Source organism: Vulpes vulpes, unplaced genomic scaffold (genome assembly GCF_048418805.1).
Source record: "Vulpes vulpes isolate BD-2025 unplaced genomic scaffold, VulVul3 Bu000000666, whole genome shotgun sequence".
Lineage (NCBI taxonomy): Eukaryota > Metazoa > Chordata > Mammalia > Carnivora > Canidae > Vulpes > Vulpes vulpes.
In genome coordinates, this window is record NW_027325671.1 from 390,216 (window position 1) to 462,304 (window position 72,089).

The 72,089-nt window shown below is 38.1% G+C and overlaps 4 pseudogenes; all 4 read left to right on the forward strand.

The window, feature by feature from the left end:
- The first annotated feature begins 11,468 nt into the window (after positions 1–11,468).
- On the forward strand, positions 11,469–12,424 carry LOC140596467 (ubiquitin-conjugating enzyme E2 variant 1 pseudogene; annotated as a pseudogene).
- A 12,073-nt stretch (positions 12,425–24,497) lies between these two features.
- LOC140596466 (ubiquitin-conjugating enzyme E2 variant 1 pseudogene) lies at positions 24,498–25,453 on the forward strand (annotated as a pseudogene).
- A 12,074-nt stretch (positions 25,454–37,527) lies between these two features.
- On the forward strand, positions 37,528–38,483 carry LOC140596460 (ubiquitin-conjugating enzyme E2 variant 1 pseudogene; annotated as a pseudogene).
- A 12,075-nt stretch (positions 38,484–50,558) lies between these two features.
- On the forward strand, positions 50,559–52,427 carry LOC140596470 (ubiquitin-conjugating enzyme E2 variant 1 pseudogene; annotated as a pseudogene).
- The last annotated feature ends 19,662 nt before the right edge of the window (positions 52,428–72,089 follow it).

Consider the following 72,089-nt stretch of genomic DNA (forward strand, 5'->3'; position numbering starts at 1 on the left):
CTTTCTTTCTTTCTTTCTTCTTCTTTTTCTTTTTCACTGTAAATAATAATACTTAACTCATATGTTCCTGGTGGGAATTATATAATAGAATATTAAAATGCTTGTATATTGCTATATCTAATAGATCTAAAAATGGTACTGCCAATGTTATTGTTATTCTTGTTGTTGTTTCTGTTGTTTGCTATCACTAAGAACTGGCCAGCTAGCCATCTTCCAAGGTCACCCATCTTGCTACCTTGGTTACTGATGTTCACTTACTGCCAGATTTCTTATGTGCAAAATCAATTATTTTTCTTTTTTTAAAAATCATCCTCTACTTAAGCTCTACTGCCAGTGAATCTCTATTAACTGATACAGTCAACTGACCATAGGATATATGTCATCCCTAAATACCTCCAGAGGTGACTCTTATGAGGGATTCTTATGCTCCGTATTTAGTTTTCTTAGCATATTGATAAACTTGAAGCAAAAGATTCTTGAGACTTAAGGTAGAGAGCTTTCTTTCAACTACTCTAGCATACAAACAATACATTTAAGAAACCGCATGTTGAATCTACTTGTTTTTTGTTTTGTTTTGTTTTGTTTTGTTTGTTGCCAAAGACTGACAAGCTAGAATATATAATGCCACACTATGTTTTCTCTGAAACACTTACTGGTTGTCAGACAGGGTTAATATTTCTCATTAAAATTGAGAAATAGAATTTTCCCTAAGATCAGTTCAGATACTGATGACATATAAGGTTGAAAATGAGGAAAGACAAATACTATCCACTTTGCATCCTTACTAAAACTTTGAGCCCTATGATTTTCCTCAGAACATAGGTTTTAAAAGAACATCTAGAATCAACAAATGGAACAAAAAACATGTAAGTATAATTATTACACTTTTCTTTCCAATTTCAAATCTTTTCTTCTCAAAAACCTCCTTCACTTATTGTCATTACTAGCCATGCTTAAAATCAATCAGACCTTCCTTGGAGGTCTGATCCTTGAATAAAAATAAAAATAAAATCCTTGAATAAAAATAAAGATCCTTGAATAAAAATAAAAATAAAAATAAAACTTTTCTAAAGTTTTAGGTTTCCTTATAATGTAATGCAAAATGTGTTTATTAATACTATACACACATATATGTTAGACACATACACATGCATATTCACACAAAATGTGCAATTCTTAAAATCTAAGTTTTTGTTTTTAATTTACCTTTTACTTTATCCCAAATTCCACTTATTTATCTGGTTCTACTTAGCCTCACTTATCTAATTCTTGTCATATGTCTAGTTAATTATACTTACTGTTATTGCAACAATCTTAAACCTGTCAAGTAAATACTTATAACTGCCCTCATAGATTTTAAGAATCAGTAAATTCTTCCAAATGTCAGTTATATATTTCTTCTGTATTTAAGCTATCCTGATAATCATTGACATTCCCATTCTTAATTTGGTTCAACTGCATTTAGTTATACTGCATTATTCACAAGTTATATATAATGTTCTATACTTTACATTCAAAGGTGCCAATATCTCTCCAGATCAATGGCATCTCCCAGAGTGAATGCTTAGATTTTAAATAAGAATTTAACCAATGCACTTATACACAGAAGGTATGATTCCTATGTCAGGCTAGCAAGATGGCTACCAGGAGCCCTCTGGGGTGGCATTCACTACTTTAGCAAATCTACTGCGGTCACAGCTCTGCCCTTCAGAACTACAGATACATAAACCTGATTTTGTCAGCACATACAGAGTGTGTCCTTCTCTCTGGACCAGATATTGACCAAGCTCATGGGACTGATGTATAAAAGCAGAAAGTCAATTGTTCTGTGGATAGAGTGCAATGGGTTCTTAAACCCTCCTTTTGGCTATTACTCTTTGGTGTTTGTTTTCCACTTTTAATCAAATGATGCCTTCTACCTTACTACAAGTGCAGTTCCTTTCACACCAGAGTCTGCTAGCTGTTATGAAATGGTGAATGGAATCAGAGCATTCCCCAATTTTAGTTTTCACCCTCTTTCAGAATGTTTTCAGAAGTTATGAGCAGAATTCTCTACAACTTTTACCATATGCTCAATTTTATTTTGACAGAAAGGAAAGGAGACCAGCCCCTTATATTTAAAAACAACAATAAGAGGAATAAAGCAAACTATTCTTTAAAGTTCTCCAAACCCTAAAAGTTTAATGACTGGCTAAATCTTCACTGGCTTTACTCCTCCACTGAATACATGGTCTCTGCCTTCATAGGTCATTGAACAAAATGTTTCTAAAATACTGCTTTGCTATCCCTAAACTTGATCCCAAATGGTGTTTTCAGATAGCTTATTATCAATTACTTTAATAAGAACCAGGACATCAGATGCTTAATAGTAGATATTTCCCCTACCAGCCATGGTATTCAAACTGCATCTCCCATGATACTTATAAAAACAAAGGTATTGGCTGGCAAATGCCTATATAGGACTACACCAATTCACAAAAGTCTTTCCAAGGACAGAGAACATCTGTGATAAAACCTCAGTCAGTAGGAGATACACCAGATCCCTGATGCTCTGGTGCCAAATCAGAGAGACAAAATTCACCAGTGAATACAATGCCACTTACCTCCCCAGCAAAGAATGCAAACAATTTATACTTCCATTAATTAAAAAAAAAAAAAAAGCTGTTTATCTCAATTTAGAGACCATCCTTGGAATCTCCTATAGATGGAAAGATCATTTATCTCAGCTTGCCCAGGAAACTCTTATTTTTTTTTTCTGTAATCCTGCCATAATTCTTAATTATACTCAGTTCTTTTAAAATTGTCCCTGTTTGGAAATATTTTCCCTGTAAAGTCAATTTCAGGTCATCTTTTCCAGATCTTGTACAATTCTTATCTTTACGCAAGCAGCTCCAGCCATAGTGGCTTTCTGGTAGTCTCTTCTAAGGCATGTTTACTCTCATCATATGGCCTTTGTAAATACTGCATTAAATGACTGTTGTTTCTTGCTCAAAAGTACACATTCTTTAGATCCCAGCTCAATGGTCATTTAGGAAGTCTTCCTTGACTTCACTGAATATCCACCTATTATTCACCTATCACCCAATCTTATCTACCTATTATTCACCTCCATTGTGCAATGAACAGTCATGTCTATTTACATTTTTACATATAGTTATGACCCTTATATATGCTTTTGTTATCTCTACTAAACTGAAAGCTCCATAAAAGCAAAAGCTGACAAGTTTTTGAAGACTGTAAGTCTCCAGAACCTACTACCATGTGGTGAATAGTATTATCCTTTAATAGTATCTATTGAATAAACAGGCAAACAAAAGTTTATGAAGAGACATAATGAATTTAGGAACACTTATTCAACCAATTACAAATTAGCTTTCTGCTTTTCATTTATTTTTATTCTACTACAAAAGCACCCAACTGCTTCTAAGAAAACTGAAAGATAAAACATATTAGGACTAATAATGGAGGTCCTTCCACTCTGATTTGTGGAAGGACTTTGTGCTGGTATTCTTTACACTTGTAAGTCCATCTCTGAGGAGAAGAAGAAAAAGCAAATATGGAATTTGAAGGGTGCATGGCACAGTACGCATTCTTCATGTCCTGCCAGCTTGTCCCACATATTCTAAAAGAGCCTGCTAGGAAAAGTTATACTATTCTGAGAACTGAATTTTATTAATAGATACCTATAGACTTATCCTACTTCTTTGCCAATTTCCACTTATGTATTTATACTTGGGATTAAAGTCACCTGGAAATGGTAATTTGAACTCTACAAAGAATTCTCTTCTATTTCCATTACTTTTATAAAAAGAGAATATAGGTTTGTACAAGGACTTAGCATAATGACTTTCTTATCAAAAAGGATAATTTTAATTGCATTTCTTATATATATTGCCCAATTTGAAGAAGGAACTCAAAGACAGTTCATGTGTTGAGCCTCATCCAAGTATTCAAGCCCTCGCACTTAATCTGGGATTTCCATACAGGACATTTTCTTAAGAAAATACCAGCAGTTACTCATGCAATATATTCTGCATTTATAAAACTAGTTTTTAAGAAGAAATTTTTTTTGGCCTATGAAATTGTTAAACCTGGAACATGACATTGTTGATCATATAATAATGATTCTTAAATGCTTGTATGGTTTATTATTTAAATGGGTAAAGCCATTTACATGATATAGAAAGATATGCATATATCTGGAAGGTATGTGACATTTATTTGGATAAAATTCTCAATTCAGAGAAATGATCTGATGTTTCTGTAGTCACTTTGCCAGCTCAAAAGAAAACAATACCCTATCTGTAGTTGTGGAAGTTTATGCTAATATTGTGTAATTGATATTAAACCTAAATGTTCTGCCCACCCTGTTGGTATAAAGATATTTTGAGCAGATTGTGAATAAGAAAAAAAAAATCATGCTTTGTTAGCAAAATTGCCTAGTATGTTAATTTGCTCAAAATTTGATGTTTGGTTTTTATGCACTTTGTCGCTATTAACATCCTTCTGTTTTCATGTAGATTTCAATAATTGAGTAATTTTAGAAGCATTATTTTAGAAATATATAGTTGTCACCGTAAACATCTTGTTTTTCTATGTGCATTGTACAAATTTTTCATTCCTTTTGCTTTTTGTGGTTGGATCTAACACTAACTGTATTGTTTTGTTACATCAAATAAACATCTTCTGTGGACCAGGAAAAAAAAAAATAAATAAATATAAATTATATTTCATGTGAATTTCTTAGAAATTTGTGCTAACTGTGCATTTATTTCAATGGATTTAGAAGTTATATTTGCATATTCTTTCCTAGTTACAAGCGCTAAGTTCAGTTCAATAAGATAATTCAAATGTTTGTACTAGGCAAACCCAAGACACATTCAAACTACGTATTACTCATATTAAATTTTAAACACAAATGTATTTCAAAGGAATTCAATCTATATATTTTGAACTTATTTACATTTAAATTTTTTAAAGCATACTTTTGATGTCTATAAAGTTTCAAGAGTTGTGTGTGTGTATGTTAATACCAGAAACTTTAGAATATTATTCATGCATCCTGAAATTTAAAACTAAAGTTTTAAAATGTATTTAACTGAGCGACGGCGGCGCGGGCTGGGTGCGCGGCGCAGCCTCCTGTGCTGGAATGTGCGGCTCCCGCGAGCTCGCGGCGCAGCAGCAGAGCGAGCGCCGCCGAGGCCCCGGGCCCCAGACCCCGGCGGCGGCGGCGGCGGCGGCCGGGACAGCGGGGCGAGAGCCGGCGGTCTGAGCGCTCTCTGCGAGCCCCACTCCCGGGCCTTCCAAGACAGGCAGGAACTAAAAGAATATGTAACCTCCAAACCAGCTCTGCAAGAAATTTTAAGGGGGACTCTTAAAATTCCCCTTTAAGAAGAAGTTCAGTGGAACAATCCACAAAAACAAGGACTGAATAGATATGATGACACTAAACTCATATCTATCAATAGTAACTCTGAACGTGAATGGGCTTAATGACCCCATCAAAAGGCGCAGGGTTTCAGACTGGATTAAAAAGCAGGACCCATCTATTTGCTGTCTACAAGAGACTCATTTTAGACAGAAGGACACCTACAACCTGAAAATAAAAGGTTGGAGAACCATTTACCATTCAAATGGTCCTCAAAAGAAAGCAGGGGTAGCCATCCTTATATCAGATAAATTAAAATTTACCCTGAAGACTATAGTGAGAGATGAAGAGGGACACTATCTCATACTCAAAGGATCTATCCAACAAGAAGACTTAACAATTCTCAATATATATGCCCCAAATGTGGGAGCTGCCAAATATTTAAACCAATTAATAACCAAACTCAAGAAATACTTTGATAATAATACACTTATACTTGGTGATTTCAATCTAGCTCTTTCTATACTAGATAGGTCTTCTAAGCACAACATATCCAAAGAAACGAGAGCTTTAAATGATACACTGGACCAGATGGATTTCACAGATATCTACAGAACTTTACATCCAAACTCAACTGAATACACATTCTTCTCAAGTGCACATGGAACTTTCTCCAGAATAGACCACATACTGGGTCACAAATCGGGTCTGAACCGATACCAAAAGATCGGGATAGTCCCCTGTATATTCTCAGACCATAATGCCTTGAAATTAGAACTTAATCACAACAAGAAGTTTGGAAGGACCACAAACACATGGAGGTTAAGGACCATCCTGCTAAAAGATGAAAAGGTCAACCAGGAAATTAAGGAAGAATTGAGAAGATTCATGGAAACTAATGAGAATGAAGATACAACCGTTCAAAATCTTTGGGACGCAGCAAAAGCAGTCCTGAGGGGGAAATACATCGCAATACAAGCATCCATTCAAAAACTGGAAAGAACTCAAATTCAAAAGCTCACCTTACACATAAAGGAACTAGAGAAAAAGCAACAAATGGACCCCACCCCCAGCAGAAGAAGACAGTTAATTAAAATTCGAGCAGAACTAAATGATATCGAGACCAAAAGAACTGTGGAACAGATCAACAGAACCAGGAGTTGGTTCTTTGAAAGAATTAATAAGATAGATAAACCATTAGCCAACCTTATTAAAAAGAAGAGAGAGAAGACTCAAATTAATAAAATCATGAATGAGAAAGGAGAGATCACTACCAACACCAAGGAAATACAAACGATTCTAAAAACATATTATGAACAGCTGTATGCCAATAAATTAGGAAATCTAGAAGAAATGGATGCATTCCTGGAAAGCCACAAACTACCAAAACTGGAGCAGGAAGAAATAGAAAACCTGAACAGGCCAATAACCAGGGAGGAAATTGAAGCAGTCATCAAAAACCTCCCGAGACACAAGACTCCAGGGCCAGATGGCTTCCCAGGGGAATTCTATCAAACGTTTAAAGAAGAAATCATACCTATTCTACTAAAGCTGTTTGGAAAGATAGAAAGAGATGGAGTACTGCCAAATTCGTTCTATGAGGCCAGCATCACCTTAATTCCGAAACCAGACAAAGACCCCACCAAAAAGGAGAATTACAGACCAATATCCCTGATGAACATGGATGCAAAAATTCTCAACAAGATACTAGCCAATAGGATCCAACAACACATTAAGAAAATTATTCACCATGACCAAGTAGGATTTATCCCTGGGACACAAGGCTGGTTCAACACTCGTAAAACCATCAATGTGATTCATCATATCAGCAAGAGAAAAACCAAGAACCATATGATCCTCTCATTGGATGCAGAGAAAGCATTTGACAAAATACAGCATCCATTCCTGATCAAAACACTTCAGAGTGTTGGGATAGAGGGAACTTTCCTCGACATCTTAAAAGCCATTTACGAAAAGCCCACAGCAAATATCATTCTCAATGGGGAAGCACTGGGAGCCTTTCCCCTAAGATCAGGAACAAGACAGGGATGTCCACTCTCACCACTGCTGTTCAACATAGTTCTGGAAGTCCTCGCCTCAGCAATCAGACAACAAAAAGACATTAAAGGCATTCAAATTGGCAAAGAAGAAGTCAAACTCTCCCTCTTCGCCGATGACATGATACTCTACATAGAAAACCCAAAAGCCTCCACCCCAAGATTGCTAGAACTCATACAGCAATTTGGTAGCGTGGCAGGATACAAAATCAATGCCCAGAAATCAATGGCATTTCTATACACTAACAATGAGACTGAAGAAAGAGAAATTAAGGAGTCAATCCCATTTACAATTGCACCCAAAAGCATAAGATACCTAGGAATAAACCTTACCAAGGAGGTGAAGGATCTATACCCTAAAAACTATAGAACACTTCTGAAAGAAATTGAGGAAGACACAAAGAGATGGAAAAATATTCCATGCTCATGGATTGGCAGAATTAATATTGTGAAAATGTCAATGTTACCCAGGGCAATTTACACGTTTAATGCAATCCCTATCAAAATACCATGGACTTTCTTCAGAGAGTTAGAACAAATTATTTTAAGATTTGTGTGGAATCAGAAAAGACCCCGAATAGCCAGGGGAATTTTAAAAAAGAAAACCATAGCTGGGGGCATCACAATGCCAGATTTCAGGTTGTACTACAAAGCTGTGGTCATCAAGACAGTGTGGTACTGGCACAAAAATAGACACATAGATCAATGGAACAGAATAGAGAACCCAGAAGTGGACCCTGAAATGTATGGTCATCTAATATTCGATAAAGGAGGAAAGACTATCCATTGGAAGAAAGACAGTCTCTTCAATAAATGGTGTTGGGAAAATTGGACATCCACATGCAGAAGAATGAAACTGGACCACTCTCTTTCACCATACACAAAGATAAACTCAAAATGGATGAGAGATCTAAATGTGAGACAAGAGTCCATCAAAATCCTAGAGGAGAACACAGGCAACACCCTTTTTGAACTCGGCCACAGTAACTTCTTGCAAGATACATCCACAAAGGCAAAAGAAACAAAAGCAAAAATGAACTATTGGGACTTCATCAAGATAAGAAGCTTTTGCACAGCAAAGGATACAGTCAAAAAAACTAAAAGACAACCTACAGAATGGGAGAGGATATTTGCAAACGACATATCAGATAAAGGGCTAGTTTCCAAAATCTATAAAGAACTTATTAAACTCAACACCAAAGAAACAAACAATCCAATCATGAAATGGGCAAAAGACATGAAGAGAAATCTCACAGAGGAAGACATGGACATGGCCAACATGCACATGAGAAAGTGCTCTGCTTCACTTGCCATCAGGGAAATACAAATCAAAACCACAATGAGATACCACCTCACACCAGTGAGAATGGGGAAAATTAACAAGGCAGGAAACAACAAATGTTGGAGAGGATGCGGAGAAAAGGGAACCCTCTTACACTGTTGGTGGGACTGTGAACTGGTGCAGCCACTCTGGAAAACTGTGTGGAGGTTCCTCAAAGAGTTAAAAATAGACCTGCCCTACGACCCAGCAATTGCACTGTTGGGGATTTACCCCAAAGATTCAGATGCAACGAAACGTCGGGACACCTGCACCCCGATGTTTCTATCAGCAATGGCCACAATAGCCAAACTGTGGAAGGAGCCTCGGTGTCCATCGAAAGATGAATGGATAAAGAAGATGTGGTTTATGTATACAATGGAATATTACTCAGCGATTAGAAACGACAAATACCCACCATTTGCTTCAACGTGGATGGAACTGGAGGGTATTATGCTGAGTGAAATAAGTCAATCGGAGAAGGACAAGCAGTGTATGTTCTCATTCATTTGGGGAATATAAATAATAGTGAAAGGGAATATAAAGGAAGGGAGAAGAAATGTTGGGAAATATCAGGAAGGGAGACAGAACATAAAGACTCCTAACTCGGGGAAACGAACTAGGGGTGGTGGAAGGGGGGAGGAGGGCGGGTGTTGGAGGGGAATGGGTGACGGGCACTGAGGTGGACACTTGACAGGATGAGCACTGGGTGTTTTTCTGTATGTTGGTAAATTGAACACCAATAAAAATTAATTAAAAAAAATAATAATAATAAAAAAAAAATAAAAAAAAATAAAAAAAAAATGTCTATATTACCCAAAACAATCTACATAGTTAATGCAATGCCTATCAAAACACCAACAGCATTTTTCACAGAGCTAGAACAAAAACATCATAAAATTTACATAGAATCACAAAAGACTCTTAATAGCCAGAGCAATTTTGAAAAAAGAAAAGCAAAGCTGGGATGCCTAGGTGGCTCAGTGGTTGAACATCTAACTTTGACCCAGGACCTGATCCCTGGGTCCTGGGATTGAGTTCTACATCAGGCTCACCGCCTGCTTCTCCCTCTGCCTATGTCTCTGCCTCTCTCTGTGTGTCTCTCATGAATAAATAAATAAAATCTTAAAAAGAAAAGAAAAAAAAGCTGAAGGCATCACAATCCCAGGCTTCAGGTTATATTGCAGAGCTATAATAATCAAAACAATATGATAGTCACACAAAAATAGACACATAGATTAATAGGATAGAAAGACCAAAAATAAAACCACAATTATATGGTCAATTAATCTTTGACAGAGTAGGAAAGAATATCAAATGGTAAAAAAGAATTATCTCTTCAAGGAATGGTGTTGGGAAAACTGGACAGCAGCATGCAAAACTATGAAACTGCATCACTCTCTTTTACCATACATAAAAGTAAACTCCAAATAGATTAAAGACCTAATTGTGAGTCCTGAAACCATCAAAATCCTAGAGGAGAGCACAGGCAATAATGTTTCTGACATTGGCTGTAACAACATTTTTCTAGATATGTATCCTGAGGCAAGAGAAACAAAATCAAAAATAAACTATTGATACTACATCAAAATAAAAAGCTTATGCACGGCAAAGGAAACAATCAACAAAACTAAAAGGTAACCTACTGAATGTGAGAAGATATTTTGCAAATAACATGTCCAATAAAGGGTTAGTATTCAGAATATATACTTTCACAACTCAACACCCCAAAAATGAATAATCCAATTAAAAATGGGCAAATCACTTGAATGGACATTTCTCCAAAGAAAACAACCAGATGGTCAACAGACATATAAAACGATGCTCAGCATCACTGATCATCAGGGAAATGCAAATCAAAACCAAAATGAGATTCCACCCCATACCTATCAGAATGGCAAAAATAAAAAACACAAGAAACAACAGGTGTTGGTTAGGATGTGGAGAAAAAGCAACACTCATGTACTGTTCATGGGAATGCAAACTGGTGCAGCCACTGTGGAAAACAGTAAGGAGTTTCCTCAAAACTTTAAAATAGAACTGCCCTATGATCCAGTAATCACTCTACTGGATTTTTACCCCTCAAAATACAAAAACACTAATTCAAAGGGATACAGGCACCCCAATGTGTGTGGGAGCATTATTTACAATAGCCAAACTATGAAAGCAGCCCAGTGCCCACTAATAATGAATAGATAAAAAAGTAGTGTGTGTGCATGCTTGCACGGGCACACACTGTGTGTAATGGAATATTATTCACCCATAAAAAAGAATGAAATCATGTTTTTTGCAATGATATGGATAGATCTAGAGAGAAAAATGGTAAGTGAATTAAGTCAGTTAAAGACAAATACCATATAGATAACACATGATTTCACTCATCAGGGGAATTTAAGAAACAAAACAAATGAGCAAAGGAAAAAAAAAAAGAGAGTGGCAGAAACTAAGGAACAGATTTTTAACTAAATAGACAAATTGATAGCTACCAGAGTGGAGGTGGCTGGGGCAATGGGGAAACAGCAGATGGGGATTAAGGAATACACTTGTGATGAAGAGTGATGCATAGAATTGTTGAATCACTGTATTGTACACTTGAAACTAATATAACACTTTATGTGAACTATCCTGGAATTGAAATAAAATAAGGAAATGTATATTCACATAATATGATGACTTTGGTTAATAAGGTATTACATGATTGAAAATTGCAAAGAGGGCCTTCGAGCGACAGCGACACAAGATGGCAGCCACCACGGGCTCGGGAGTAAAAGTCCCTCGCGATTTTCGACTGTTGGAAGAACTGGAAGAAGGCCAGAAAGGAGTAGGAGATGGCACAGTTAGCTGGGGTCTAGAAGATGATGAAGACATGACACTTACAAGATGGACAGGGATGATAATTGGGCCTCCAAGAACAATTTATGAAAACCGAATATACAGCCTTAAAATAGAATGTGGACCTAAATACCCAGAAGCACCCCCCTTTGTAAGATTTGTAACAAAAATTAATATGAATGGAGTTAATAGTTCTAATGGAGTGGTGGACCCAAGAGCCATATCCGTGCTAGCAAAATGGCAGAATTCATATAGCATCAAAGTTGTCCTGCAAGAGCTCCGGCGCCTAATGATGTCTAAAGAAAACATGAAACTCCCTCAGCCACCCGAAGGACAGTGTTACAGCAATTAATCAAAAAGAGAAACCACAGGCCCCCCCTCCCCCCCCATTCGATTTAAGCAGTCATTTTCCACAGTAGTACATTTTCTAGATACGTCTTGTAGACCTCAAAAGTACTGGAAAGGAAGCTCCCATTCAAAGGCAATTTATCTTAAGATACTGTAAACGATACTAATTTTTTGTCCATTTGAAATATATAAGTTGTGCTATAACAAATCATCCTGTCAAGTGTAACCACTGTCCACATAGTTGAACTTCTGGGATCAAGAAAGTATATTTAAATTGATTCCCATCATAACCGGTGGGGCACATCTAACTCAACTGTGAAAAGACACATCACACAATCACCTTGCTGCTGATTACATGGCCTGGGGTCTCTGCCTTCTCCCCTTCTCCTCCTGCTGCCTCCCTCCCTCCCTCCACCCACTCACCCCTCTGTCCCTGCAACAGCCCTCCAGCTTGGGGTGGCTTGCTAGAATAGGCGTGAAGGTTTCAGGTCGCAGCCTGTGGGACTATCGTAAAGAAATAAAAATTAAAAAAAAACTCATAATCACTGATCAAAACTTAACATAGTTTGTGTGAGAACATCACAACACATAAGACCTCTCTAGGAGCATCACCTGCAGAGCTGTTAATGAACAGGCACCTGAGAACATGCCTTGACATTGTTTCTATAGATAGAGGGGAAAAAGTACAACACAGGGAGGACAGAAGAAATAAGAAAGTAAGCTAGATTTAGAAAAGTTATATATAAATGCAACTTTCCAAGAAAGAATACATGAGAGGAAAAGGCTTGGGAAGACAGTTGAGTAGGAGGACTCTAAGCTCACCTCATCCCATGTTTACAACTAGCTGAGTAAATGAACCAGAGAGTGATGCTAAGACTGGCATAACAAACTTCTCAACTAGTGTAGAGAAGCCACATTGGAGAGGTTAGGAAGGGTAGAAATGGTGATCAGGAGCTGCCTGCAGGAGGGAGGGACCTGTGGGCACTGAAAAGGGAAAATGCCAGGGAGCCTACCAGGGGAAAATGAATCCCCGTAATGTCTGGCTTTGAAAACCAGAGGGGCCAAATCTTTGAGTTTGTATAACCAGGGGGCCTGGTTCTTTAAAAATTAGCTGACTCAGGACTGAGAAAGCTGGGAAGACAAGTAATAATGAGTTCCTACCCTTAAAGAGAGAACAAGCCACAGACAAACAACATATAAGCAACAGTTTGCACAAACCAGGGGCAAAGGGGAGGGAGATCTGTTTATACTCATTTCAGAGTGTATTGGAGGACTTCTCCAAGAACAAAGGAATTGGTAGGCGCCATTTTGCTCCTCCTCCAACCAACATAAACACAGAGCCACCTGCAGGAGGTGCTGCAGCACAGACAGTTGCTACCTAACCTACTAGCAGTGTACCGCACCCACGAATTCTCCTGAAGATGCACCCACTCCAAGCCTTCTGGCTTCAACCTTCGACTCTGGGCAAATTTTGTTAATACTGTGTGCACCCTGCCCAATCACCACCCCAGTGCTTGGTACCACACTTCAGCCACCACACTTCAGATCTCCAAGCCAGAAATAGTGGCTCAGAGCAAACTTTGCTAATCCCACACAGGCATCTTGCCCATTCACCTTGTATACAGACAGGGCATCCTCAGCCACCACTACCACCACAGTGTGCTGTGCCCTGAGTGACCACTGGCCTACGGGGGTGGGGGGATCTCACATAAGACTAGTGCTCACTACAATTTTGCTAACACTACCAACTCACTCCCTGCAATTCTTCAGTCATGCCCCCCCTGAACTGGCCTACCTGTGTCTCACTAACATCACAGAGAGCAAGCATAGCTCACAACAGGCAGAGAATCAGTAAAGACCTCTGGACTGAAAGGAAAAATGACTAAGATACAGCACAAGGATGCAAGAAAACAACATAGAAGACTCCGCTAAAGTGCCAGTTTCAGGTGAACAGAAGACACTGGACTGCAGGGCACTGCAGGACCTCTTCTTCATAAAGCCACTACTTTCAAGAGCAGAAGATATAACTGACTTTCCTCACACAGAGAAAGAGACACAGAGAGGTAGAAAAATGAGGATACAAAGAAATATGACCCACATGAAAGAACAGGACAAAATCACAGCAGGAGATCTAAGCAAAACAGAATTAATATGCCATATAGAAAATTTAAAGCAATGATGATAAAGATACTCACTAGACTTCAGAAAACCATAGACAGCATCCATGGGACCCTTGAGAAAGAGATAAAAAATAACATATCAAAGATGAAGAACTCCATAAATGAAACTAAAAATACATTAGATGAAATAAATAGTAGGATACAGGAAATGGAGAAATGTATCAGTGACCTGGATGATAAAGTAATGCAAAGCATCAAGCTGACCACGTGAGCAACAAACAAATACTGCATAATGAGAATAGATGTAGAGAACTTAGTGACTCCATCAAGTGTATTAACATCCATTTTATAGGGATTCCAGAAGAAGAGAGAGAAAGGGAGGCAGAAAATGTGTTTGAAGAAATAACTGCTGGAAACTTTCCAAAGCTGGGGAAGGAAACAGAGATACAGATTCAGGAGGTACAGAGATCCCCAACAAATTCAATGTAAGGATGTCCACACCAAGACACAGTAACTAAAGTGGAAATAAAAGTGATAAAGAATGTTAAAGGTTGCAAGAGAAAAGAAGACAGTTGCATATAAAGGAAACCCTATGAGGCCATCAGCTGATATTTCATCAGAAACCTGGTAGGCCAGAAGAAAGTGGCCTGATATAGCCAAAGCGCTGAAAGGGAAAAATCTGCAGCCAGGAATAGTCTTACTGGCAAAACTGTCATTCACAATAGAAGGAGAGATAAAGAGTTTTCCAGACAAATAAAAATTAAAAGAATGCATAACCATTAAACTAGTCCTCCACGAAATGTTATGGGGGACTCTGTGAGTGAAAAACAAAACTGTAAGTAAGACTAAGAAAAACAGAAGCTCGAAAGAAAAAGAAAGCAAAACTGTTATGTAAAAATACAAATAAAAGCACAAGATAAAAGGATGTAAAATATGATACCAACTATCTGAAATGTGGATCGGAGTAAAAATGAGTTCAAAATTAAGCAACAATCAGCTTAATAAAGACTGTTATATGCAGGATGTCATATATAAACCAAATGGCAACCACAAATCAAAAAAAAATTAAAAGAGTAAGAAATCTGAATATATCACTAAAGAAAGAGCAACCCATGAAAGAGAGAAAGAGAGGAAAGGATCAGAGAAAAACTACAAACAGAAACGACCACAGACAAATAACAAAATGGCAAATAAATACACGTCTATCAATAATTACTTGGAAAGTAAATGGATGAAACACCCTAATCAAAAGACAAAGAATGAAAAAACAGACATAGGGTGACAAAGTGGATAAAAAATAAGACTCATCCATATGATACCTAAAAGAGACTCATTTCAGATCTAACGACACCTGCAGATTAAAAGTGAGGGGATAGAGAAATATCTACCATGTGAAAAGATGTCCAAAGAAAGCTAGAGTAACAATATTTATATTGGACAAAATAGACTTTAAAATAGAGTGTGTGGGATCCCTGGGTGGCGCAGCGGTTTGGCGCCTGCCTTTGGCCCAGGGCGCGATCCTGGAGACCCGGGATCGAATCCCACGTCAGGCTCCCGGTGCATGGAGCCTGCTTCTCCCTCTGCCTGTGTCTCTGCCTCTCTCTCTCTCTCTCTCTCTCTGACTATCATGAATAAATAAATAAAATCTTTAAAAAAAAAATAAATAAAATAGAGTGTGTAAAAAGGGATCAAGAAGAACACTATATAATAATAAAGGGGACATTCCAATAAGAAGATATAATAATTATAAATATGAATGCACCCAATATGGAAACACCCACATACATAAAACAGTAATAACAAACATAAAGGAACTAACTGATAGTGATACAAAATAGTGGGAGACTTTAACAGTGTACGTACATCAATGGACAGATAATCCAAACAGAAAATCAATAAGGAAATAGTGAGTTTGAATGACACACTGGATCATTCCATACTGAAACAGCAGAGTATACATTCTTTTCAAGTACACACAGAACATTCTCCAGAACAGATCGGAGAGTAGGCCATAAATAAACCTTCAACAAGTTCAAAAAAATCAAAGTCATACCATGCATCTTTTCTGACCTTAAACTATGAAACCAGAAGTCAACTACAAGAAAAAAATTAGAAAAACCACAAATACTCTATGTTAAAGAACATGCTACCAAACAATGAATGGGTCAACCAAGAAACCAAACAAATAATTCAAAAGGACATGGAAACAAATGAAAATGAAACACAATGGTCCAAAACATTTGGGATGCAGCAAAAGCATTCCCAAGGTGACAGCTGATAGCTACCTCAAGAAGCAAGAACATTCTCAAGTAAACAATCTAACCTTACACCTAAATGAGCTAGAAAAAGAATAAGAGAAACCCCAAAACCAGTAGGAGGAAGGAAATAATAGACATTAGAGCAGAAACAAAGGATATAGAAACCAAGAAACAATAGAACAGATTGATGAAACCAGGAGCTGGTTCTCCAAAAAGATCAACAAAATTAATGAGTCTTGCCAGACTCATTGAGGGGGGAAGGCCTCAAATAAACAAAATCACAAATAGGAGAAATAACCACCAACACCACAAAAATGAAAACAACTGTAAGAGAATATTATGAAAAACTGTATGCCAACAAATTTGACAACCTAGAAGACATAGATGAATGCCTAGAAACAAAACCTACCAAAGCAGGAAGAAATAGAAATTTTGAATGGGTCAATTACCAGCAGGGAGATGGAATCTGTAATCAAAAATCTCCCAACGAACAAAAGTCCAGGACCAAACAGCTTCACAGGCGAATTCTATCAAACTTTTAAAGAGTTAATTATCTATTCTTCTAAAACTATCCCCAAAAAAACAGAAAAAGAAAACTTCCAAATTCATTCCATGAGGCCACTATCATCCTGATACTAAAACCAGATAAAGACACACAGAAAAAAAGAACTACAGGACAATATCTCTGATGAATATAGATGTAAAAGTCTTCAACAAAATACTAACAGAATCCAGAAACACATTTAAAAAATCATTCAACATGATCAGGTAGGATTTATTCCCAGGCTGAAAGGGTGGTTCAAATATTCACAAATCAATCAACATGATATGTCACATCAATATGAAAAAGGATAGAAACCATAGGATCATTTCATGAGACATGAAGTATTTGACAAAGTGAAACAACTAGTTATGATAAAAGCCCTTAACCAAGTCGGTTTAGATGGAACACACCTCAACATAATAAAGGCCATATATGAAAAACCTACAGCATAAATCATCTCAACTGGGAAAAACTGAGAGCTTTCCCCCTGAGGTCAGGAAAAAGACAAAGATGTCCACTCTCACCACAGTTATTTAACATAGTACTGGAAGTCCCAGGCACAGCAATGAGACAACAAAAAGAAAAGCAAGGCATCAAAATTGGTAAGGAAGAAGAAAAACTCCCTCTCTTTGCCAATGACACGAGACTATACATAGAAAACCTGAAAAACTCCACCAAAAACTACTAGAACTAATACACAAATTCAGTAAAGTTGGAGTCTACAAAATCAATGGGTGGAAATATGTTACATTTCCATGCACTAATGATGAAGCAGAAGAGAAATTAGTAAAAAATGCCATTTACGATTGCACCAGAATGGTAACTTACCCAGGAATAACCCTAACCAAAGAAGTGAAAGACCTGTACTTTGAAAACTATAAAATATTGATGAAAGAAATTGAAGAGACCACAAAGAAATGGAAAGACATCCCATGCTCATGGATTGAAAGAACAAATATTATTAAAATGTCTATATTACCCAAAACAGAAACTGAGGAAAAAAGAGACAGGCAATTAAAAGACCATGAGGATAGATTAAGGGAAATAAATGACAGCCTTAGGAAGAAAAACCTACGTTTAATTGGGGTTCCCGAGGGCGCCGAAAGGGACAGAGGGCCAGAATATGTATTTGAACAAATCCTAGCTGAAAACTTTCCGAATCTGGGAAGGGAAAGAGGCATTCAGATCCAGGAAATAGAGAGATCCCCCCCTAAAATCAACAAAACCCGATCAACACCTCGACATTTAATAGTGAAGCTTGCAAATTCCAAAGATAAGGAGAAGATCCTTAAAGCAGCAAGAGAAAAAAAGTCCCTGACTTTTATGGGGAGGAATATTAGGGTAACAGCAGACCTCTCCACAGAGACCTGGCAGGCCAGAAAGGGCTGGCAGGATATATTCAGGGTCCTAAATGAAAAGAACATGCAACCAAGAATACTCTATCCAGCAAGGCTGTCATTCAAAATGGAAGGAGAGATAAAGAGCTTCCAAGACAGGCAGGAACTAAAAGAATATGTAACCTCCAAACCAGCTCTGCAAGAAATTTTAAGGGGGACTCTTAAAATTCCCCTTTAAGAAGAAGTTCAGTGGAACAATCCACAAAAACAAGGACTGAATAGATATGATGACACTAAACTCATATCTATCAATAGTAACTCTGAACGTGAATGGGCTTAATGACCCCATCAAAAGGCGCAGGGTTTCAGACTGGATTAAAAAGCAGGACCCATCTATTTGCTGTCTACAAGAGACTCATTTTAGACAGAAGGACACCTACAACCTGAAAATAAAAGGTTGGAGAACCATTTACCATTCAAATGGTCCTCAAAAGAAAGCAGGGGTAGCCATCCTTATATCAGATAAATTAAAATTTACCCTGAAGACTATAGTGAGAGATGAAGAGGGACACTATCTCATACTCAAAGGATCTATCCAACAAGAAGACTTAACAATTCTCAATATATATGCCCCAAATGTGGGAGCTGCCAAATATTTAAACCAATTAATAACCAAACTCAAGAAATACTTTGATAATAATACACTTATACTTGGTGATTTCAATCTAGCTCTTTCTATACTAGATAGGTCTTCTAAGCACAACATATCCAAAGAAACGAGAGCTTTAAATGATACACTGGACCAGATGGATTTCACAGATATCTACAGAACTTTACATCCAAACTCAACTGAATACACATTCTTCTCAAGTGCACATGGAACTTTCTCCAGAATAGACCACATACTGGGTCACAAATCGGGTCTGAACCGATACCAAAAGATCGGGATAGTCCCCTGTATATTCTCAGACCATAATGCCTTGAAATTAGAACTTAATCACAACAAGAAGTTTGGAAGGACCACAAACACATGGAGGTTAAGGACCATCCTGCTAAAAGATGAAAAGGTCAACCAGGAAATTAAGGAAGAATTGAGAAGATTCATGGAAACTAATGAGAATGAAGATACAACCGTTCAAAATCTTTGGGACGCAGCAAAAGCAGTCCTGAGGGGGAAATACATCGCAATACAAGCATCCATTCAAAAACTGGAAAGAACTCAAATTCAAAAGCTCACCTTACACATAAAGGAACTAGAGAAAAAGCAACAAATGGACCCCACCCCCAGCAGAAGAAGACAGTTAATTAAAATTCGAGCAGAACTAAATGATATCGAGACCAAAAGAACTGTGGAACAGATCAACAGAACCAGGAGTTGGTTCTTTGAAAGAATTAATAAGATAGATAAACCATTAGCCAACCTTATTAAAAAGAAGAGAGAGAAGACTCAAATTAATAAAATCATGAATGAGAAAGGAGAGATCACTACCAACACCAAGGAAATACAAACGATTCTAAAAACATATTATGAACAGCTGTATGCCAATAAATTAGGAAATCTAGAAGAAATGGATGCATTCCTGGAAAGCCACAAACTACCAAAACTGGAGCAGGAAGAAATAGAAAACCTGAACAGGCCAATAACCAGGGAGGAAATTGAAGCAGTCATCAAAAACCTCCCGAGACACAAGACTCCAGGGCCAGATGGCTTCCCAGGGGAATTCTATCAAACGTTTAAAGAAGAAATCATACCTATTCTACTAAAGCTGTTTGGAAAGATAGAAAGAGATGGAGTACTGCCAAATTCGTTCTATGAGGCCAGCATCACCTTAATTCCGAAACCAGACAAAGACCCCACCAAAAAGGAGAATTACAGACCAATATCCCTGATGAACATGGATGCAAAAATTCTCAACAAGATACTAGCCAATAGGATCCAACAACACATTAAGAAAATTATTCACCATGACCAAGTAGGATTTATCCCTGGGACACAAGGCTGGTTCAACACTCGTAAAACCATCAATGTGATTCATCATATCAGCAAGAGAAAAACCAAGAACCATATGATCCTCTCATTGGATGCAGAGAAAGCATTTGACAAAATACAGCATCCATTCCTGATCAAAACACTTCAGAGTGTTGGGATAGAGGGAACTTTCCTCGACATCTTAAAAGCCATTTACGAAAAGCCCACAGCAAATATCATTCTCAATGGGGAAGCACTGGGAGCCTTTCCCCTAAGATCAGGAACAAGACAGGGATGTCCACTCTCACCACTGCTGTTCAACATAGTTCTGGAAGTCCTCGCCTCAGCAATCAGACAACAAAAAGACATTAAAGGCATTCAAATTGGCAAAGAAGAAGTCAAACTCTCCCTCTTCGCCGATGACATGATACTCTACATAGAAAACCCAAAAGCCTCCACCCCAAGATTGCTAGAACTCATACAGCAATTTGGTAGCGTGGCAGGATACAAAATCAATGCCCAGAAATCAATGGCATTTCTATACACTAACAATGAGACTGAAGAAAGAGAAATTAAGGAGTCAATCCCATTTACAATTGCACCCAAAAGCATAAGATACCTAGGAATAAACCTTACCAAGGAGGTGAAGGATCTATACCCTAAAAACTATAGAACACTTCTGAAAGAAATTGAGGAAGACACAAAGAGATGGAAAAATATTCCATGCTCATGGATTGGCAGAATTAATATTGTGAAAATGTCAATGTTACCCAGGGCAATTTACACGTTTAATGCAATCCCTATCAAAATACCATGGACTTTCTTCAGAGAGTTAGAACAAATTATTTTAAGATTTGTGTGGAATCAGAAAAGACCCCGAATAGCCAGGGGAATTTTAAAAAAGAAAACCATAGCTGGGGGCATCACAATGCCAGATTTCAGGTTGTACTACAAAGCTGTGGTCATCAAGACAGTGTGGTACTGGCACAAAAATAGACACATAGATCAATGGAACAGAATAGAGAACCCAGAAGTGGACCCTGAAATGTATGGTCATCTAATATTCGATAAAGGAGGAAAGACTATCCATTGGAAGAAAGACAGTCTCTTCAATAAATGGTGTTGGGAAAATTGGACATCCACATGCAGAAGAATGAAACTGGACCACTCTCTTTCACCATACACAAAGATAAACTCAAAATGGATGAGAGATCTAAATGTGAGACAAGAGTCCATCAAAATCCTAGAGGAGAACACAGGCAACACCCTTTTTGAACTCGGCCACAGTAACTTCTTGCAAGATACATCCACAAAGGCAAAAGAAACAAAAGCAAAAATGAACTATTGGGACTTCATCAAGATAAGAAGCTTTTGCACAGCAAAGGATACAGTCAAAAAAACTAAAAGACAACCTACAGAATGGGAGAGGATATTTGCAAACGACATATCAGATAAAGGGCTAGTTTCCAAAATCTATAAAGAACTTATTAAACTCAACACCAAAGAAACAAACAATCCAATCATGAAATGGGCAAAAGACATGAAGAGAAATCTCACAGAGGAAGACATGGACATGGCCAACATGCACATGAGAAAGTGCTCTGCTTCACTTGCCATCAGGGAAATACAAATCAAAACCACAATGAGATACCACCTCACACCAGTGAGAATGGGGAAAATTAACAAGGCAGGAAACAACAAATGTTGGAGAGGATGCGGAGAAAAGGGAACCCTCTTACACTGTTGGTGGGACTGTGAACTGGTGCAGCCACTCTGGAAAACTGTGTGGAGGTTCCTCAAAGAGTTAAAAATAGACCTGCCCTACGACCCAGCAATTGCACTGTTGGGGATTTACCCCAAAGATTCAGATGCAACGAAACGTCGGGACACCTGCACCCCGATGTTTCTATCAGCAATGGCCACAATAGCCAAACTGTGGAAGGAGCCTCGGTGTCCATCGAAAGATGAATGGATAAAGAAGATGTGGTTTATGTATACAATGGAATATTACTCAGCGATTAGAAACGACAAATACCCACCATTTGCTTCAACGTGGATGGAACTGGAGGGTATTATGCTGAGTGAAATAAGTCAATCGGAGAAGGACAAGCAGTGTATGTTCTCATTCATTTGGGGAATATAAATAATAGTGAAAGGGAATATAAAGGAAGGGAGAAGAAATGTTGGGAAATATCAGGAAGGGAGACAGAACATAAAGACTCCTAACTCGGGGAAACGAACTAGGGGTGGTGGAAGGGGGGAGGAGGGCGGGTGTTGGAGGGGAATGGGTGACGGGCACTGAGGTGGACACTTGACAGGATGAGCACTGGGTGTTTTTCTGTATGTTGGTAAATTGAACACCAATAAAAATTAATTAAAAAAAATAATAATAATAAAAAAAAAATAAAAAAAAAATAAAAAAAAATGTCTATATTACCCAAAACAATCTACATAGTTAATGCAATGCCTATCAAAACACCAACAGCATTTTTCACAGAGCTAGAACAAAAACATCATAAAATTTACATAGAATCACAAAAGACTCTTAATAGCCAGAGCAATTTTGAAAAAAGAAAAGCAAAGCTGGGATGCCTAGGTGGCTCAGTGGTTGAACATCTAACTTTGACCCAGGACCTGATCCCTGGGTCCTGGGATTGAGTTCTACATCAGGCTCACCGCCTGCTTCTCCCTCTGCCTATGTCTCTGCCTCTCTCTGTGTGTCTCTCATGAATAAATAAATAAAATCTTAAAAAGAAAAGAAAAAAAAGCTGAAGGCATCACAATCCCAGGCTTCAGGTTATATTGCAGAGCTATAATAATCAAAACAATATGATAGTCACACAAAAATAGACACATAGATTAATAGGATAGAAAGACCAAAAATAAAACCACAATTATATGGTCAATTAATCTTTGACAGAGTAGGAAAGAATATCAAATGGTAAAAAAGAATTATCTCTTCAAGGAATGGTGTTGGGAAAACTGGACAGCAGCATGCAAAACTATGAAACTGCATCACTCTCTTTTACCATACATAAAAGTAAACTCCAAATAGATTAAAGACCTAATTGTGAGTCCTGAAACCATCAAAATCCTAGAGGAGAGCACAGGCAATAATGTTTCTGACATTGGCTGTAACAACATTTTTCTAGATATGTATCCTGAGGCAAGAGAAACAAAATCAAAAATAAACTATTGATACTACATCAAAATAAAAAGCTTATGCACGGCAAAGGAAACAATCAACAAAACTAAAAGGTAACCTACTGAATGTGAGAAGATATTTTGCAAATAACATGTCCAATAAAGGGTTAGTATTCAGAATATATACTTTCACAACTCAACACCCCAAAAATGAATAATCCAATTAAAAATGGGCAAATCACTTGAATGGACATTTCTCCAAAGAAAACCACCAGATGGTCAACAGACATATAAAACGATGCTCAGCATCACTGATCATCAGGGAAATGCAAATCAAAACCAAAATGAGATTCCACCCCATACCTATCAGAATGGCAAAAATAAAAAACACAAGAAACAACAGGTGTTGGTTAGGATGTGGAGAAAAAGCAACACTCATGTACTGTTCATGGGAATGCAAACTGGTGCAGCCACTGTGGAAAACAGTAAGGAGTTTCCTCAAAACTTTAAAATAGAACTGCCCTATGATCCAGTAATCACTCTACTGGATTTTTACCCCTCAAAATACAAAAACACTAATTCAAAGGGATACAGGCACCCCAATGTGTGTGGGAGCATTATTTACAATAGCCAAACTATGAAAGCAGCCCAGTGCCCACTAATAATGAATAGATAAAAAAGTAGTGTGTGTGCATGCTTGCACGGGCACACACTGTGTGTAATGGAATATTATTCACCCATAAAAAAGAATGAAATCATGTTTTTTGCAATGATATGGATAGATCTAGAGAGAAAAATGGTAAGTGAATTAAGTCAGTTAAAGACAAATACCATATAGATAACACATGATTTCACTCATCAGGGGAATTTAAGAAACAAAACAAATGAGCAAAGGAAAAAAAAAAAGAGAGTGGCAGAAACTAAGGAACAGATTTTTAACTAAATAGACAAATTGATAGCTACCAGAGTGGAGGTGGCTGGGGCAATGGGGAAACAGCAGATGGGGATTAAGGAATACACTTGTGATGAAGAGTGATGCATAGAATTGTTGAATCACTGTATTGTACACTTGAAACTAATATAACACTTTATGTGAACTATCCTGGAATTGAAATAAAATAAGGAAATGTATATTCACATAATATGATGACTTTGGTTAATAAGGTATTACATGATTGAAAATTGCAAAGAGGGCCTTCGAGCGACAGCGACACAAGATGGCAGCCACCACGGGCTCGGGAGTAAAAGTCCCTCGCGATTTTCGACTGTTGGAAGAACTGGAAGAAGGCCAGAAAGGAGTAGGAGATGGCACAGTTAGCTGGGGTCTAGAAGATGATGAAGACATGACACTTACAAGATGGACAGGGATGATAATTGGGCCTCCAAGAACAATTTATGAAAACCGAATATACAGCCTTAAAATAGAATGTGGACCTAAATACCCAGAAGCACCCCCCTTTGTAAGATTTGTAACAAAAATTAATATGAATGGAGTTAATAGTTCTAATGGAGTGGTGGACCCAAGAGCCATATCCGTGCTAGCAAAATGGCAGAATTCATATAGCATCAAAGTTGTCCTGCAAGAGCTCCGGCGCCTAATGATGTCTAAAGAAAACATGAAACTCCCTCAGCCACCCGAAGGACAGTGTTACAGCAATTAATCAAAAAGAGAAACCACAGGCCCCCCCTCCCCCCCCATTCGATTTAAGCAGTCATTTTCCACAGTAGTACATTTTCTAGATACGTCTTGTAGACCTCAAAAGTACTGGAAAGGAAGCTCCCATTCAAAGGCAATTTATCTTAAGATACTGTAAACGATACTAATTTTTTGTCCATTTGAAATATATAAGTTGTGCTATAACAAATCATCCTGTCAAGTGTAACCACTGTCCACATAGTTGAACTTCTGGGATCAAGAAAGTATATTTAAATTGATTCCCATCATAACCGGTGGGGCACATCTAACTCAACTGTGAAAAGACACATCACACAATCACCTTGCTGCTGATTACATGGCCTGGGGTCTCTGCCTTCTCCCCTTCTCCTCCTGCTGCCTCCCTCCCTCCCTCCACCCACTCACCCCTCTGTCCCTGCAACAGCCCTCCAGCTTGGGGTGGCTTGCTAGAATAGGCGTGAAGGTTTCAGGTCGCAGCCTGTGGGACTATCGTAAAGAAATAAAAATTAAAAAAAAACTCATAATCACTGATCAAAACTTAACATAGTTTGTGTGAGAACATCACAACACATAAGACCTCTCTAGGAGCATCACCTGCAGAGCTGTTAATGAACAGGCACCTGAGAACATGCCTTGACATTGTTTCTATAGATAGAGGGGAAAAAGTACAACACAGGGAGGACAGAAGAAATAAGAAAGTAAGCTAGATTTAGAAAAGTTATATATAAATGCAACTTTCCAAGAAAGAATACATGAGAGGAAAAGGCTTGGGAAGACAGTTGAGTAGGAGGACTCTAAGCTCACCTCATCCCATGTTTACAACTAGCTGAGTAAATGAACCAGAGAGTGATGCTAAGACTGGCATAACAAACTTCTCAACTAGTGTAGAGAAGCCACATTGGAGAGGTTAGGAAGGGTAGAAATGGTGATCAGGAGCTGCCTGCAGGAGGGAGGGACCTGTGGGCACTGAAAAGGGAAAATGCCAGGGAGCCTACCAGGGGAAAATGAATCCCCGTAATGTCTGGCTTTGAAAACCAGAGGGGCCAAATCTTTGAGTTTGTATAACCAGGGGGCCTGGTTCTTTAAAAATTAGCTGACTCAGGACTGAGAAAGCTGGGAAGACAAGTAATAATGAGTTCCTACCCTTAAAGAGAGAACAAGCCACAGACAAACAACATATAAGCAACAGTTTGCACAAACCAGGGGCAAAGGGGAGGGAGATCTGTTTATACTCATTTCAGAGTGTATTGGAGGACTTCTCCAAGAACAAAGGAATTGGTAGGCGCCATTTTGCTCCTCCTCCAACCAACATAAACACAGAGCCACCTGCAGGAGGTGCTGCAGCACAGACAGTTGCTACCTAACCTACTAGCAGTGTACCGCACCCACGAATTCTCCTGAAGATGCACCCACTCCAAGCCTTCTGGCTTCAACCTTCGACTCTGGGCAAATTTTGTTAATACTGTGTGCACCCTGCCCAATCACCACCCCAGTGCTTGGTACCACACTTCAGCCACCACACTTCAGATCTCCAAGCCAGAAATAGTGGCTCAGAGCAAACTTTGCTAATCCCACACAGGCATCTTGCCCATTCACCTTGTATACAGACAGGGCATCCTCAGCCACCACTACCACCACAGTGTGCTGTGCCCTGAGTGACCACTGGCCTACGGGGGTGGGGGGATCTCACATAAGACTAGTGCTCACTACAATTTTGCTAACACTACCAACTCACTCCCTGCAATTCTTCAGTCATGCCCCCCCTGAACTGGCCTACCTGTGTCTCACTAACATCACAGAGAGCAAGCATAGCTCACAACAGGCAGAGAATCAGTAAAGACCTCTGGACTGAAAGGAAAAATGACTAAGATACAGCACAAGGATGCAAGAAAACAACATAGAAGACTCCGCTAAAGTGCCAGTTTCAGGTGAACAGAAGACACTGGACTGCAGGGCACTGCAGGACCTCTTCTTCATAAAGCCACTACTTTCAAGAGCAGAAGATATAACTGACTTTCCTCACACAGAGAAAGAGACACAGAGAGGTAGAAAAATGAGGATACAAAGAAATATGACCCACATGAAAGAACAGGACAAAATCACAGCAGGAGATCTAAGCAAAACAGAATTAATATGCCATATAGAAAATTTAAAGCAATGATGATAAAGATACTCACTAGACTTCAGAAAACCATAGACAGCATCCATGGGACCCTTGAGAAAGAGATAAAAAATAACATATCAAAGATGAAGAACTCCATAAATGAAACTAAAAATACATTAGATGAAATAAATAGTAGGATACAGGAAATGGAGAAATGTATCAGTGACCTGGATGATAAAGTAATGCAAAGCATCAAGCTGACCACGTGAGCAACAAACAAATACTGCATAATGAGAATAGATGTAGAGAACTTAGTGACTCCATCAAGTGTATTAACATCCATTTTATAGGGATTCCAGAAGAAGAGAGAGAAAGGGAGGCAGAAAATGTGTTTGAAGAAATAACTGCTGGAAACTTTCCAAAGCTGGGGAAGGAAACAGAGATACAGATTCAGGAGGTACAGAGATCCCCAACAAATTCAATGTAAGGATGTCCACACCAAGACACAGTAACTAAAGTGGAAATAAAAGTGATAAAGAATGTTAAAGGTTGCAAGAGAAAAGAAGACAGTTGCATATAAAGGAAACCCTATGAGGCCATCAGCTGATATTTCATCAGAAACCTGGTAGGCCAGAAGAAAGTGGCCTGATATAGCCAAAGCGCTGAAAGGGAAAAATCTGCAGCCAGGAATAGTCTTACTGGCAAAACTGTCATTCACAATAGAAGGAGAGATAAAGAGTTTTCCAGACAAATAAAAATTAAAAGAATGCATAACCATTAAACTAGTCCTCCACGAAATGTTATGGGGGACTCTGTGAGTGAAAAACAAAACTGTAAGTAAGACTAAGAAAAACAGAAGCTCGAAAGAAAAAGAAAGCAAAACTGTTATGTAAAAATACAAATAAAAGCACAAGATAAAAGGATGTAAAATATGATACCAACTATCTGAAATGTGGATCGGAGTAAAAATGAGTTCAAAATTAAGCAACAATCAGCTTAATAAAGACTGTTATATGCAGGATGTCATATATAAACCAAATGGCAACCACAAATCAAAAAAAAATTAAAAGAGTAAGAAATCTGAATATATCACTAAAGAAAGAGCAACCCATGAAAGAGAGAAAGAGAGGAAAGGATCAGAGAAAAACTACAAACAGAAACGACCACAGACAAATAACAAAATGGCAAATAAATACACGTCTATCAATAATTACTTGGAAAGTAAATGGATGAAACACCCTAATCAAAAGACAAAGAATGAAAAAACAGACATAGGGTGACAAAGTGGATAAAAAATAAGACTCATCCATATGATACCTAAAAGAGACTCATTTCAGATCTAACGACACCTGCAGATTAAAAGTGAGGGGATAGAGAAATATCTACCATGTGAAAAGATGTCCAAAGAAAGCTAGAGTAACAATATTTATATTGGACAAAATAGACTTTAAAATAGAGTGTGTGGGATCCCTGGGTGGCGCAGCGGTTTGGCGCCTGCCTTTGGCCCAGGGCGCGATCCTGGAGACCCGGGATCGAATCCCACGTCAGGCTCCCGGTGCATGGAGCCTGCTTCTCCCTCTGCCTGTGTCTCTGCCTCTCTCTCTCTCTCTCTCTCTCTGACTATCATGAATAAATAAATAAAATCTTTAAAAAAAAAATAAATAAAATAGAGTGTGTAAAAAGGGATCAAGAAGAACACTATATAATAATAAAGGGGACATTCCAATAAGAAGATATAATAATTATAAATATGAATGCACCCAATATGGAAACACCCACATACATAAAACAGTAATAACAAACATAAAGGAACTAACTGATAGTGATACAAAATAGTGGGAGACTTTAACAGTGTACGTACATCAATGGACAGATAATCCAAACAGAAAATCAATAAGGAAATAGTGAGTTTGAATGACACACTGGATCATTCCATACTGAAACAGCAGAGTATACATTCTTTTCAAGTACACACAGAACATTCTCCAGAACAGATCGGAGAGTAGGCCATAAATAAACCTTCAACAAGTTCAAAAAAATCAAAGTCATACCATGCATCTTTTCTGACCTTAAACTATGAAACCAGAAGTCAACTACAAGAAAAAAATTAGAAAAACCACAAATACTCTATGTTAAAGAACATGCTACCAAACAATGAATGGGTCAACCAAGAAACCAAACAAATAATTCAAAAGGACATGGAAACAAATGAAAATGAAACACAATGGTCCAAAACATTTGGGATGCAGCAAAAGCATTCCCAAGGTGACAGCTGATAGCTACCTCAAGAAGCAAGAACATTCTCAAGTAAACAATCTAACCTTACACCTAAATGAGCTAGAAAAAGAATAAGAGAAACCCCAAAACCAGTAGGAGGAAGGAAATAATAGACATTAGAGCAGAAACAAAGGATATAGAAACCAAGAAACAATAGAACAGATTGATGAAACCAGGAGCTGGTTCTCCAAAAAGATCAACAAAATTAATGAGTCTTGCCAGACTCATTGAGGGGGGAAGGCCTCAAATAAACAAAATCACAAATAGGAGAAATAACCACCAACACCACAAAAATGAAAACAACTGTAAGAGAATATTATGAAAAACTGTATGCCAACAAATTTGACAACCTAGAAGACATAGATGAATGCCTAGAAACAAAACCTACCAAAGCAGGAAGAAATAGAAATTTTGAATGGGTCAATTACCAGCAGGGAGATGGAATCTGTAATCAAAAATCTCCCAACGAACAAAAGTCCAGGACCAAACAGCTTCACAGGCGAATTCTATCAAACTTTTAAAGAGTTAATTATCTATTCTTCTAAAACTATCCCCAAAAAAACAGAAAAAGAAAACTTCCAAATTCATTCCATGAGGCCACTATCATCCTGATACTAAAACCAGATAAAGACACACAGAAAAAAAGAACTACAGGACAATATCTCTGATGAATATAGATGTAAAAGTCTTCAACAAAATACTAACAGAATCCAGAAACACATTTAAAAAATCATTCAACATGATCAGGTAGGATTTATTCCCAGGCTGAAAGGGTGGTTCAAATATTCACAAATCAATCAACATGATATGTCACATCAATATGAAAAAGGATAGAAACCATAGGATCATTTCATGAGACATGAAGTATTTGACAAAGTGAAACAACTAGTTATGATAAAAGCCCTTAACCAAGTCGGTTTAGATGGAACACACCTCAACATAATAAAGGCCATATATGAAAAACCTACAGCATAAATCATCTCAACTGGGAAAAACTGAGAGCTTTCCCCCTGAGGTCAGGAAAAAGACAAAGATGTCCACTCTCACCACAGTTATTTAACATAGTACTGGAAGTCCCAGGCACAGCAATGAGACAACAAAAAGAAAAGCAAGGCATCAAAATTGGTAAGGAAGAAGAAAAACTCCCTCTCTTTGCCAATGACACGAGACTATACATAGAAAACCTGAAAAACTCCACCAAAAACTACTAGAACTAATACACAAATTCAGTAAAGTTGGAGTCTACAAAATCAATGGGTGGAAATATGTTACATTTCCATGCACTAATGATGAAGCAGAAGAGAAATTAGTAAAAAATGCCATTTACGATTGCACCAGAATGGTAACTTACCCAGGAATAACCCTAACCAAAGAAGTGAAAGACCTGTACTTTGAAAACTATAAAATATTGATGAAAGAAATTGAAGAGACCACAAAGAAATGGAAAGACATCCCATGCTCATGGATTGAAAGAACAAATATTATTAAAATGTCTATATTACCCAAAACAGAAACTGAGGAAAAAAGAGACAGGCAATTAAAAGACCATGAGGATAGATTAAGGGAAATAAATGACAGCCTTAGGAAGAAAAACCTACGTTTAATTGGGGTTCCCGAGGGCGCCGAAAGGGACAGAGGGCCAGAATATGTATTTGAACAAATCCTAGCTGAAAACTTTCCGAATCTGGGAAGGGAAAGAGGCATTCAGATCCAGGAAATAGAGAGATCCCCCCCTAAAATCAACAAAACCCGATCAACACCTCGACATTTAATAGTGAAGCTTGCAAATTCCAAAGATAAGGAGAAGATCCTTAAAGCAGCAAGAGAAAAAAAGTCCCTGACTTTTATGGGGAGGAATATTAGGGTAACAGCAGACCTCTCCACAGAGACCTGGCAGGCCAGAAAGGGCTGGCAGGATATATTCAGGGTCCTAAATGAAAAGAACATGCAACCAAGAATACTCTATCCAGCAAGGCTGTCATTCAAAATGGAAGGAGAGATAAAGAGCTTCCAAGACAGGCAGGAACTAAAAGAATATGTAACCTCCAAACCAGCTCTGCAAGAAATTTTAAGGGGGACTCTTAAAATTCCCCTTTAAGAAGAAGTTCAGTGGAACAATCCACAAAAACAAGGACTGAATAGATATGATGACACTAAACTCATATCTATCAATAGTAACTCTGAACGTGAATGGGCTTAATGACCCCATCAAAAGGCGCAGGGTTTCAGACTGGATTAAAAAGCAGGACCCATCTATTTGCTGTCTACAAGAGACTCATTTTAGACAGAAGGACACCTACAACCTGAAAATAAAAGGTTGGAGAACCATTTACCATTCAAATGGTCCTCAAAAGAAAGCAGGGGTAGCCATCCTTATATCAGATAAATTAAAATTTACCCTGAAGACTATAGTGAGAGATGAAGAGGGACACTATCTCATACTCAAAGGATCTATCCAACAAGAAGACTTAACAATTCTCAATATATATGCCCCAAATGTGGGAGCTGCCAAATATTTAAACCAATTAATAACCAAACTCAAGAAATACTTTGATAATAATACACTTATACTTGGTGATTTCAATCTAGCTCTTTCTATACTAGATAGGTCTTCTAAGCACAACATATCCAAAGAAACGAGAGCTTTAAATGATACACTGGACCAGATGGATTTCACAGATATCTACAGAACTTTACATCCAAACTCAACTGAATACACATTCTTCTCAAGTGCACATGGAACTTTCTCCAGAATAGACCACATACTGGGTCACAAATCGGGTCTGAACCGATACCAAAAGATCGGGATAGTCCCCTGTATATTCTCAGACCATAATGCCTTGAAATTAGAACTTAATCACAACAAGAAGTTTGGAAGGACCACAAACACATGGAGGTTAAGGACCATCCTGCTAAAAGATGAAAAGGTCAACCAGGAAATTAAGGAAGAATTGAGAAGATTCATGGAAACTAATGAGAATGAAGATACAACCGTTCAAAATCTTTGGGACGCAGCAAAAGCAGTCCTGAGGGGGAAATACATCGCAATACAAGCATCCATTCAAAAACTGGAAAGAACTCAAATTCAAAAGCTCACCTTACACATAAAGGAACTAGAGAAAAAGCAACAAATGGACCCCACCCCCAGCAGAAGAAGACAGTTAATTAAAATTCGAGCAGAACTAAATGATATCGAGACCAAAAGAACTGTGGAACAGATCAACAGAACCAGGAGTTGGTTCTTTGAAAGAATTAATAAGATAGATAAACCATTAGCCAACCTTATTAAAAAGAAGAGAGAGAAGACTCAAATTAATAAAATCATGAATGAGAAAGGAGAGATCACTACCAACACCAAGGAAATACAAACGATTCTAAAAACATATTATGAACAGCTGTATGCCAATAAATTAGGAAATCTAGAAGAAATGGATGCATTCCTGGAAAGCCACAAACTACCAAAACTGGAGCAGGAAGAAATAGAAAACCTGAACAGGCCAATAACCAGGGAGGAAATTGAAGCAGTCATCAAAAACCTCCCGAGACACAAGACTCCAGGGCCAGATGGCTTCCCAGGGGAATTCTATCAAACGTTTAAAGAAGAAATCATACCTATTCTACTAAAGCTGTTTGGAAAGATAGAAAGAGATGGAGTACTGCCAAATTCGTTCTATGAGGCCAGCATCACCTTAATTCCGAAACCAGACAAAGACCCCACCAAAAAGGAGAATTACAGACCAATATCCCTGATGAACATGGATGCAAAAATTCTCAACAAGATACTAGCCAATAGGATCCAACAACACATTAAGAAAATTATTCACCATGACCAAGTAGGATTTATCCCTGGGACACAAGGCTGGTTCAACACTCGTAAAACCATCAATGTGATTCATCATATCAGCAAGAGAAAAACCAAGAACCATATGATCCTCTCATTGGATGCAGAGAAAGCATTTGACAAAATACAGCATCCATTCCTGATCAAAACACTTCAGAGTGTTGGGATAGAGGGAACTTTCCTCGACATCTTAAAAGCCATTTACGAAAAGCCCACAGCAAATATCATTCTCAATGGGGAAGCACTGGGAGCCTTTCCCCTAAGATCAGGAACAAGACAGGGATGTCCACTCTCACCACTGCTGTTCAACATAGTTCTGGAAGTCCTCGCCTCAGCAATCAGACAACAAAAAGACATTAAAGGCATTCAAATTGGCAAAGAAGAAGTCAAACTCTCCCTCTTCGCCGATGACATGATACTCTACATAGAAAACCCAAAAGCCTCCACCCCAAGATTGCTAGAACTCATACAGCAATTTGGTAGCGTGGCAGGATACAAAATCAATGCCCAGAAATCAATGGCATTTCTATACACTAACAATGAGACTGAAGAAAGAGAAATTAAGGAGTCAATCCCATTTACAATTGCACCCAAAAGCATAAGATACCTAGGAATAAACCTTACCAAGGAGGTGAAGGATCTATACCCTAAAAACTATAGAACACTTCTGAAAGAAATTGAGGAAGACACAAAGAGATGGAAAAATATTCCATGCTCATGGATTGGCAGAATTAATATTGTGAAAATGTCAATGTTACCCAGGGCAATTTACACGTTTAATGCAATCCCTATCAAAATACCATGGACTTTCTTCAGAGAGTTAGAACAAATTATTTTAAGATTTGTGTGGAATCAGAAAAGACCCCGAATAGCCAGGGGAATTTTAAAAAAGAAAACCATAGCTGGGGGCATCACAATGCCAGATTTCAGGTTGTACTACAAAGCTGTGGTCATCAAGACAGTGTGGTACTGGCACAAAAATAGACACATAGATCAATGGAACAGAATAGAGAACCCAGAAGTGGACCCTGAAATGTATGGTCATCTAATATTCGATAAAGGAGGAAAGACTATCCATTGGAAGAAAGACAGTCTCTTCAATAAATGGTGTTGGGAAAATTGGACATCCACATGCAGAAGAATGAAACTGGACCACTCTCTTTCACCATACACAAAGATAAACTCAAAATGGATGAGAGATCTAAATGTGAGACAAGAGTCCATCAAAATCCTAGAGGAGAACACAGGCAACACCCTTTTTGAACTCGGCCACAGTAACTTCTTGCAAGATACATCCACAAAGGCAAAAGAAACCAAAGCAAAAATGAACTATTGGGACTTCATCAAGATAAGAAGCTTTTGCACAGCAAAGGATACAGTCAAAAAAACTAAAAGACAACCTACAGAATGGGAGAGGATATTTGCAAACGACATATCAGATAAAGGGCTAGTTTCCAAAATCTATAAAGAACTTATTAAACTCAACACCAAAGAAACAAACAATCCAATCATGAAATGGGCAAAAGACATGAAGAGAAATCTCACAGAGGAAGACATGGACATGGCCAACATGCACATGAGAAAGTGCTCTGCTTCACTTGCCATCAGGGAAATACAAATCAAAACCACAATGAGATACCACCTCACACCAGTGAGAATGGGGAAAATTAACAAGGCAGGAAACAACAAATGTTGGAGAGGATGCGGAGAAAAGGGAACCCTCTTACACTGTTGGTGGGACTGTGAACTGGTGCAGCCACTCTGGAAAACTGTGTGGAGGTTCCTCAAAGAGTTAAAAATAGACCTGCCCTACGACCCAGCAATTGCACTGTTGGGGATTTACCCCAAAGATTCAGATGCAACGAAACGTCGGGACACCTGCACCCCGATGTTTCTATCAGCAATGGCCACAATAGCCAAACTGTGGAAGGAGCCTCGGTGTCCATCGAAAGATGAATGGATAAAGAAGATGTGGTTTATGTATACAATGGAATATTACTCAGCGATTAGAAACGACAAATACCCACCATTTGCTTCAACGTGGATGGAACTGGAGGGTATTATGCTGAGTGAAATAAGTCAATCGGAGAAGGACAAGCAGTGTATGTTCTCATTCATTTGGGGAATATAAATAATAGTGAAAGGGAATATAAAGGAAGGGAGAAGAAATGTTGGGAAATATCAGGAAGGGAGACAGAACATAAAGACTCCTAACTCGGGGAAACGAACTAGGGGTGGTGGAAGGGGGGAGGAGGGCGGGTGTTGGAGGGGAATGGGTGACGGGCACTGAGGTGGACACTTGACAGGATGAGCACTGGGTGTTTTTCTGTATGTTGGTAAATTGAACACCAATAAAAATTAATTAAAAAAAATAATAATAATAAAAAAAAAATAAAAAAAAAATAAAAAAAAAATGTCTATATTACCCAAAACAATCTACATAGTTAATGCAATGCCTATCAAAACACCAACAGCATTTTTCACAGAGCTAGAACAAAAACATCATAAAATTTACATAGAATCACAAAAGACTCTTAATAGCCAGAGCAATTTTGAAAAAAGAAAAGCAAAGCTGGGATGCCTAGGTGGCTCAGTGGTTGAACATCTAACTTTGACCCAGGACCTGATCCCTGGGTCCTGGGATTGAGTTCTACATCAGGCTCACCGCCTGCTTCTCCCTCTGCCTATGTCTCTGCCTCTCTCTGTGTGTCTCTCATGAATAAATAAATAAAATCTTAAAAAGAAAAGAAAAAAAAGCTGAAGGCATCACAATCCCAGGCTTCAGGTTATATTGCAGAGCTATAATAATCAAAACAATATGATAGTCACACAAAAATAGACACATAGATTAATAGGATAGAAAGACCAAAAATAAAACCACAATTATATGGTCAATTAATCTTTGACAGAGTAGGAAAGAATATCAAATGGTAAAAAAGAATTATCTCTTCAAGGAATGGTGTTGGGAAAACTGGACAGCAGCATGCAAAACTATGAAACTGCATCACTCTCTTTTACCATACATAAAAGTAAACTCCAAATAGATTAAAGACCTAATTGTGAGTCCTGAAACCATCAAAATCCTAGAGGAGAGCACAGGCAATAATGTTTCTGACATTGGCTGTAACAACATTTTTCTAGATATGTATCCTGAGGCAAGAGAAACAAAATCAAAAATAAACTATTGATACTACATCAAAATAAAAAGCTTATGCACGGCAAAGGAAACAATCAACAAAACTAAAAGGTAACCTACTGAATGTGAGAAGATATTTTGCAAATAACATGTCCAATAAAGGGTTAGTATTCAGAATATATACTTTCACAACTCAACACCCCAAAAATGAATAATCCAATTAAAAATGGGCAAATCACTTGAATGGACATTTCTCCAAAGAAAACCACCAGATGGTCAACAGACATATAAAACGATGCTCAGCATCACTGATCATCAGGGAAATGCAAATCAAAACCAAAATGAGATTCCACCCCATACCTATCAGAATGGCAAAAATAAAAAACACAAGAAACAACAGGTGTTGGTTAGGATGTGGAGAAAAAGCAACACTCATGTACTGTTCATGGGAATGCAAACTGGTGCAGCCACTGTGGAAAACAGTAAGGAGTTTCCTCAAAACTTTAAAATAGAACTGCCCTATGATCCAGTAATCACTCTACTGGATTTTTACCCCTCAAAATACAAAAACACTAATTCAAAGGGATACAGGCACCCCAATGTGTGTGGGAGCATTATTTACAATAGCCAAACTATGAAAGCAGCCCAGTGCCCACTAATAATGAATAGATAAAAAAGTAGTGTGTGTGCATGCTTGCACGGGCACACACTGTGTGTAATGGAATATTATTCACCCATAAAAAAGAATGAAATCATGTTTTTTGCAATGATATGGATAGATCTAGAGAGAAAAATGGTAAGTGAATTAAGTCAGTCAAAGACAAATACCATATAGATAACACATGATTTCACTCATCAGGGGAATTTAAGAAACAAAACAAATGAGCAAAGGAAAAAAAAAAAGAGAGTGGCAGAAACTAAGGAACAGATTTTTAACTAAATAGACAAATTGATAGCTACCAGAGTGGAGGTGGCTGGGGCAATGGGGAAACAGCAGATGGGGATTAAGGAATACACTTGTGATGAAGAGTGATGCATAGAATTGTTGAATCACTGTATTGTACACTTGAAACTAATATAACACTTTATGTGAACTATCCTGGAATTGAAATAAAATAAGGAAATGTATATTCACATAATATGATGACTTTGGTTAATAAGGTATTACATGATTGAAAATTGCAAAGAGGGCCTTCGAGCGACAGCGACACAAGATGGCAGCCACCACGGGCTCGGGAGTAAAAGTCCCTCGCGATTTTCGACTGTTGGAAGAACTGGAAGAAGGCCAGAAAGGAGTAGGAGATGGCACAGTTAGCTGGGGTCTAGAAGATGATGAAGACATGACACTTACAAGATGGACAGGGATGATAATTGGGCCTCCAAGAACAATTTATGAAAACCGAATATACAGCCTTAAAATAGAATGTGGACCTAAATACCCAGAAGCACCCCCCTTTGTAAGATTTGTAACAAAAATTAATATGAATGGAGTTAATAGTTCTAATGGAGTGGTGGACCCAAGAGCCATATCCGTGCTAGCAAAATGGCAGAATTCATATAGCATCAAAGTTGTCCTGCAAGAGCTCCGGCGCCTAATGATGTCTAAAGAAAACATGAAACTCCCTCAGCCACCCGAAGGACAGTGTTACAGCAATTAATCAAAAAGAGAAACCACAGGCCCCCCCTCCCCCCCCATTCGATTTAAGCAGTCATTTTCCACAGTAGTACATTTTCTAGATACGTCTTGTAGACCTCAAAAGTACTGGAAAGGAAGCTCCCATTCAAAGGCAATTTATCTTAAGATACTGTAAACGATACTAATTTTTTGTCCATTTGAAATATATAAGTTGTGCTATAACAAATCATCCTGTCAAGTGTAACCACTGTCCACATAGTTGAACTTCTGGGATCAAGAAAGTATATTTAAATTGATTCCCATCATAACCGGTGGGGCACATCTAACTCAACTGTGAAAAGACACATCACACAATCACCTTGCTGCTGATTACATGGCCTGGGGTCTCTGCCTTCTCCCCTTCTCCTCCTGCTGCCTCCCTCCCTCCCTCCACCCACTCACCCCTCTGTCCCTGCAACAGCCCTCCAGCTTGGGGTGGCTTGCTAGAATAGGCGTGAAGGTTTCAGGTCGCAGCCTGTGGGACTATCGTAAAGAAATAAAAATTAAAAAAAAACTCATAATCACTGATCAAAACTTAACATAGTTTGTGTGAGAACATCACAACACATAAGACCTCTCTAGGAGCATCACCTGCAGAGCTGTTAATGAACAGGCACCTGAGAACATGCCTTGACATTGTTTCTATAGATAGAGGGGAAAAAGTACAACACAGGGAGGACAGAAGAAATAAGAAAGTAAGCTAGATTTAGAAAAGTTATATATAAATGCAACTTTCCAAGAAAGAATACATGAGAGGAAAAGGCTTGGGAAGACAGTTGAGTAGGAGGACTCTAAGCTCACCTCATCCCATGTTTACAACTAGCTGAGTAAATGAACCAGAGAGTGATGCTAAGACTGGCATAACAAACTTCTCAACTAGTGTAGAGAAGCCACATTGGAGAGGTTAGGAAGGGTAGAAATGGTGATCAGGAGCTGCCTGCAGGAGGGAGGGACCTGTGGGCACTGAAAAGGGAAAATGCCAGGGAGCCTACCAGGGGAAAATGAATCCCCGTAATGTCTGGCTTTGAAAACCAGAGGGGCCAAATCTTTGAGTTTGTATAACCAGGGGGCCTGGTTCTTTAAAAATTAGCTGACTCAGGACTGAGAAAGCTGGGAAGACAAGTAATAATGAGTTCCTACCCTTAAAGAGAGAACAAGCCACAGACAAACAACATATAAGCAACAGTTTGCACAAACCAGGGGCAAAGGGGAGGGAGATCTGTTTATACTCATTTCAGAGTGTATTGGAGGACTTCTCCAAGAACAAAGGAATTGGTAGGCGCCATTTTGCTCCTCCTCCAACCAACATAAACACAGAGCCACCTGCAGGAGGTGCTGCAGCACAGACAGTTGCTACCTAACCTACTAGCAGTGTACCGCACCCACGAATTCTCCTGAAGATGCACCCACTCCAAGCCTTCTGGCTTCAACCTTCGACTCTGGGCAAATTTTGTTAATACTGTGTGCACCCTGCCCAATCACCACCCCAGTGCTTGGTACCACACTTCAGCCACCACACTTCAGATCTCCAAGCCAGAAATAGTGGCTCAGAGCAAACTTTGCTAATCCCACACAGGCATCTTGCCCATTCACCTTGTATACAGACAGGGCATCCTCAGCCACCACTACCACCACAGTGTGCTGTGCCCTGAGTGACCACTGGCCTACGGGGGTGGGGGGATCTCACATAAGACTAGTGCTCACTACAATTTTGCTAACACTACCAACTCACTCCCTGCAATTCTTCAGTCATGCCCCCCCTGAACTGGCCTACCTGTGTCTCACTAACATCACAGAGAGCAAGCATAGCTCACAACAGGCAGAGAATCAGTAAAGACCTCTGGACTGAAAGGAAAAATGACTAAGATACAGCACAAGGATGCAAGAAAACAACATAGAAGACTCCGCTAAAGTGCCAGTTTCAGGTGAACAGAAGACACTGGACTGCAGGGCACTGCAGGACCTCTTCTTCATAAAGCCACTACTTTCAAGAGCAGAAGATATAACTGACTTTCCTCACACAGAGAAAGAGACACAGAGAGGTAGAAAAATGAGGATACAAAGAAATATGACCCACATGAAAGAACAGGACAAAATCACAGCAGGAGATCTAAGCAAAACAGAATTAATATGCCATATAGAAAATTTAAAGCAATGATGATAAAGATACTCACTAGACTTCAGAAAACCATAGACAGCATCCATGGGACCCTTGAGAAAGAGATAAAAAATAACATATCAAAGATGAAGAACTCCATAAATGAAACTAAAAATACATTAGATGAAATAAATAGTAGGATACAGGAAATGGAGAAATGTATCAGTGACCTGGATGATAAAGTAATGCAAAGCATCAAGCTGACCACGTGAGCAACAAACAAATACTGCATAATGAGAATAGATGTAGAGAACTTAGTGACTCCATCAAGTGTATTAACATCCATTTTATAGGGATTCCAGAAGAAGAGAGAGAAAGGGAGGCAGAAAATGTGTTTGAAGAAATAACTGCTGGAAACTTTCCAAAGCTGGGGAAGGAAACAGAGATACAGATTCAGGAGGTACAGAGATCCCCAACAAATTCAATGTAAGGATGTCCACACCAAGACACAGTAACTAAAGTGGAAATAAAAGTGATAAAGAATGTTAAAGGTTGCAAGAGAAAAGAAGACAGTTGCATATAAAGGAAACCCTATGAGGCCATCAGCTGATATTTCATCAGAAACCTGGTAGGCCAGAAGAAAGTGGCCTGATATAGCCAAAGCGCTGAAAGGGAAAAATCTGCAGCCAGGAATAGTCTTACTGGCAAAACTGTCATTCACAATAGAAGGAGAGATAAAGAGTTTTCCAGACAAATAAAAATTAAAAGAATGCATAACCATTAAACTAGTCCTCCACGAAATGTTATGGGGGACTCTGTGAGTGAAAAACAAAACTGTAAGTAAGACTAAGAAAAACAGAAGCTCGAAAGAAAAAGAAAGCAAAACTGTTATGTAAAAATACAAATAAAAGCACAAGATAAAAGGATGTAAAATATGATACCAACTATCTGAAATGTGGATCGGAGTAAAAATGAGTTCAAAATTAAGCAACAATCAGCTTAATAAAGACTGTTATATGCAGGATGTCATATATAAACCAAATGGCAACCACAAATCAAAAAAAAATTAAAAGAGTAAGAAATCTGAATATATCACTAAAGAAAGAGCAACCCATGAAAGAGAGAAAGAGAGGAAAGGATCAGAGAAAAACTACAAACAGAAACGACCACAGACAAATAACAAAATGGCAAATAAATACACGTCTATCAATAATTACTTGGAAAGTAAATGGATGAAACACCCTAATCAAAAGACAAAGAATGAAAAAACAGACATAGGGTGACAAAGTGGATAAAAAATAAGACTCATCCATATGATACCTAAAAGAGACTCATTTCAGATCTAACGACACCTGCAGATTAAAAGTGAGGGGATAGAGAAATATCTACCATGTGAAAAGATGTCCAAAGAAAGCTAGAGTAACAATATTTATATTGGACAAAATAGACTTTAAAATAGAGTGTGTGGGATCCCTGGGTGGCGCAGCGGTTTGGCGCCTGCCTTTGGCCCAGGGCGCGATCCTGGAGACCCGGGATCGAATCCCACGTCAGGCTCCCGGTGCATGGAGCCTGCTTCTCCCTCTGCCTGTGTCTCTGCCTCTCTCTCTCTCTCTCTCTCTCTGACTATCATGAATAAATAAATAAAATCTTTAAAAAAAAAAATAAATAAAATAGAGTGTGTAAAAAGGGATCAAGAAGAACACTATATAATAATAAAGGGGACATTCCAATAAGAAGATATAATAATTATAAATATGAATGCACCCAATATGGAAACACCCACATACATAAAACAGTAATAACAAACATAAAGGAACTAACTGATAGTGATACAAAATAGTGGGAGACTTTAACAGTGTACGTACATCAATGGACAGATAATCCAAACAGAAAATCAATAAGGAAATAGTGAGTTTGAATGACACACTGGATCATTCCATACTGAAACAGCAGAGTATACATTCTTTTCAAGTACACACAGAACATTCTCCAGAACAGATCGGAGAGTAGGCCATAAATAAACCTTCAACAAGTTCAAAAAAATCAAAGTCATACCATGCATCTTTTCTGACCTTAAACTATGAAACCAGAAGTCAACTACAAGAAAAAAATTAGAAAAACCACAAATACTCTATGTTAAAGAACATGCTACCAAACAATGAATGGGTCAACCAAGAAACCAAACAAATAATTCAAAAGGACATGGAAACAAATGAAAATGAAACACAATGGTCCAAAACATTTGGGATGCAGCAAAAGCATTCCCAAGGTGACAGCTGATAGCTACCTCAAGAAGCAAGAACATTCTCAAGTAAACAATCTAACCTTACACCTAAATGAGCTAGAAAAAGAATAAGAGAAACCCCAAAACCAGTAGGAGGAAGGAAATAATAGACATTAGAGCAGAAACAAAGGATATAGAAACCAAGAAACAATAGAACAGATTGATGAAACCAGGAGCTGGTTCTCCAAAAAGATCAACAAAATTAATGAGTCTTGCCAGACTCATTGAGGGGGGAAGGCCTCAAATAAACAAAATCACAAATAGGAGAAATAACCACCAACACCACAAAAATGAAAACAACTGTAAGAGAATATTATGAAAAACTGTATGCCAACAAATTTGACAACCTAGAAGACATAGATGAATGCCTAGAAACAAAACCTACCAAAGCAGGAAGAAATAGAAATTTTGAATGGGTCAATTACCAGCAGGGAGATGGAATCTGTAATCAAAAATCTCCCAACGAACAAAAGTCCAGGACCAAACAGCTTCACAGGCGAATTCTATCAAACTTTTAAAGAGTTAATTATCTATTCTTCTAAAACTATCCCCAAAAAAACAGAAAAAGAAAACTTCCAAATTCATTCCATGAGGCCACTATCATCCTGATACTAAAACCAGATAAAGACACACAGAAAAAAAGAACTACAGGACAATATCTCTGATGAATATAGATGTAAAAGTCTTCAACAAAATACTAACAGAATCCAGAAACACATTTAAAAAATCATTCAACATGATCAGGTAGGATTTATTCCCAGGCTGAAAGGGTGGTTCAAATATTCACAAATCAATCAACATGATATGTCACATCAATATGAAAAAGGATAGAAACCATAGGATCATTTCATGAGACATGAAGTATTTGACAAAGTGAAACAACTAGTTATGATAAAAGCCCTTAACCAAGTCGGTTTAGATGGAACACACCTCAACATAATAAAGGCCATATATGAAAAACCTACAGCATAAATCATCTCAACTGGGAAAAACTGAGAGCTTTCCCCCTGAGGTCAGGAAAAAGACAAAGATGTCCACTCTCACCACAGTTATTTAACATAGTACTGGAAGTCCCAGGCACAGCAATGAGACAACAAAAAGAAAAGCAAGGCATCAAAATTGGTAAGGAAGAAGAAAAACTCCCTCTCTTTGCCAATGACACGAGACTATACATAGAAAACCTGAAAAACTCCACCAAAAACTACTAGAACTAATACACAAATTCAGTAAAGTTGGAGTCTACAAAATCAATGGGTGGAAATATGTTACATTTCCATGCACTAATGATGAAGCAGAAGAGAAATTAGTAAAAAATGCCATTTACGATTGCACCAGAATGGTAACTTACCCAGGAATAACCCTAACCAAAGAAGTGAAAGACCTGTACTTTGAAAACTATAAAATATTGATGAAAGAAATTGAAGAGACCACAAAGAAATGGAAAGACATCCCATGCTCATGGATTGAAAGAACAAATATTATTAAAATGTCTATATTACCCAAAACAGAAACTGAGGAAAAAAGAGACAGGCAATTAAAAGACCATGAGGATAGATTAAGGGAAATAAATGACAGCCTTAGGAAGAAAAACCTACGTTTAATTGGGGTTCCCGAGGGCGCCGAAAGGGACAGAGGGCCAGAATATGTATTTGAACAAATCCTAGCTGAAAACTTTCCGAATCTGGGAAGGGAAAGAGGCATTCAGATCCAGGAAATAGAGAGATCCCCCCCTAAAATCAACAAAACCCGATCAACACCTCGACATTTAATAGTGAAGCTTGCAAATTCCAAAGATAAGGAGAAGATCCTTAAAGCAGCAAGAGAAAAAAAGTCCCTGACTTTTATGGGGAGGAATATTAGGGTAACAGCAGACCTCTCCACAGAGACCTGGCAGGCCAGAAAGGGCTGGCAGGATATATTCAGGGTCCTAAATGAAAAGAACATGCAACCAAGAATACTCTATCCAGCAAGGCTGTCATTCAAAATGGAAGGAGAGATAAAGAGCTTCCAAGACAGGCAGGAACTAAAAGAATATGTAACCTCCAAACCAGCTCTGCAAGAAATTTTAAGGGGGACTCTTAAAATTCCCCTTTAAGAAGAAGTTCAGTGGAACAATCCACAAAAACAAGGACTGAATAGATATGATGACACTAAACTCATATCTATCAATAGTAACTCTGAACGTGAATGGGCTTAATGACCCCATCAAAAGGCGCAGGGTTTCAGACTGGATTAAAAAGCAGGACCCATCTATTTGCTGTCTACAAGAGACTCATTTTAGACAGAAGGACACCTACAACCTGAAAATAAAAGGTTGGAGAACCATTTACCATTCAAATGGTCCTCAAAAGAAAGCAGGGGTAGCCATCCTTATATCAGATAAATTAAAATTTACCCTGAAGACTATAGTGAGAGATGAAGAGGGACACTATCTCATACTCAAAGGATCTATCCAACAAGAAGACTTAACAATTCTCAATATATATGCCCCAAATGTGGGAGCTGCCAAATATTTAAACCAATTAATAACCAAACTCAAGAAATACTTTGATAATAATACACTTATACTTGGTGATTTCAATCTAGCTCTTTCTATACTAGATAGGTCTTCTAAGCACAACATATCCAAAGAAACGAGAGCTTTAAATGATACACTGGACCAGATGGATTTCACAGATATCTACAGAACTTTACATCCAAACTCAACTGAATACACATTCTTCTCAAGTGCACATGGAACTTTCTCCAGAATAGACCACATACTGGGTCACAAATCGGGTCTGAACCGATACCAAAAGATCGGGATAGTCCCCTGTATATTCTCAGACCATAATGCCTTGAAATTAGAACTTAATCACAACAAGAAGTTTGGAAGGACCACAAACACATGGAGGTTAAGGACCATCCTGCTAAAAGATGAAAAGGTCAACCAGGAAATTAAGGAAGAATTGAGAAGATTCATGGAAACTAATGAGAATGAAGATACAACCGTTCAAAATCTTTGGGACGCAGCAAAAGCAGTCCTGAGGGGGAAATACATCGCAATACAAGCATCCATTCAAAAACTGGAAAGAACTCAAATTCAAAAGCTCACCTTACACATAAAGGAACTAGAGAAAAAACAACAAATGGACCCCACCCCCAGCAGAAGAAGACAGTTAATTAAAATTCGAGCAGAACTCAATGATATCGAGACCAAAAGAACTGTGGAACAGATCAACAGAACCAGGAGTTGGTTCTTTGAAAGAATTAATAAGATAGATAAACCATTAGCCAACCTTATTAAAAAGAAGAGAGAGAAGACTCAAATTAATAAAATCATGAATGAGAAAGGAGAGATCACTACCAACACCAAGGAAATACAAACGATTCTAAAAACATATTATGAACAGCTGTATGCCAATAAATTAGGAAATCTAGAAGAAATGGATGCATTCCTGGAAAGCCACAAACTACCAAAACTGGAGCAGGAAGAAATAGAAAACCTGAACAGGCCAATAACCAGGGAGGAAATTGAAGCAGTCATCAAAAACCTCCCGAGACACAAGACTCCAGGGCCAGATGGCTTCCCAGGGGAATTCTATCAAACGTTTAAAGAAGAAATCATACCTATTCTACTAAAGCTGTTTGGAAAGATAGAAAGAGATGGAGTACTGCCAAATTCGTTCTATGAGGCCAGCATCACCTTAATTCCGAAACCAGACAAAGACCCCACCAAAAAGGAGAATTACAGACCAATATCCCTGATGAACATGGATGCAAAAATTCTCAACAAGATACTAGCCAATAGGATCCAACAACACATTAAGAAAATTATTCACCATGACCAAGTAGGATTTATCCCTGGGACACAAGGCTGGTTCAACACTCGTAAAACCATCAATGTGATTCATCATATCAGCAAGAGAAAAACCAAGAACCATATGATCCTCTCATTGGATGCAGAGAAAGCATTTGACAAAATACAGCATCCATTCCTGATCAAAACACTTCAGAGTGTTGGGATAGAGGGAACTTTCCTCGACATCTTAAAAGCCATTTACGAAAAGCCCACAGCAAATATCATTCTCAATGGGGAAGCACTGGGAGCCTTTCCCCTAAGATCAGGAACAAGACAGGGATGTCCACTCTCACCACTGCTGTTCAACATAGTTCTGGAAGTCCTCGCCTCAGCAATCAGACAACAAAAAGACATTAAAGGCATTCAAATTGGCAAAGAAGAAGTCAAACTCTCCCTCTTCGCCGATGACATGATACTCTACATAGAAAACCCAAAAGCCTCCACCCCAAGATTGCTAGAACTCATACAGCAATTTGGTAGCGTGGCAGGATACAAAATCAATGCCCAGAAATCAATGGCATTTCTATACACTAACAATGAGACTGAAGAAAGAGAAATTAAGGAGTCAATCCCATTTACAATTGCACCCAAAAGCATAAGATACCTAGGAATAAACCTTACCAAGGAGGTGAAGGATCTATACCCTAAAAACTATAGAACACTTCTGAAAGAAATTGAGGAAGACACAAAGAGATGGAAAAATATTCCATGCTCATGGATTGGCAGAATTAATATTGTGAAAATGTCAATGTTACCCAGGGCAATTTACACGTTTAATGCAATCCCTATCAAAATACCATGGACTTTCTTCAGAGAGTTAGAACAAATTATTTTAAGATTTGTGTGGAATCAGAAAAGACCCCGAATAGCCAGGGGAATTTTAAAAAAGAAAACCATAGCTGGGGGCATCACAATGCCAGATTTCAGGTTGTACTACAAAGCTGTGGTCATCAAGACAGTGTGGTACTGGCACAAAAATAGACACATAGATCAATGGAACAGAATAGAGAACCCAGAAGTGGACCCTGAAATGTATGGTCATCTAATATTCGATAAAGGAGGAAAGACTATCCATTGGAAGAAAGACAGTCTCTTCAATAAATGGTGTTGGGAAAATTGGACATCCACATGCAGAAGAATGAAACTGGACCACTCTCTTTCACCATACACAAAGATAAACTCAAAATGGATGAGAGATCTAAATGTGAGACAAGAGTCCATCAAAATCCTAGAGGAGAACACAGGCAACACCCTTTTTGAACTCGGCCACAGTAACTTCTTGCAAGATACATCCACAAAGGCAAAAGAAACCAAAGCAAAAATGAACTATTGGGACTTCATCAAGATAAGAAGCTTTTGCACAGCAAAGGATACAGTCAAAAAAACTAAAAGACAACCTACAGAATGGGAGAGGATATTTGCAAACGACATATCAGATAAAGGGCTAGTTTCCAAAATCTATAAAGAACTTATTAAACTCAACACCAAAGAAACAAACAATCCAATCATGAAATGGGCAAAAGACATGAAGAGAAATCTCACAGAGGAAGACATGGACATGGCCAACATGCACATGAGAAAGTGCTCTGCTTCACTTGCCATCAGGGAAATACAAATCAAAACCACAATGAGATACCACCTCACACCAGTGAGAATGGGGAAAATTAACAAGGCAGGAAACAACAAATGTTGGAGAGGATGCGGAGAAAAGGGAACCCTCTTACACTGTTGGTGGGACTGTGAACTGGTGCAGCCACTCTGGAAAACTGTGTGGAGGTTCCTCAAAGAGTTAAAAATAGACCTGCCCTACGACCCAGCAATTGCACTGTTGGGGATTTACCCCAAAGATTCAGATGCAACGAAACGTCGGGACACCTGCACCCCGATGTTTCTATCAGCAATGGCCACAATAGCCAAACTGTGGAAGGAGCCTCGGTGTCCATCGAAAGATGAATGGATAAAGAAGATGTGGTTTATGTATACAATGGAATATTACTCAGCGATTAGAAACGACAAATACCCACCATTTGCTTCAACGTGGATGGAACTGGAGGGTATTATGCTGAGTGAAATAAGTCAATCGGAGAAGGACAAGCAGTGTATGTTCTCATTCATTTGGGGAATATAAATAATAGTGAAAGGGAATATAAAGGAAGGGAGAAGAAATGTTGGGAAATATCAGGAAGGGAGACAGAACATAAAGACTCCTAACTCGGGGAAACGAACTAGGGGTGGTGGAAGGGGGGAGGAGGGCGGGTGTTGGAGGGGAATGGGTGACGGGCACTGAGGTGGACACTTGACAGGATGAGCACTGGGTGTTTTTCTGTATGTTGGTAAATTGAACACCAATAAAAATTAATTAAAAAAAATAATAATAATAAAAAAAAAATAAAAAAAAAATAAAAAAAAATGTCTATATTACCCAAAACAATCTACATAGTTAATGCAATGCCTATCAAAACACCAACAGCATTTTTCACAGAGCTAGAACAAAAACATCATAAAATTTACATAGAATCACAAAAGACTCTTAATAGCCAGAGCAATTTTGAAAAAAGAAAAGCAAAGCTGGGATGCCTAGGTGGCTCAGTGGTTGAACATCTAACTTTGACCCAGGACCTGATCCCTGGGTCCTGGGATTGAGTTCTACATCAGGCTCACCGCCTGCTTCTCCCTCTGCCTATGTCTCTGCCTCTCTCTGTGTGTCTCTCATGAATAAATAAATAAAATCTTAAAAAGAAAAGAAAAAAAAAGCTGAAGGCATCACAATCCCAGGCTTCAGGTTATATTGCAGAGCTATAATAATCAAAACAATATGATAGTCACACAAAAATAGACACATAGATTAATAGGATAGAAAGACCAAAAATAAAACCACAATTATATGGTCAATTAATCTTTGACAGAGTAGGAAAGAATATCAAATGGTAAAAAAGAATTATCTCTTCAAGGAATGGTGTTGGGAAAACTGGACAGCAGCATGCAAAACTATGAAACTGCATCACTCTCTTTTACCATACATAAAAGTAAACTCCAAATAGATTAAAGACCTAATTGTGAGTCCTGAAACCATCAAAATCCTAGAGGAGAGCACAGGCAATAATGTTTCTGACATTGACTGTAACAACATTTTTCTAGATATGTATCCTGAGGCAAGAGAAACAAAATCAAAAATAAACTATTGATACTACATCAAAATAAAAAGCTTGTGCACGGCAAAGGAAACAATCAACAAAACTAAAAGGTAACCTACTGAATGTGAGAAGATATTTTGCAAATAACATGTCCAATAAAGGGTTAGTATTCAGAATATATACTTTCACAACTCAACACCCCAAAAATGAATAATCCAATTAAAAATGGGCAAATCACTTGAATGGACATTTCTCCAAAGAAAACCACCAGATGGTCAACAGACATATAAAACGATGCTCAGCATCACTGATCATCAGGGAAATGCAAATCAAAACCAAAATGAGATTCCACCCCATACCTATCAGAATGGCAAAAATAAAAAACACAAGAAACAACAGGTGTTGGTTAGGATGTGGAGAAAAAGCAACACTCATGTACTGTTCATGGGAATGCAAACTGGTGCAGCCACTGTGGAAAACAGTAAGGAGTTTCCTCAAAACTTTAAAATAGAACTGCCCTATGATCCAGTAATCACTCTACTGGATTTTTACCCCTCAAAATACAAAAACACTAATTCAAAGGGATACAGGCACCCCAATGTGTGTGGGAGCATTATTTACAATAGCCAAACTATGAAAGCAGCCCAGTGCCCACTAATAATGAATAGATAAAAAAGTAGTGTGTGTGCATGCTTGCACGGGCACACACTGTGTGTAATGGAATATTATTCACCCATAAAAAAGAATGAAATCATGTTTTTTGCAATGATATGGATAGATCTAGAGAGAAAAATGGTAAGTGAATTAAGTCAGTCAAAGACAAATACCATATAGATAACACATGATTTCACTCATCAGGGGAATTTAAGAAACAAAACAAATGAGCAAAGGAAAAAAAAAAAGAGAGTGGCAGAAACTAAGGAACAGATTTTTAACTAAATAGACAAATTGATAGCTACCAGAGTGGAGGTGGCTGGGGCAATGGGGAAACAGCAGATGGGGATTAAGGAATACACTTGTGATGAAGAGTGATGCATAGAATTGTTGAATCACTGTATTGTACACTTGAAACTAATATAACACTTTATGTGAACTATCCTGGAATTGAAATAAAATAAGGAAATGTATATTCACATAATATGATGACTTTGGTTAATAAGGTATTACATGATTGAAAATTGCAAAGAGGGCCTTCGAGCGACAGCGACACAAGATGGCAGCCACCACGGGCTCGGGAGTAAAAGTCCCTCGCGATTTTCGACTGTTGGAAGAACTGGAAGAAGGCCAGAAAGGAGTAGGAGATGGCACAGTTAGCTGGGGTCTAGAAGATGATGAAGACATGACACTTACAAGATGGACAGGGATGATAATTGGGCCTCCAAGAACAATTTATGAAAACCGAATATACAGCCTTAAAATAGAATGTGGACCTAAATACCCAGAAGCACCCCCCTTTGTAAGATTTGTAACAAAAATTAATATGAATGGAGTTAATAGTTCTAATGGAGTGGTGGACCCAAGAGCCATATCCGTGCTAGCAAAATGGCAGAATTCATATAGCATCAAAGTTGTCCTGCAAGAGCTCCGGCGCCTAATGATGTCTAAAGAAAACATGAAACTCCCTCAGCCACCCGAAGGACAGTGTTACAGCAATTAATCAAAAAGAGAAACCACAGGCCCCCCCTCCCCCCCCATTCGATTTAAGCAGTCATTTTCCACAGTAGTACATTTTCTAGATACGTCTTGTAGACCTCAAAAGTACTGGAAAGGAAGCTCCCATTCAAAGGCAATTTATCTTAAGATACTGTAAACGATACTAATTTTTTGTCCATTTGAAATATATAAGTTGTGCTATAACAAATCATCCTGTCAAGTGTAACCACTGTCCACATAGTTGAACTTCTGGGATCAAGAAAGTATATTTAAATTGATTCCCATCATAACCGGTGGGGCACATCTAACTCAACTGTGAAAAGACACATCACACAATCACCTTGCTGCTGATTACATGGCCTGGGGTCTCTGCCTTCTCCCCTTCTCCTCCTGCTGCCTCCCTCCCTCCCTCCACCCACTCACCCCTCTGTCCCTGCAACAGCCCTCCAGCTTGGGGTGGCTTGCTAGAATAGGCGTGAAGGTTTCAGGTCGCAGCCTGTGGGACTACTGTTGGGTGTGCAGGGGTGCTCCAGCTGCACCCCTGGTTTTTTTTTTTTTAAGTCTTAAATGATGCCCTCCCCCCTCCAAGCCATCATCCTTTCTCCACTTCCCATGACCACCCTCGGCCGAAGCATAGATTGTAACCCCCTCTGCTCCCCTCTGAAATTGGCCTTTGGTGAGGAATTCAGGGCTTTCCCCATATCTTCTCCCCCACCTTAATCGAGGGGTGCTGCTTTTTCCTTCCTCCTCAAGTCCCTTTTTGCACCATCACAACCCAATACTTCCTTGCTTTGGCCAGAAGCCATCAGGTAAGGTTGGAAAGAGTCTCTGACTTCCCTCGTTTAGTTTGGAACCACATTTACTCACTCTCCACCAGCCTGGGAATGAATATTGGGTCCTCAGCCCTGCCACCCTCTGCTGTCATCATCAGCTGATGCCGTTTTTTAGCTCAGGTTTTGATAAAGTGAAAAGAACAGTCACCAGGGGTATTCAGACCTGCCAGCTCTCAAAGTGCTTGGTGGTAAAACTTGGAGAAAGGCCACAGAAGACACTTGTAAGCACACACGATCCCTCTGAATGAATTGTTTTCTTTTCCTGTAATTGCTTTTGCTTTAACAATTGAAGAAGTTTTAAACAGGGTTCTCATGTGGTCATCTTACAATCCATTTGAGTCTAGTTTGGAATCTGACAACTGGAACGAAAAGAACCTTGGATTCGGTGCATACTTTGGTTTTGGTGCTGCTGCGTCTCATGGTCCTCAGCAGGGATCGAGAAAGAACTCAGTGTGCACAGCAGATCCCCGAAATTGGCGGGCTTGACTTCCTGGCAAATTGCTGCGTTTTTCCACTTTTCTGTTCAGGACCACTAAATGCTGAGATGTGGATGCATACCGAAATAAAAGCGATTCATTGTGTTCTAAAGATTTTTTTTTTTTAATTTAGTGTTTGTATAAAACCACCTTTTGAAGCAGCAACTATCAAGTCTGAAAAGCAATCGATGTTTCCATTCATCTTTTTCTGGGGGATACCTTAGTTCTAAGGATTTAACATCCTGTAAGTAAAGTTGAACATAACAGTAAAAAAAAAAAAAAAAAAAAAAAAAAAAAAAGAAAATTGCAAAGATATCTGTTAAAAATTCTCAGCATAAGAAAAAAGATTGCAACTGTGTAAGAAGACGGATGTTAGCTAAACTTATTGTGGTAAACATTTCTAAATATACATATATACAAATAAAAAATAAGAACCTTTCTATAGTGTATTCTCTCTATATATATTTATATATTGTGTTACTAATAAATGCTATCACAAATTCTTACAACCTTTTCTTAATAAGTTCTTATAGCAAAGTGTTTTTTATTTTTCTTCATGTAAGAAGATTATGATATTATTACCCTGATATTTAAAGAATGTTCATTATGGGAATTTTAAGAGGGAAAGTGAGCAAGTAAATATTCTAATAAAAAAGGTGAAATAAATTCAATAGACCCAGAATATCAACCACAAATATGCATTTAAAAAATAAAGCAACTAAATTTAATGATGTATCAATGGATAAACCTAGTTCTAAGAACATTTATATTTAATGGAAGAACTATTCTTGGGACATAGAATGTTAAAACATCTTAACTATTCCTCACCTGATATAAACTACCACCATTTTAGTTCAGAAAACTGTGATTTTGAACAAACTATGGATTTTCCTCCTTATGTTCACAGAATACCAATGATAGCAGACAGGAAAATTTATGCCATGTGTCCCTGTTAATTAAGCTCCCTTGCTTGTAAGCCATTTCAAGAATTGGAGAGAAATCTCAATTCAAAAGTCTCCAGATATTAACTCATGGTTAAATCATTTCTATTACTTTAATAAATATGATTTTAATTTGCAAGAGCTCTTTTAAGAAATGGTTAACATACACAATAGATTCTCCTTTGAAACTGGTACCCCAACTAGGGCACTGATAATTTTGCATTTATATATTTATATTTATTTAATTTTGCCTTATTATGCATATATAAAATGAAACTAACATAACACTGTGCTATATATATATACTAATATGAAAATGTATTATATATATACTACATAATACACACTCACACACCACACAGGCAAGCTTGGACTCAATAGTATTATCCCAATTCTTAAATGGATATATAATTAATTGTCATTAATACTGTGCATTTTGTTATGCCAGAAAGATCCAGGTTATTAGAATTCTGAGTTCCATTGATTCCTAAATGTATTACATTTTATAGGTGGAAAATTGAGCTCATTGAATATTGTTTGAAATGAAGAGCCTCATTCTCAGGCCTCTGTTTCCTTCACTAGGAGGTGCTGAAGGGTTCTTGGGGCAAAACTGGATTTCACAACCTTTGGAAGAAACAATGGCTATCTTCTTTGTGTCCCAGCCTGGTTTAAAATGATTCAGGGAGGGATCCCTGGGTGGCACAGCGGTTTGGCGCCTGCCTTTGGCCCAGGGCGCGATCCTGGAGACCAGGGATCGAATCTCACGTCGGGCTCCCGGTGCATGGAGCCTGCTTCTCCCTCTGCCTGTGTCTCTGCCTCTCTCTCTATCTCTCTGTGACTATCATAAATAAAAAATAAAAAATAAAAAAAAATAAATTAAAAAAAATAAAATAAAATGATTCAGGGAGACTGTGCCTCTGAATGGTCATATCAAGGCCAAACCACAAATTAATCTGAAATTTGGTCACTGAGGCATCTACTCCAAAATATTAATTGGAAGCCTTCTGTGGATCTAGCTCCATCGTAGGCAAAGTTGGTTGGTTTGAGTATTCTTTTCCAAAGAATCTTTTCTTTACCTTTTTTTAAAAAATATATTTTAGTTATTCACGAGAGAGAGAGAGGTAGAGACACAGGCAGAGGGAGAAGCAGACACCTCGCAAGGAGCCCAATGTGGGATTCGATCCCAGGGCTGGGGATCATGCACTGAGCCAAAGGCAAATGGTCATCTGCTGAGCCACCCAGGCGTCACTGGGGAATCTTTTCTTTTTTAAGAATTTATTTATTTTAGAGAGAGTGGGAGCAGTGGGAGAGGCAAAGGGAGAGGGACAAGCAGACTCCCACTGAGCAGGGATCCCGATGTGTGGCTCAATACCCAGACCTTGAGATCAAAACATGAGCCAAAGTCAGATGCTTAACCAACTGAGCCACTCAGGCGCTCCTGCGTGTTATTTTCATAATGTCTCAGTGGCAGAAATTAATGCCAAGTTGTGGGTGGCACTAGGATCATATATACCAATAAAGTACCTTAAAGACTAAGAACCCCAGAATATCAGTTGCATTGTCAAGAGTTAGAACACAGTGAATAGAATTAAATTTCTTTTAAAAGAGCCAAGAGTGCTTAGTGGTTAAACAATCTTTAGATCAGACAGCCTGACTTTGTAATGTGATCTGCCACATATAATCCTGGACAATTTATGCAATCTCTCCACATATCACATCTCGAAAAGGAGGATGACAGAGTCACTATGTATAACAAAGTTAGGAAATAAATAGGTGCTGTCCTTGAAGCATTTTCTATTGCAGTTGACAAATGACAAAGACTTCATAAATTTTAGCCATCATGATTAGGTTCCAGGTAGTGGAACTTGGGAGGATGAGAAGAATTAGCACAGAGGAGCTAAGAAAAAAATCATTTCAGCTAATAGAGTGTGAGTAAAGGCTTACATTAAAGAAATTCAATACACAACCTTCATCATCCTGTATAATCTAGTTGCTACCTACCTCTCTAAACTCCTTTCAAGACATCTCAACTACATTCATTGTCATTTAGCTACACTGGCATTCACTCTGTTAAACATGCTCTGATTATTCCCGCCTTCAGATTGTCACACATACTCTTTACTTTTTATTTGCCTAAAAACTGTTCATTCTTCAAGTTTTAATTTAATGTCTCTTCTTCAGGAATACCTTCACTGAAACAGACACTCATCCCAATTTGAATGATGTGGGAAACAAAGGCAGAAGAAAAATTATTAAACTTCCTTACCATCTACAGCACACTGACAAGTCCATGAAAAAGGCAGACCAACATTCCTCCAGGGACTCAACTGTTTCAATGTTAAAACTTTGCTAAAGGCAAAAGACAACCTTAGCCTGACCCCCAGGATCCTGTTAAGTCTACTTTAACACGTAAAAATTCCTTTATAAAATTTATCTCTAGGCCTCCCAAGATACATGTTGGCAATCATCCCCCAAGCATATGGCCCACCGATACACATCTGAAGGGCCTCATGACTAAGGTTTTAATAGATGACAATAAATCACCTTTTCTCAGTTTTAGCCAGCCCCCTCAAGGTTCTGGAAACCTTGCTTCCAAAATTCTTTAGAGACTTACGCTCTCCCTAATCCCCTCCCATCTTGAAAGTATATAATGGGCCACTTCTCATGCCCCCAGTGCAACTTTTCCTGCCCACAAGACCTGTACCCATGTTTTAATTAAATCACCTTTTGCACCAAAGATGTCTCAAGAATTCTTTCTTAGCCATTGGCTTCAAATCCTAATGTTTTTTTCCTACATCAATAGTAGCTTCTACTCATTTAAAATCTCACTGAATTCTGAAAAACATAATCACAATAACTTACCTGTGTAACCCGTGTGATATTTTGGTTCCCCTACTGATATGAATCCCATATCAGGGATATGGAGAGAGAGATACAAGATACAGTATCTGTATCTGTCTTCTACATCAATATAGCCCAAAAACATAAAATAGCACCTATCAGAGTCAACATTGTGTACTGCTGATACATAAATGAGTACATGATTATGCAATAAGTCTTCAATCTTTGCAGAAGTCATGTGGAAACTAAGTTAGACAAAAGAAATATTCAAGTTAGAAAATAGATTAGAAGGAGTCAGTTGACAGTTTGGCTTCTCTAACTTATTTGCATAGGCCCTTGGTTGTTACAGAAAAATCCTTAACTGTAATTGATGGTTGTTGCTGTAATAGTATATAGCCTGTATTTCTACCTCTAGTAATGGGCTTTATGTGCTAGATTTTAATATCCTTGAGCCTGGGCAAGTGCACAAGTCTTTTTAAAAGAAACATGGTTTACTTGCACAAAACTGATCACTTCTGAGAGATTGTTAATGTCCTTGAAGTGATTTTGTGGGTGTGAAACAAATGGTGAGAATTTGAATTGGTCCCTCTTATTGTAGTATTGAAATTAAGTCTACTTAATTTATCAAGTCATGTTCATGCCCTGATTTTATATGCTTATATCTATCAATAAACATTGTGATACTTGAAAAAAAAATCAGGATGTGGTTAGGAACTGGGAATAATGTTTTCTGTTACTCCTGATGGTGCCATGAAAAGATTATGTAATAACATATTTTAAAATAAAAAAAGTAACAACTTTTTTGCAAAAAAAGTAAAGGTTTAAGTTTTCTGTTTTTTTGTTTCTTAGCTCTCACATTCAATTCATATGAATTTATATGATAATGGTCACACAGTTTCTAGGAAACTTTTTTTTGGAAAGGATAACGATTGAACACCAAATAGGGTATTCTTAAAAACATACAAACATGATGAAGGAGGGGCAAGATGGTGGAAGAGGAGGGTCCCCAAATCACCTGTCACCACCAAATTACCTAGATAACCTTCAAATCATCCTGAAAATCTACGAATTCGGCCTGAGATGTAAAGAAAGACCAGCTGGAATGCTATAGTGAGAAGAGTTCACGCTTCTATCAAGGTAGGAAGACAGGGAAAAAGAAATAAAGAAACAAAAGGCCTCCAAGGGGGAGGGATCCACGAGGAGCCAGGCTGCGGCCAGGGCGAGTGTCCCCAGGACAGGAGAGCCCCGTCCCGGAGGAGCAGGAGCTGCACCAACCTTCCCGGGCGGAAAGGGGCCCGCAGGGAAGTGGAGCAGGACCCAGGAGGGCGGGGATGCCCTCGGGCTCCCTGGGACACTAACAGGCACCGGCGCCCCCTGGAGAGTGCGCCGAGCTCCCTAAGGGCTGCAGCGCGCATGGCGGGACCCAGAGCAGCTTGGAGGGGCTCGGGCGGTGGCTCTGCGGAGGGGGCTGCGCGGCTCCGGGAGCAGCTCAGCGGCGGCGGCTCGGGCAGAGGAAGAAGCTCCTTGCGGAGGGGGCTGCGCGGCTCCGGGAACAGCTCGGAGGGGCTCTGGGGGCGGCTCCGCGGAGGGGGCTGCGCGGCTCCGGGAGCAGCTCAGCGGCGGCAGCTCGGGCAGAGGAAGAAGCTCCTTGCGGAGGGGGCTGCGCGGCTCCGGGAACAGCTCAGAGGGGCTCGGGTGGCGGCTCCGCGGAGGGGGCTGCGGGGCGGGAGCGCGAATCCAACAGCGCAGGCCCCAGAGCACAGGGCGCCGGGACACAGCCCAGGATCCGGCCTCCCCCGGGACAGGCAGAGGCCGGGAGGGCCCAGGACAGCAAGGACGCTCCTGCCTGGAACTGAACAGATCAGCGGCCCCGCCCCGGAGCCCCCAGGCCCTGCAGACGGAGAGCCCCGGAGCTACTGCGGGAGCTGACTCCAGGGCCCCAGAGCTGCCCCCGCCACTGTGGCTTCCTCCCAGGGCCTCACGGGGTGAACAACCCCCACCGAGCCCTGCACCAGGCAGGGGCAGAGCAGCTCCCCCAAGTGCTAACACCTGATAATCATAGCAGGCCCCTCCCCCAGAAGACCAGGGAGACGGACCAGATACAGGGGAAGTCAAAGGACTTAAAGTATACAGAATCGGAAGATACTCCCCCGTGTTTTTTTTGTTTTTGTTTTTGTTTTGTTTTTTTTTTTTTGGTTTTTTTTTTTGTTTGGTTTTGTGCTTTTTTTTTCTCTCTGCCTTCTTGATTTCTGATTGCTTCCCCCACCCCCTTTTTTTTCTCTTTTTTCTCCTTTCTTTCTTTTTCTTTCTTTTTCTTCTCTTTTTCCCCTTTTTTTCTTCTTTCTCTTTTTTCTTTTTCTCTATTCTTTCCTTCTCTCTCTTTTTCTCCTTTTCCCAATACAACTTGTTTTTGGCCACTCTGCACTGAGCAAAATGACTAGAAGGAAAACCTCACCTCAAAAAAAAGAACCAGAAACAGCCCACTCTCCCACAGAGTTACAAAATCTGGATTACAATTCAATGCCAGAAAGCCAATTCAGAAGCACTATTTTACAGCTACTGGTGGCTCTAGAAAGAACCATAAAGGACTCAAGAGACTTCATGACTGCAGAATTTAGATCCAATCAGGCAGAAATTAAAAATCAATTAAATGAGATGCAATCCAAGCTAGAAGTCCTAACGACGAGGGTTAACGGGGTGGAAGAACAAGTGAGTGACATAGAAGACAAGTTGATGGCAAAAAGGGAAACTGAGGAAAAAAGAGACAAGCAATTAAAAGATCATGAGGATAGATTAAGGGAAATAAATGACAGCCTGAGGAAGAAAAACCTACGTTTAATTGGGGTTCCTGAGGGCGCCAAAAGGGACAGAGGGCCAGAATATGTATTTGAACAAATCCTAGCTGAAAACTTTCCGAATCTGGGAAGGGAAACAGGCATTCAGATCCAGGAAATAGAGAGATCCCCCCCTAAAATCAACAAAAACCGTTCAACACCTCGACATTTAATAGTGAAGCTTGCAAATTCCAAAGATAAGGAGAAGATCCTTAAAGCAGCAAGAGAAAAAAAGTCCCTGACTTTTATGGGGAGGAATATTAGGGTAACAGCAGACCTCTCCAAGAGACCTGGCAGGCCAGAAAGGGCTGGCAGGATATATTCGGGGTCCTAAATGAAAAGAACATGCAACCAAGAATACTTTACCCAGCAAGGCTTTCATTCAAAATGGAAGGAGAGATAAAGAGCTTACAAGACAGGCAGGAACTGAAAGAATATGTAACCTCCAAACCAGCTCTGCAAGAAATTTTAGGGGGGACTCTTAAAATTCCCCTTTAAGAAGAAGCTCAGTGGAACAATCCACAAAAACAAGGACTGAATAGATATGATGACACTAAACTCATATCTATCAATAGTAACTCTGAACGTGAACGGGCTTAATGACCCCATCAAAAGGCGCAGGGTTTCAGACTGGATAAAAAAGCAGGACCCATCTATTTGCTGTCTACAAGAGACTCATTTTAGACAGAAGGACACCTACAACCTGAAAATAAAAGGTTGGAGAACCATTTACCATTCAAATGATCCTCAAAAGAAAGCAGGGGTTGCCATCCTTATATCAGATAAATTAAAATTTACCCCGAAGACTATAGTGAGAGATGAAGAGGGACACTATCTCATACTCAAAGGATCTATCCAACAAGAGGACTTAACACTCCTCAATATATATGCCCCGAATGTGGGAGCTGCCAAATATTTAAACCAATTAATAACCAAACTCAAGAAATACCTTGGTAATAATACACTTATACTTGGTGACTTCAATCTAGCTCTTTCTATACTAGATAGGTCTTCTAAGCACAACATCTCCAAAGAAACGAGAGCTTTAAATGATACACTGGACCAGATGGATTTCACAGATATCTACAGAACTTTACATCCAAACTCAACTGAATACACATTCTTCTCAAGTGCACATGGAACTTTCTCCAGAATAGACCACATACTGGGTCACAAATCGGGTCTGAACCGATACCAAAAGATCGGGATAGTCCCCTGTATATTCTCAGACCATAATGCCTTGAAATTAGAACTTAATCACAACAAGAAGTATGGAAGGACCACAAACACGTGGAGGTTAAGGACCATCCTGCTAAAAGATGAAAAGGTCAACCAGGAAATTAAGGAAGAATTAAAAAGATTCATGGAAACTAATGAGAATGAAGATACAACCGTTCAAAATCTTTGGGATGCAGCAAAAGCAGTCCTGAGGGGGAAATACATCGCAATACAAGCATCCATTCAAAAACTGGAAAGATCTCAAATTCAAAAGCTCACCTTACACATAAAGGAACTAGAGAAAAAGCAACAAATAGACCCCACCCCCAGCAGAAGAAGAGAGTTAATTAAAATTCGAGCAGAACTCAATGATATCGAGACCAAAAGAACTGTGGAACAGATCAACAGAACCAGGAGTTGGTTCTTTGAAAGAATTAATAAGATAGATAAACCATTAGCCAACCTTATTAAAAAGAAGAGAGAGAAGACTCAAATTAATAAAATCATGAATGAGAAAGGGGACATCACTTCCAACACCAAGGAAATAAAAACGATTTTAAAAACATATTATGAACAGCTGTACGCCAATAAATTAGGAAATCTAGAAGAAATGGACGCATTCCTGGAAAGCCACAAACTACCAAAACTGGAGCAGGAAGAAATAGGAAACCTGAATAGGCCAATAACCAGGGAGGAAATTGAAGCAGTCATCAAAAACCTCCCAAGACACAAAAGTCCAGGGCCAGATGGCTTCCCAGGGAAATTCTATCAAACGTTTAAAGAAGAAATCATACCTATTCTACTAAAGCTGTTTGGAAAGATAGAAAGAGATGGAGTACTTCCAAATTCGTTCTATGAGGCCAGCATCACCTTAATTCTGAAACCAGACAAAGACCCCACCAAAAAGGAGAATTACAGACCAATATCCCTGATGAACATGGATGCAAAAATTCTCAACAAGATACTAGCCAATAGGATCCAACAACACATTAAGAAAATTATTCACCATGACCAAGTAGGATTTATCCCTGGGACACAAGGCTGGTTCAACACTCGTAAAACCATCAATGTGATTCATCATATCAGCAAGAGAAAAACCAAGAACCATATGATACTCTCATTAGATGCAGAGAAAGCATTTGACAAAATACAGCATCCATTCCTGATCAAAACCCTTCAGAGTGTTGGGATAGAGGGAACTTTCCTCGACATCTTAAAAGCCATCTACGAAAAGCCCACAGCAAATATCATTCTCAATGGGGAAGCACTGGGAGCCTTTCCCCTAAGATCAGGAACAAGACAGGGATGTCCACTCTCACCACTGCTGTTCAACATAGTATTGGAAGTCCTCGCCTCAGCAATCAGACAACAAAAAGACATTAAAGGCATTCAAATTGGCAAAGAAGAAGTCAAACTCTCCCTCTTCGCCGATGACATGATACTCTACATAGAAAACCCAAAAGCCTCCACCCCAAGATTGCTAGAACTCATACAGCAATTTGGTAGCGTGGCAGGATACAAAATCAATGCCCAGAAATCAATGGCATTTCTATACACTAACAATGAGACTGAAAAAGAGAAATTAAGGAGTCAATCCCATTTACAATTGCACCCAAAAGCATAAGATACCTAGGAATAAACCTAACCAAAGAGGTAAAAGATCTATACCCTAAAAACTATAGAACACTTCTGAAAGAAATTGAGGAAGACACAAAGAGATGGAAAAATATTCCATGCTCATGGATTGGCAGAATTAATATTGTAAAAATGTCAATGTTACCCAGGGCAATTTATACGTTTAATGCAATCCCTATCAAAATACCATGGACTTTCTTCAGAGAGTTAGAACAAATTATTTTAAGATTGTGTGGAATCAGAAAAGACCCCGAATAGCCAGGGGGGTTTTAAAAAAGAAAACCATAGCTGGGGGCATCACAATGCCAGATTTCAGGTTGTACTACAAAGCTGTGGTCATCAAGACAGTGTGGTACTGGCACAAAAACAGACACATAGATCAATGGAACAGAATAGAGAACCCAGAAGTGGACCCTGAAATGTACGGTCATCTAATATTCGATAAAGGAGGAAAGACTATCCATTGGAAGAAAGACAGTCTCTTCAATAAATGGTGCTGGGAAAATTGGACATCCACATGCAGAAGAATGAAACTGGACCACTCTCTTTCACCATACACAAAGATAAACTCAAAATGGATGAGAGATCTAAATGTGAGACAAGATTCCTTCAAAATCCTAGAGGAGAACACAGGCCACACCCTTTTTGAACTTGGCCACAGTAACTTCTTGCAAGATACATCCACAAAGGCAAAAGAAACCAAAGCAAAAATGAACTATTGGGACTTCATCAAGATAAGAAGCTTTTGTACAGCAAAGGATACAGTCAACAAAACTAAAAGACAACCTACAGAATGGGAGAAGATATTTGCAAATGGCATATCAGATAAAGGGCTAGTTTCCAAAATCTATAAAGAACTTATTAAACTCAACACCAAAGAAACAAACAATCCAATCATGAAATGGGCAAAAGACATGAAGAGAAATCTCACAGAGGAAGACATGGACATGGCCAACATGCACATGAGAAAATGATCCGCATCACTTGCCATCAGGGAAATACAAATCAAAACCACAATGAGATACCACCTCACTCCAGTGAGAATGGGGAAAATTAACAAGGCAGGAAACAACAAATGTTGGAGAGGATGCGGAGAAAAGGGAACCCTCTTACACTGTTGGTGGGAATGTGAACTGGTGCAGCCACTCTGGAAAACTGTGTGGAGGTTCCTCAAGGAGTTAAAAATAGACCTGCCCTACGACCCAGCAATTGCACTGTTGGGGATTTACCCCAAAGATTCAGATGCAATGAAACGTCGGGACACCTGCACCCCGATGTTTCTATCAGCAATGGCCACAATAGACAAACTGTGGAAGGAGCCTCGGTGTCCATCGAAAGATGACTGGATAAAGAAGATGTGGTTTATGTATACAATGGAATATTACTCAGCAATTAGAAACGACAAATACCCACCATTTGCTTCAACGTGGATGGAACTGGAGGGTATTATGCTGAGTGAAATAAGTCAATCGGAGAAGGACAAACAGTGTATGTTCTCATTCATTTGGGGAATATAAATAACAGTGAAAGGGAATATAAAGGAAGGGAAAAGAAATGTTGGGAAATATCAGGAAGGGAGACGGAACATAAAGACTCCTAACTCGGGGAAACGAACTAGGGGTGGTGGAAGGGGAGGAGGGCGGGTGTTGGAGGGGAATGGGTGACGGGCACTGAGGTGGACACTTGACGGGATGAGCACTGGGTGTTTTTCTGTATGTTGGTAAATTGAACACCAATAAAAGTTAATTAAAAAAAAAAATAAAGTGCTGAAACTAAAGTTAAAAAAAAAAAAAGAAAGAAAGGATAAGAACCATGTGATCATTTCAACAGATGCAGAAAAAGCATCTGACAAAGTACAAAATCCGTTCATGATTGAAAACCCTCACCAAGGTAGGCTGAGAAGAAACGTGCTTCAACAATATAAAGGCCATATGTTAAAAACCACAGCTATTATCATCCACAATAGGCAACAACTGAGAGCTTTCCTCTTTGGTCAGGAACAAGACAGGGATGTCCCCTCTCACTAGTGTTATTTAACACAGTCCTGGAAATCCTAGCCTCAGCAATCAGACAACAACAACAACAACAAAAATAAAAGGCATCCAAATGGGCAAGGAAGAAGTCAAACTTTCACTATTTGCAGATGACACGATACTCCATACAAACAGCATTTTCACAGAACTAGCACAAACAGTCCTAAAATTTGTATGCAACCACAAAAGACCTTGAATATCCAAAGAAACTTTGAAAAAGCAAAGCAAAGCTGAAGGTATCACAATTCTGGATATCAAGTTATATTACATGGCTCTGGTGATCAAAGCAGCCAAGTGGTATGTACTGGCTTAAAAATAGACACATAGATCAATGCAATAGAATAGAAAACCCAGAAATGAACCCACCAAATATATGGTCAATTAATATTTGACAAAGCAGGAAATATATCCAGTGGAAAATAGTATCTTCAACAAATGATGTTGGGAAAACTGAACAGCAACATACAAGAGAATGAAACTAGACCACTTTTTTATACCAAACACAAAAATAAATTCTGAATGGGTGAAAGACCTAAATGTGAAACCTGAAATCATAAAAATGTTTGAGGAGAACCTAGTAACCTCTTTGACATTAGCCATAGCAAATTATTCCTAGAGGCAGGAGAAGCAAAAACAAAAAATGAACTATTGGGGCATTAAATTAAATTAAAAAAAACCTTTTCACAGTAATGGAAATGATTGAAAAAACTAAAAGGCAACCTACAGAATGGGGGAACATATTTGTAAATGACTTATCTGATGAAGACTTAGTATCCAAAATATATTAGGAAGTTCTAGAACTCAAAACCCAAAACTGAATAATCCAATAAAAAAATGGGTAGGAGACATGAATAGATATTTTCCAAAAGACATTCAGATGGCCAATAGACACACGAAAAGCTCTTCAATATCATTCATATACAGGGAAATACAAATCAAAACTACAATGGCATATCACCTCATGCCACTGAGAATGGCAAAAATCAACAACACAAGAAACACTATGTGTAGAAATGGGGAACCCTCCTGCACTGTTGTTAGAAATACAAATTGGTGCACTTACTGTGGAAAATAGTATAGAGGTTCCTCAAAAAGTAAAAAAAAATAGAATTATCCTATGATCTAGCAACTAGGCTACCAGGTATTTACCCAAAGAATACAAAATTACTAATACAAAGGGATACATGCACCCTGATGTTTATAGTCGCATTATCTCCAATAGCCAAAGTACGGAAACAGTGCAAGTGTCTATGGACTGATGAATGGATTAAAGAAAAAGTATTAATATGTATACACAATGGAATATAAATCAGCCATAGGAAAGAATGAAATTTGCAAATATGTGGATGGTGCTGAGGCTATTATGCTAAGCAAAATAAATCAGAGAAAGACAAATACCATATGATTTCACCCGTAAGTGGAATTTTAATAAAACAAATGAGCAAAGGTGGGGAAGAGTCAGAGGCAAACCAAGAAACAGATTCTTAATATAGAGAACAAACTGATGGTTACCAGAGGGGAGGGGAGCGGGGGATGAGTTAAATAGGTGATGCGGATTAAGGAGGGCACTTGTGATGAGCATCAGGTGTTGTATGGAAGTGTTGAATCACTATATTGTACAACTGAAACTACTATTACACTGCATGTCAACTATCTAGATAAAAACTTAAAAAGATAACAGGATCAAAAAATGAATATATTATGTACGACCATGAAAAATAAATAAAATAAATGACATATTTTTAGAAAAAATATGTATTTAATATTCAGATGAAATTTTTTAAGGGCTCTTAAAATAATTTAAGATATTTCTGCCATCGGGAAAAGGAGAACTTTTTTACTTATTTTCCCTTGCAGTCTCCCTATGTTTCTTATATTTCTCAGGAAAAATTTTCAATCTCTTGAGATTTTAGCTTAAAAAACAGAACATTTTGGGCTCTATTAATAAAGCAGATCTTTGAAATGGGAAGTATAACCAATTCTGAAAGTAATACTTGAGATTTTTACCATACTGGATTGCCTTCTAGTTGTCTTCTAATATTTTTACATTTATATTAATATCTATAAGTTTTTTATGTTTCTGACATTCAAATATTTGGTTAAGTTTTTATATTCTCACAATGATTCACAACTCTAACTCTGTGAGATTTCTGTTAGCTACACAATAAATGGTTACAATAATAAATGTATTACTTTAAGGACATGTAAATATGATTCTTAACTTCTATGTCTATTCTTTTATTAAAAACTAACTGTATCTCATGTTGAATTAAAAGCCAGTGAACACAGACAGAAAACTCCTAATAATGATTTTTAAAGGAATAGCAACATTTGGGCACTTTACTGGTTAGCTGAAAGTTCACTGGTTAATAACAAGGAATGCACTTATTTTAAAGCTCTAGCTTGGACTCTGTTTACATGACTATTAATGTGTAAAATAGTTGTCTTACTCTACCTAAAGTTACAAACAATTTACTCAGGTTTTTATTTTCTTTCAAGCCAGTTTTTGACACAGTCTTAAGTTAGAGAGTTTGGAAAAAAAAAAAAACTCGGAAAACTATATATGACATGGTATTTACAGTTGTTTGCTATTAACTTTAGATGTAATATTTATAGATAATTAAGATACTTAAATTATTAATGTTGATATTTTCCAAATGTAGGATAAGTTGGCTTTTGTGTTATAAGGGACATTTTTAAAATCCCTGTCATTTTATAGGTACTTAACTAAAAGATAAGCTTATTTTATTTTGAAGAAAACACCCGTTAATAATTATCTAAGAGATTAGGATTACACTTGAGAATATTCAGCAAGATAGCTGGATGTAATATAAAGCAAAAATGAAGAATGCCCATGGTTAATTAAATTGCATTTCTTGAGCAAAACAGAAAGTATGCCAATCAGATATGAGGTTCCTACTCTATCTCCCTGCTAAACATTTAAGACGTCGGAAAAAAATAAAGGAGTAAATTGGGTTTAGCATTATTAAAGATGTGAACCACATCACAAGGAGATAATACCATATTATTTTTCTGGAATGACAATGAGGACATTCACCTTAAGAGCCTCCTTTTGGTTCAGTCTTTAAAATCTTGAGTGAGAGATGAGTTAGGAATAAAATAGAACCACAGGTGGTGTTTTGGTTCTCAAGTTCCTAATGCTTCAAATAGGAAGAGTGAATTAACAGATGAAATACAGAATCTGTACGAAGTCTGGAAGAAACTGTTCAAATATTTAATTTACCTGTTTAGATCTTATTAACAACAACAAAACACTTTATCACAAACTTGAGCAGGGTTCAAGTAATTGCCAGTTGGTGTCATTATCATTTGTGTTCTATTATGTTAATTTTGAGTTTTGTTTTTTAGGACAAGTAAACTCTTCTTTTTTGAAAATTTACTAGTGAACACTTGTTTATAATACTTTAATCACATTTTCTTTAGAGTGCTTTTTTTTTATATTATTTTTAATCCACTGAGACTTTCCTTCTGGAGTAAAATTTAACTGAGAGGATATTTTTGTTTCTCTTTCCTCGCTATTAAGCTAACAGAGCTATAGTAGATAAGAAGTGCTGTGGATTTCACTTCCGGAAAAGTGCCTCACTGTCAATAACTTGTGGGTGTAGTGGCTAACAGGGATTATCAGTTTGATAGATTATCAGTTTGATTTAGCTCTTTAGCTAAAGAGCTAAAGTCATGTTAACAACACTACTGGAGTATTTGTAAACTGTTTTAGTGAGTAATGGGAATACTGCTTGTTTTTCTGGGAGACAATAATATATAATGCAAAGGATAAATAAAAGAAATAAAGGAAAACCTTGGAGAATCCTGACCCTCATAAATTAATCAATTTCAAAAAAAATAATAAAATTCATATAAACTGAAGAAATATGAACAGAAAAATTGTAATAAACTTCCAGATAATTGTTCAAATGATTGCAAAAGTCATCATTAAAAAGCATACACTTGAGGGCTGTTTTTTATGAATGTATAATAGTATATTTTATGGTAAAAGTTATTACTAAAATGAGGAACATTGTGGTTTAAGACTTTTGTAAAGTCACACACAGGTGGCCCCTGAGACAAAGACAAAAACTTCAAAGATTATATTCCACTATTTCTTCAGTAAAATAATACCTAAAAACTTATGAAAATGCTATGCCTTTATTAAAACATCTAAGTAACTGACAATATCACTTGATTCTAGCATGTGGCTCTTTTTTCAGTCCTTGGCAATGTGTTAAAATTAACCTTTTGAATATTTAAATAATTTAATATGTGTATTTTTTTAAAACCTAACTATGTGACTTAAATAAGTAGGAACCTCATATCTGATTGGCATACTTTCTGTTTTGCTCAATATTGCTTCAATATTCAAAAATATTGAATAGTTTGGTTTTGATCCTTCTATAAACAAAAACCATAGCAGAGATGTGGGTCCAGGCAGGACTATAGGGTAAGTTAAAGAAATTAGCTAGTAGGTCAAAAATCAAACCTTTGTTCTATCAAAAAAGGGTACCTGAACTCAGATATAACACACTGTTCTGTGAAATGTGGGTCAACGTGGCCAAATCTTCTGGTTTTTTTTTTTTTTTTTTAGAAAGAATAGGAATTCAGTTTCTATGTCGAGTATCCTGAGAATTAAATACAAGCAACAAAATCAAATGTTTTTGAACATTCTGTGCAAATCACGAAATAATGGGTGAGGTTTGTATTTGCCATGCATGCCTCTAGTTCTTCTTCTCAAGTCATTAAAACAAGAGGGATAAAATATTTGTTTTGAGTGTGTCATTCTCTTCACTGAGATTATTTGTTCTTGTGTGCAATTTATTCAACATTTTAAAATTCTTTGGTATGTTCAAAAGACTATTGTTCAATTTCTGAGAGTTGCAAAAATAAAAGTTTAATGATCATCTAGTCTTCAATGGGATACTGCCTAGGTATACATAAGTGCCATAATTTATATGAAGTAGTTTAAGAGTTTGGAAGAGAGATTACATCTGTTTAGTGACACTGAAAAAGTCTACTTATATGGGGTAGAACTAAAATTTGAAATTGAATATTCAACTTAAATATAGCATTTGAACTTGAATATTTTCTTTCACTTCAAGCAATTTAGTTTTAACTAATACTATGGCACATCGTTGAAATAAATTGTATAATGCTAATAACATTTGGAACAAGATTCCTAATTTTATCCTTTAGTTAGTTTTAAGACTATGAATATTCACAAATTGTTATTTTGAGGTAAATTAGTTTGAGGACTGATGATTCTATTAAGCCCCTATACTCATTCAGATTTCTCACATGCTGCTTCTGTTTACTAAATATTATCCTGGTCTCACAAGTTCTAATGAATTTTTAATTGTGAAGTGATGATATGGCTTTCTGCTAACATTCAGAAGTCATCCATCATTAAATATATTTTACAAACTGATTCTCTTCAGCTCCTGATCATTTGAAGCTTACCTACACCTTTGACAACTTATCGTATGACTTCTTTGAAATAAAACAAGAAATATATTATTTTGCTTTTGGATTTCTTCCTTATTATGGCAACTTAAATTGCAGTTTCTAATTTATATACAGTAACACCTTAATTGGATTGTTATCTTAGTTTCTCCTGGGAAATCCTCTCTTCATATGAAACTTTGCATTTTAGGCTCATTCTTGTTGATCCTGTTTATTTGCAAACATCTATCTATTTATTATTCATTGAAAAACTGCTTGTTCATATTTTGGATATTTTCTTTTTTTAAGCTAAGAGAATCTTTGTAAACTATTTAAATATGTTTAAGATTCTGTCAATTTCCCAATTTAAAAAGTGCTGTTTAGGTTACCTAAAAGATGCCATAAGATTAGTTATGAATATAATCTTCTCACTTCTACATTTGAATAGTCTGCTTTAAAAATGATTATAGCTAGCAGTGAAAACTAGTTTGACAATCAGAAAATATATGCACTGTATAACTAAGATCAAATTCTTTTTTATTAGTGTGGTGTTTTGGATGCCATGATTTTCAGGTTTTAATTTAGAACATTACCATAGGAAAAGAAATATGGCTGATTTAAGAAAAGGTAAAAGGTCAGAGAAATATTAAAATAAGAATAGTTGCAGGGCATTCAAAGAGTCATGAGTAGAGAATCCTAAATTCAATAAATTGTTCTGCATCTTGGAATTAGATGAATTGGCCTTTTCATGTGAATTTCAGTGTAAGTAAATACTACTTCTTAGAAATAATTTCAATTAAAATTAAGCATTTTGGAGGGTACCTGGGTGGCTCAGTCTGTTAAGCGTCTGCCTTTGGTTCAAGTCATGATCCCTTGGTCCTGGATTCGAGCCCTGCATCAGGCTCCCTGCTCAGCGGAAATCCTGCTTCTCCAGCTTGACTCCTGCTCTCTGTTGCTGTCTCTCTTTCTCTCTCAAATAAATAGATACAATCTTAAAAAAATAATGTTTTGTGTAGTCTTTAACCCTAAAAACATATTGAATTTCAAATACGTAATGAGTGGAAATATGTAACTGTTTATATGGTTATTTATTCATCTCTTACTTTGGTTAGATATGGCCCTTATTCAAATCCTACACTAGATACAGGAAATACTAGATAGAGCAATAACTCTGAAATTAGGTGCACACAGCACTATGTAAGAAACAAGTTTCACCTTTTATTGTATCTATCCTTTCAATTCTTGTTTCAAAACCTACCCTATGGACATATGAGCCACCACTTTCTAATAAAAGCTTCCTTATGAGTTGAGACCATAGTGGATAATCACAATCTCCAGAGCAAAGCTAGACTTCTGGTTGGAAGACTTGGTCACCATAATTTCTCCCTGATATGCCTGCCAAAGTAAATTCTAACAATTCAATGTCCATTTCTCTGGTTTAAGGTTTTGCCTACAACTGGAAAGCAAATTAAGACATAGTAACCATTAAGCCTCAGCTTGAATTATGATTCCCCAAACATGTGTCTGATCACTGTCATTTCAAATATTAATGTTGAAAACAGTAAGCTGGTAGAAAATCACATAATATAGTATTTTGGAAAAACAAAGTTTTGGAGGCGAAAAAAGTATTTGATTTTAATTGCTAGGTCTTCTATTTAGGTATAATTTACTTACCTATCTATCCATAACTGACCTGTCTATAAAACTAGGAATGCCACCTCACTTCGCAGGTAGATGGTGGAACTGAAATGAAACAACATACCCATCATGGAATCTGTCCTAAATCAATGGTCTCTCCAAATATTGATGAAGAAGATTAGGGTATGTGGAGCTGAATAGGAGACAGATGTGTGGAGAGAGATGTGAAAATAAGGGAAGAAAGAGCCAAACCTAAGTTGAACAGGAAGCATATAGGATCAACAAAGGGAGATAAGACTTTTTTCCCTAAGAGTTTACTTATATACTGTTTCATCTCCCACCAAAACAACTCTGGGTGACCTCTGCTCATCATTCTAGTAATACAAGTAACTTTCATGTGTCTTAAATACAATAAAGATATTTTTAGTCATTATTTTATTTAACTACTGGGAACCACAAAAATGTCCTGTACTCTGCTTTGCTAAACTCTTATTTGTAGTTACTCTGTAACTTTCTTTAGCCATTCTCTGTGGTTATCTTGACAAATTTCTTCATTTCACGAAAGCCAGTGCTTGGCTATTTTCTCTGTGCAGTCTCTCTCTCTGTCTAGGAGGGATTTAATTCATGCCTTGGTTCAGAAGTTATTGAATGGCCCATGTAATATTTCCATTTGGATGTCTTAAAAATACTTAAAATTCATGGCAAAAACCAGTCTTCATATCTTAAATGGGCTAGTCCAAAAAACAAGTTAAGACAGGGGTTTAGGAGTGGGTAGCTTATTGGAAAGTGTCTTCAGGAAATGAAGAACTAGAGGGAACGAGATGCTGAAGAAAGACTGTGAAGTGTGTGTGCCAGTGAGCTAGTCCTGTCACTTAGGGCTTACTTCCTCTGGTGACCTAACAAGGGAATGTGTAGAATACATCAGCTTAGAACCTGCGAAGGATAGGGTATTGAAAAAGGAAAGAAAAAGATTAATGAAATGAAATGAAAATTCTGTCCTCTAAAAACACTAACTACCAAAAATTAAAGGATAGAAAAAAAATATTAAGGACTAAATATTGGCTGGATTTTTTGTTTTGTTTTGTTTATTATTTTTTATTAGGTTGGCATATGAAGGATTACTTGGCTTTTTCTTAAGGCACATTTCTCCATGGGGCCCTATGGAGGCTAAGGCTC